This window comes from Citrus clementina, unplaced genomic scaffold, assembly GCF_000493195.1.
Source record: "Citrus clementina cultivar Clemenules unplaced genomic scaffold, Citrus_clementina_v1.0 scaffold_2, whole genome shotgun sequence".
In the NCBI taxonomy this organism is placed as follows: Eukaryota; Viridiplantae; Streptophyta; class Magnoliopsida; order Sapindales; family Rutaceae; genus Citrus; species Citrus x clementina.
Window position 1 is genome coordinate 27,418,431 of NW_006262688.1, and position 60,948 is coordinate 27,479,378.

The 60,948-nt window shown below is 32.5% G+C and overlaps 4 protein-coding genes across 4 annotated transcripts; 3 read left to right on the top strand and 1 right to left on the bottom strand.

Annotated features, from left to right (window-relative positions):
* Positions 1-10,239: 10,239 nt before the first annotated feature.
* LOC18052685 (endoglucanase 8) lies at positions 10,240-14,421 on the bottom strand. Its single transcript, XM_006448142.2, has 7 exons — positions 14,144-14,421; positions 13,642-14,049; positions 13,434-13,526; positions 13,173-13,334; positions 11,322-11,433; positions 11,004-11,167; positions 10,240-10,719 (listed from the first exon to the last, which is right to left on the bottom strand). The coding sequence occupies exons 1-7, from the start codon at positions 14,372-14,374 to the stop codon at positions 10,396-10,398; spliced, it is 1,494 nt and encodes a 497-aa protein (XP_006448205.1). The 5' UTR covers positions 14,375-14,421; the 3' UTR covers positions 10,240-10,395.
* Positions 14,422-29,099: 14,678 nt separating this feature from the next.
* LOC18052686 (receptor-like protein 9DC3) lies at positions 29,100-31,790 on the top strand. The gene has a single exon (XM_024190926.1). It carries the CDS (start codon positions 29,100-29,102, stop codon positions 31,788-31,790), a length of 2,691 nt encoding a protein of 896 aa, XP_024046694.1.
* A 10,587-nt stretch (positions 31,791-42,377) lies between these two features.
* Positions 42,378-43,288, top strand: LOC18052687 (21 kDa protein). The gene has a single exon (XM_006448144.2). The coding sequence runs from the start codon at positions 42,416-42,418 to the stop codon at positions 43,052-43,054; it is 639 nt and encodes a 212-aa protein (XP_006448207.1). The 5' UTR covers positions 42,378-42,415; the 3' UTR covers positions 43,055-43,288.
* Positions 43,289-56,037: 12,749 nt separating this feature from the next.
* On the top strand, positions 56,038-58,327 carry LOC18052688 (pectinesterase). The gene is made up of 2 exons (XM_006448145.2): positions 56,038-56,986; positions 57,478-58,327. Exons 1-2 carry the CDS (start codon positions 56,089-56,091, stop codon positions 58,155-58,157), a joined length of 1,578 nt encoding a protein of 525 aa, XP_006448208.1. The 5' UTR covers positions 56,038-56,088; the 3' UTR covers positions 58,158-58,327.
* The last annotated feature ends 2,621 nt before the right edge of the window (positions 58,328-60,948 follow it).

Sequence of the window (60,948 nt, forward strand, 5' to 3'; positions counted from 1 at the left end):
AATAAATTCAGTTATTTTTATTAAAATTTTGCAAAATTTTAATTTTAATAAAAATAAATATTAAAATTTTACAAAATCTAAATTTAATAAAAATCAGCTGAGCATCTCTATTTGAGATTTATTTTTTATTGAATTTAGGGGTATTTTTATAATAATAATTTTCTTATTTTTCAAAGTTTTTATAAAATAAAATGATCTTTTAATTTATTTAGGGGTAAAATTATCATTTCGTTTAAATTATTTAACGGTGTTAGCGCAAAAGTGACTAGTTGATACAAATTTTAAAAAAAAAAGTGGTGCAGAGAACATGTTAGAATTTTGTAGTGGTTGGATGAATATATGATAAAATAGAGATGGTGCAACGATAATTTCTCTTGTTAAAAACGCCACAACTATTGCTAACAATTAAGTCTATGGTGTTTGTTGTGGACTGGAGTGTTTTGAAGAGCCTGAAACATATAGTGGTTTGTGTAACTCTAGTGATGCTGATACCATCTTTTCCAGAAAGTCAATAGCGTAAAAATGTTTTCATGAACTACCCACGACCCGCAATTATTGCTATTTGGATAGATGTCGGCAGTGGTATTTAGATGGTTGGATGGTTGGATTTTCTTTGGCCGAGTGGTGGGAGCTACTGTCCTCACAATTTGAGTGGAGATAATTGGATAGTACTTCATAAGATTATAATTGTGGAGACAATATTTCTTTTATAAAATGTAAGTGGGGTAGATATCTCTAAAAAATTAGTGCAGGTAAAAATCTAAACACTACTTCATAAGATTTAAAATATGAGTCGAATAATTCTCTAATTGTAAATATCAATAATAATTTCATTCAATATGAGTTATATGCTGAACAATAGTCACGTGTAATTAAAAAAAATTATAGTTAAGAAATAATTGCATTCTCTAATATTATTAATTGGAACTTACAAGTTGAGCAATTAATTGAAAGAATGCGCGCGCGCGCGCATCTACTTAAATATCGAATAATTTACCGTAAGAATAAAGGGAAATTTACACCAATAACCATAAAAGTTTTGGCTTTTTCCATCTTAACCCCCCAAACAAACTTCTATCAACATTAGCCATAAAAAAACTTTTGAGACCAAAATACCCCTCTCTCACTTCTCTCCCCCAACAATCTCTCTTTCACCCATCTCTCCCAAACCGAAGAAACTCCCATCGTCGGCGGCACTAATGGTCTTTTTTTCAAGCAAATGATATGTTAATTCACAAGCGATTCCACTAAAATAAGAAATTTATTTTTGTAAATACATTAAAGCATTATAATTTTTTTTAAAAAAAAATTCCAATTTCTGTAGATATCTAGTATTTCAATGTGCTTTTGGTCTATTGATGATATGCTGGTTATAATTTATCATCTTGAATTACCCGTAACTGAAGTTTGCATATCCAAGAGTTGAATTCTGCGAAATTTAAACGAATTTGGATGGATAAATAGGATTCTTCATCCTTTGAAGTCAATCCCTGCGTAAGAACAAGCTACTGAGGAGAGCTAGTGTAGAAAGTTGCAGAACAGGAGTTTGAAGGCAAAACCAGAAAAAGAGTGAACGAAGGTGAAAGAAACTAAGAAAGATATAGAAACAAATATATATATATATATATATTTTTAAGAAAAAGAAAGAAGGTGGAATGGTGCAGGGCTTTCTGCACAGAATCCGATAAAAGCAAAAATGTTTCCCTCTTTCTTATCTTCTATTCTCTTCAACGAGATTTATTCAAATCATTTGGTTATTTAGCTTTAACTTCAAATCAAAAGTTTCAACCACTCCTATTGCTTTAACTTCTCTTCATGTCCAGAGAGGTTCCCAGGTAGAGCCAAGACTGTATTCGTCCAAAAAACAGCTTGTATCAATGAACTGCTGTTGCGGCTGCTGCTGCTGATGACGATGCAGGACTTGTTCTTGAGATTGAGCCATTTCCATGCAAATCAAAGCAATCAAATTTTGTTGCTGGCTTTGCATGGAGCGAGCCCGGCCTGTGCCTTGGCTAACTCAGCCTGAAGCTCACTGACTTGTTTCTGCAGATGGCAAACCGTGCCGGCGCAGCCGTAGACAGGATCCCTGATTCTGGAATTTGCTTCATAATCCATAATCAGTTTACAATCCCTGTCGCACCAAGCTTCGTGCGACAGGCGTGGGTGCGACAAAACGCCTGTCGCACGAAAGCTTGGTGCGACAAGCAACCTTGCCGCACCAAGCTCGGTGCGACAGACGCCTGTCGCACGTAGTTTGGTGCGACAGACGCCTGTCGCCAAATTCACCCACGACTGTTGCTTTTGATTTGTAAGCAAGGGTAATTTGGGGAGAAAAGCATGTGTTTGGCTAATGTTGATAGAAAAAAGTTTAAAGGATTAATTGTGAAAACAGTAAAATTTTTATGGTTATTTTTGTAAATTTCCCAAGAATAAATGAAAAACTGCCAGCTGTTGGAATATTTGCTCGTGATCATTTCTGTTGGAATATTTGCTCGTGATCATTTGTTTTAATTTTCAGCATTCTTTACCAAGTGGTGGAAAATTTAAGGTAACCACAACAACAGCAATAATTAATAATAATAATAATAATGTGTTAATAGTAATAATAAACAAAAAAGCTTCAATAATAGTAATATGTTAATAGTAATTACAAACACAAAAACTGCTAGTTGTTGGAATATTTGCTCGTCATAATTTGTTTTTATTTTCAACATTATTTAGCAAGTAACAGATAATTTAAGATAACAAGAAAAATAACAGTAATAATGATAATAATAATAATAAGTTAATACTAATAATAATCACAAAAAATCTAGTTACTGTAGACTTTAATTAGTTGCTTATCATTTTGTTTCTGTTTTTCAAGATTCTATGGCAAGAGTAATGCACAAATGAATTAACAGCACAAAAAACAAGGGGCCAATTGATGGAATATATCATTTGCGATGATTTAAGATAACAACAACAATAATTAATGATATGTTAAGAGTGATAGTAAGCACAAAAAGTTATCACTGTAGATATAATTTTATGCAAACCCCATAATGAAACTTTGAGGTTTACACTCAATTTGAAATTTTAAATGCATAAGAAAGTTCTAAATAGATTTTTAAGTTGAACAAAACTTTGACCCAATGTTTAAGAGAAATGTGAATAAAAGATAAACAGTCATTGATCTAATGTTTTTAACTAAACATGAACTAGATATATAAAATAATGATTTGACGTCACACTCAAGATTTAAATGAGAATGTGAATAATAAGTCAAATTTAAAAAGATATAAGAGTACAATTCTTGATAAGTTAACTAATTTTCAAAAAAATAAAAAAAAGAATCATTTTTCTACTAAAAACCAATAATCATCTTCATTATTACAATTATCTTTTTGTTGAAAAAATAATAATTATTTTCTTCATTAATTGATTTAATAAACCATGGTAGTTGAGTTTTTATAAGCTAATAGAGCCCCAAGATCTTAAAACACAACACTTCAATAAACCATTGATAAGATTAAAACACAGCAGAAGAGACCACAAATAAGATTGAAATTCCCGAACTCTAAACCGGTTCCTATAACTCGAAATTGAACATAATATGGGAGATTGCGAGGAGTAATTTTTTAAAAATTTTATTGAACCATATTATTTTGTCTAAAATTATAATTTTCATTTGGGACATTTGAGTTATAAAATTTGTAATGAAAAAAATGGGTTTATTTAATATTTTAGTGGGTTTTTAAATTTCATGGTGAATTTATTGAGTAAATGTATTTAATGCATTTCTGTGGGTTAAAAGTTTAAATAAGTTCCCCAACCTTATAACCGCAACCGGGGGGGGTGTCTTTTGAGGGCTTTAAGGTTCTTTTATTGCCGCCTCATTGTTAGTAATGCATAGGACAAAAGATGAAAAGAGGTTTAATTGTATGTTAAAAAGTTGCATTTATCCTTCAACAATAAGGTTCGAATGTCAAGTATATAATTGGTAATTAAAAATAAATTAGGGACTTAAGTGATAAATGTATACAGACAAGAACTGAACAAACATTAAGAAATAGAACTACAACATATATAATAAAAAGGTTTAGAACACGCATTACACTTATCATAATGAACATTAATCCAATTCTTTCTCAGAACGCTGCCGTAATTGCGCTCATCGGCATTGATTATTTTTGCCCAAAATATAAGAGATCCCCCATGTTCAGATCAGACAGCCTACACGACGACAGCCGCTTTCATGCCATATGCTTTCCCAATCTTGGCGAATTTTTATTGAAACACGTGTAAGGTGCTACTGCTTTTTCTCAATGTGAAAACTACAACGTTCGAAAAACATCATTAATGAAGAAGAGAAGCATCAAACCAACAAGGACAAGATAAGGTGGCCTCGTATCATCAAGGGTCACCTCTTGATGATTTGAAACGCATTAAATCCACGATATCAAAAAAAGGCAAAAAGACATCAAATGCGTCTGTCCCACAACCCACCTAAAGAATTGCATTTTATGATTTTCGGGTGAGGACGGCAAAATCCTTCACGAATTTGGGATTTTATGGAATATTATCAGAAAATTTTGAATAATTTTTTAGGAATGAAATAGAAAGTGAGGGGAAAATAATTTTTAAATTTTTAATAGGGTAAGGTTTGATTTTATACTTCTCATCCCACCCTTATCCCTACCCCACCCCACCACACCCTAATTCTCATTATATATAAATATGTTTTTAATTCTTATTTAATAATTTTTATTTTATCAATTATAATGTTAATTAATAATGTTTTTAATTTTTATGCAATATAAACAAGATATGAATGAAAGAAAATTATATAATATTTTTCAACTCTGAACATTATTATATTGTTTTTTCTCTTTTAAGGCGCTACGCTCTTTGAATATTTTTCACTTTTAATATCATTTTAAGATATTGTTTCAAACTTTTAGATTTTTTTAAAAAGAATTTAAATACTTTATAATATGGTGATGATTTTATTTTAAATCTCTAATTTTTAACTTACTGAAATCATGTATTTATACCTAATATAAAATAGATAAATAGAGAATGGGGTGGGGATGAGGAAATCATTCCCCACATGGGAATTTCTCATCCCCATCCCATTAAATTTATTGGGAAATGGAAGCAAAAATTTCTAACAGGAGAGAATTAGGTAGGCCTCCTCACTCCCACCCTACCCCATTGTCATTCCTATTTCCGGGTGGCTAAAAATTCTTATTGCAAGTTTAGTTTCGATAATAATTTTATGAAAATGACGAGAAATATTCGAATTGGCTGTGTAGTCCAAAAAATGCATGTATTATTACTCTGTACGTAGTTGGAATGCCTTTGTATTTTTATGGCATAAAATTATTCGAGCCCTACCACTAACTCTTTGCCCATTTTAATAAAATGGTCCCTAATATTTGCATGAAACACGTTGATGTGGTCCATGTGGAATCTATGAGCTATTATTGTTAGCTAGAAAAACTTTGCTTGCTTATTATGAAAAATTAAGAAAAGACTGAGCGCACATAAATCCACAATTAGAATGGTATTTACCCTTAATAAAATCTTTTATCATCAAAATAACTGTTGAATCCAAATCAATCACCAAGACCAATTTGGAACCCCCAAGACCCACTCTATGAAACTTGATCTTGTTCTGGAATTAATCACTCAAGTAAGTTTTGTCAAGAACCAAGAATACCTACTGAACTTAATCACACAATCAAAGAAAAACAGATCACACACTTTGCACCAGGATTATAGTGGTTCGGCCAATTTCTTGCCTACATCCACTGTGGAAAACGAAGCAACCCTTTTACTGATTTCAGAGAACAAGTTACACATATGAAGAACGAATACAACTCAATAGAATGCCTTTAGTAACAGAGCCTAAGATCTTTTATAGTCCTCTAAGAACCAAGTGAAAGAGCCCCCAGAGGTCAGCTCACGTTTCTGGATTTCCAGCCAAGATGATGAATCAGCTGTCTCCCGCGTGATCTAACCGAATTAACCAATTCTTGAATCTGCTATGGGACACTTGTTAAAAGCTCATGCAATCTACTAACTAAAACGCAGATGTGGTTGCCGTTTGAGTTAGTAAACCATGTGACGAATCACGTGCATTACTAACACATTCAGCCGACATAACGTTTATTCCATTCAGCTTCTCTGAACTCTAATGCACGACAAGTCGTTATGTTTTATACAAAACAATTGACATGTCATACAAATCTCCAAGTTCAGATTTGAGCTTCACAACTCCAACAATAACTAATTTTAAAGGTTTAAATAAAGTGGATATTGATACAAATTTCGGGAAATATAACAGTTTAGGTCACAACTATCCCGTGTAGGTTAATAATAATGACCTTAGAAGGATCAAATTCTAATGAGTTTCTGAATTTTATTAAGTTGACACACATTACAAAATTGAAAGTAACTAGTTATTTTTTAACACGAAATTCAAAGAAACAATTGTTTAATTATTTCGATATTAATCAGTTAATTTGGATAATCAATTTAATTTTAATTATATATATATATATATATATATATATATATATATATATATATAATATGACGGAGATGCAAGCCTTAAATGAGAGCTCCATTACTTCTTTTTTTAATTACATGAGATTATTGCTCAGGATACAACATATTACATAATATTCAATCACATAATATTGGGACTAGTTTACATCAAATCTTCTATAGCACTGCGCAGATTTTAACCCCTTCTAATATTCAAGGGACTACAACCTTCACTTAAGAGATGAGGAATGAAATATAAATTAAATTCTCATAATATTTCTGTTGGGTTTAAACCACTTCCCTCACACTTGTGAGAGAGTGGCTTAGCCCAGTGGTGAGAGCTCCATTACTTTTCACAAATTTTGTTTACGATGAGAAAATGGGTAAATTAAATTAAAAGTATTATATGTAAGTAAAAGCTAATTAAGTGGATATGTCACTTCACAATCTTTTTAAAACATCTCTAATGATTATATATAATTCACACAATTGAAAATATTTTTTTAAAAGATCTCTAATGATTATATATAATTCACATAACTGAAAATATTTTTTTATCTTTTTTATATATAATATTTTTTATCCTTATTAGTATAGAGTTCAGCCATACAACAAGAGTATTGTATCCTAAAGCTAGTTTGGCTAAGGATTATAGAATTTGGGAATTCACTGAAATTTTACATGCTGAAAATTCTTATTGTGATTTTAGATTTTTGAAATTATCCACTATCTAATTTAATATCCTGTCTGTTGTTTACTAAACTTGTAACATGTTGACAGTCAATTTCTATGTTTATAGTTTAAAAACCTATATTTCTAGCTACTTGTAAACCCTATACTATACCTTCAACTTCTGCATATTTAACATCTCCACCAAATTGAGTTCGCTGACTTGATCCAGTAATGATTTTACTATAAGAGTTCCTAATCACAACTCCCGAGCCTGCCATATTCTTGTCACAGCTAATGGCTGCTTCTACATTTCAATAAGAAAGAGGTTTTATGAGGAATTTTGGAGGCGTAGAAAGACATACTCCAACTATTATGAATGAATCTTAAATGCACCCCCTTCTTAAAGATACCCTGTTTAAATTGTTTAAAAGTCATTCTAAATCTAATAATACCACAACTATTACAGAACTAAACTTAAAAATATATTTATCTATATTCTTAATTTTTCTTAATGATCTCCGTCAGTTATTCCACATCACGAATCTAAAAACACCAATTCTCGTCCTTGCTTCAAATCATCGTTCATTCGTAACATGGGATTTTGGGACTCTAAATTTTCACTGCTCTGGATTCTCTCATTTGTATTTGGGAAAATGACTTGCAGTTTTTCGGGACAACCCGGCAGCGGAGTTGGCCATCTAGATTGACGAAAATTTTGTTATTTTTGAGTCTAGGTGAATTTTTGGAGGCTAATGGTGAGGGTACTTTATCAATTTATTATTGTTGTTGTTATTGAATGGATATTGTTTTGTTGTATTTAGTTAAGAATTTCAAGCCATTAACTCCAATGCTGCCGAAAAGTATAGTAGCAGAATAAGAACTTTGATAAGGGCAAAAATTTAAACGTCAGGCTTACATGGAGAAAAACTTAGTTTGTCAATTGTGCCTTGTGGGTTTCGATATTTGGTTGTCAGATTTTGAATTTTTTGTTTTTCCTTCTCAATTAAAATTTTCTACTCTACAGTGAATCATTTTCTCTCAAATTCCTTCCTGATACCTCCTGAGGAAAATTTCGAATTGGATCTCAAATGGTGGGTTAGTGTGTGCTTATTCATGTGGTTATGCACTCTTAGAATGGAAATCCTTTTTTTTGAAAGATCTTTGCTACGCACTTTCCCATTATTACATGAGTCCTCACTAGACCATGCGTCCTTCTTGGTGTATCCAAATAATAGGTAAGAATATAAACTAAAATATGGATATTATTATTTTATTACCAAAGTTATTCTGACATTTCATATCAGTACCATGATTTGTCGAAAAGTGTATTTTACTACCAAACGTTTGTGTCGTTATCAATTCACTACCATTCCATTAAGAACGTTAAAAATTTGCTAATGTCATAAGGGCATTAAAAACATTTTTAGTAGTAAGAGTAAAATTGTCTGTTACTTTGATAGATAAATTATCATTTTACTACCAAGTTTTTAGGGGAATTATCATTTTACTACCAAACTCTTGAAGGTAAAATCAACTTTTCACTCAATTTCCTCTAAACATTAACTTTTTCTTAACGGAATGGTAGTGAATTGATAACGGCGCAAACGTTTGGTAGTAAAATACACTTTTCGGCAAACCATGGTATTGACATGAAATATCAAAATAATTTTGGTAGTAAAATGATAATTTCCCAACTAAAGTATTTTAGAGTTACAAAGATAGTTACTGAATCATTAGCACCGGACAGAATGTCTATTAGAATGAGCAGACCAATGGGTTTTTTTCTCAAGAATGTATAGAATAGAATGATCTAAAGGTTTTATTCATAGAGAGAAGGCCATGTCACTTTGATGAACGTGGTTTGGAGGTTTGGTTCATTTGGAAAAGAGGTCACTCTTAGACCATGCGAATGGTTGAATTGATGATTTCTCTTTGATCTGGGTCCAGATCCTATTGACTTATCATCTAGATATTAGAAATTGTTATTCTCATAATGATTTTTTCCCTTCTTTGGTGTGTAGTGTATACAGCGCATTGTAAAGAAGACTAGAAGTCAACCTTGTAAAAGACAAGGAAGCAACAACTTGATAACCGGCAACAAACATGTCTCAATCTTTTATTGTAATTTCCATCAAGGATAGAATTATAAACATTATAAAAAGGGTATTATAAGGACTTTGGAGGGATATTAAAAGCTTGACTCTTTAAGAGAGATTTTAGAATACCTCTATTATATTATACCCACTTAATATATGTATGACGTGTATGCATAAATTAAATATAACTATTAATTACATGATTATTTTTCAAAACAAATACACAAATATCACACATGTATAAAGTGAGTGTAGTACAATAGGGATATTCTAAAATCTCTCATTAATGTCTTCCCAAGCATTTTTCAATGAGTATTGTTAGCTAGAGGCCTAGAGCCATCTTTGAAAGGAATAAAAAATGCCAGCAAGAGGTTATAGAGCGACCAATTTTTTTAAACTTATTCTTATATAAATTGATGTGCACATAATATTATTATCATGCACCTGGAATAAAGACAAACAAAAAAAAATAATTTACACATTCTTGTCTAAATCATTTAACTATAACAGCGTTCATGCACTCTTTTTTGAGGATAAGTTTTCTTCAAATTCCAAGTCATATTACTTATAAATATGGTGTTATATGATTTTATTTTTATTTTTAATTGATCTTGAGGATGAAAAAGAACTGTCACCAAGTACCCTCTTATCAATGAATTCTGTTCATTAAATGATTGTTCGCATCGCAATACGCCGTTTCTTAAAAGGGAAACGACAAATCGTGAAAATTTAGGTATTAGATTGTTGCAACGAAAAGTAAGTAATTTTACTTGCATTACACTAGGTAATTTCTTTCTTCAGTTAAGAATAGTCTAGTTTGACATCCGCACCATCGACGAATAGATTTACCATTCAATTCTTATCATTGCACTGCATTGAACTTCCGAAAATACTAAAAGAAAAAGAAAAGTAAAAGATAAAGAAAATGTGCACAAACTCTACTAAAGCATTCATTTTTCATTGGGAACAATTAGAATCTTTCACAACATAAGCATTCGCTAAAAGCAAGACATTAGGCAGGCAGGGTGACCATTTTGCGCACCACCACTACTAAAATTCGATCTCTTTTTTTCTTACACTTTCTTTGCTAACATCAATAATGGGCTGAAAAGTATGCAAGCAGGCCCACTAGCGGAGCGTTAATGTACGTCGTGGGCTCCGACTCTTGGAAATAGGGCCTTGAATCTGGAAAAGCATCCGTTACATTAGGCCCACCTACAACTGCCCCTACGTGTACGTTCGGGTTCGGATTTGGGCTTAGAAAATATTGACTCCCCGCTTTGCACCCTATGTGGGCGGGGTGGGCCTGAACCGACGGTAGTGAGCTGCCCCGATGATGGATCCTCTGGGGGTAACGTGCACCATATCCAACCATGTAGGACATCCCCACTGGATTATCTCCCAAGATGTAGTCCACCTGGTAGGAGTAGGACCCACAAAAATTTAAAACTTTTTTTTTAATATCTTTTCCTATCTCGTGAGTGAAGTGAGGTGCCTTGGTAATCAAGCCATTCAGTGAAAAAAGGGAGGGACCATCCCCAGATTGTTCAAAATAACAGACAAAGATCTAGCCGTTAACTTGTCAGAAACTGAGCTGGTCCCCATAATTAGATGGTGGTCTGGATTGGACTCAAAAAATCTGAAGGACCAGAGCATACTTATTTATTTTGTTAATACGAATATAATTAAATGAGGAATTACCTGATGTTTTGCCAATTGTCTTAGAAGGTTGGGGGAGGCGGATCTTGAGCCACATGGCACGACCTTGTTGGCGTGGCTTACATAATTAGAATAAGCCAGAAGTAGGAAAGACAGTGACGTCACATGCTGCATGTTACTTCCTCCAGCCTTGAAGATCAATCCCCCTTTTCGTTAATCAGAACAAAAATTATGAAATCAACAGTTGGAATTAGAAATCAATCAAACTGCATCTTGAGAATTTCTTTAGACGCAAAGGCGCACTAGTTAGCAAATAAGCACGTTCACCAAACATGCGAACTAGTAATGATGAATGCATACCAGGAGAGTATTGAACTTGCGGGTGAGAAATTCCAGGCAATATAGAACAGATAAAACCGTCAGCATTTTGCTTGAAAGACTCAAAGTAGTCAGCTTTCCCCATCAGCACCTCCTGTGAAAATTTTAATAACAAGGAAATTGACATATAAGTATAAATGTATGATACGTACATTCAATATTAATTTGTCTCATATATTAGCTTCAACGTTCATATCTCTTAATTTATTCCTATGTTTGCAAGACTATATATTATAAAGCCCATTCATGCACATAGATAATGTTATTTTGGTTCTTCAGGAGTCGGAAAGTATATATTAAAAAGACGTGAAAACGACGAGATGAGCAAAGATATATCTGGATATCTGAGAGGCAAAAGCCCTTAACAATAAGTCAGAATCACTTTTCAAGAAAAGCTATTATTATTTTTTGGAAAAATAAATGCCTTACAGCATGGGAAGAACCGTCTTCGTTGCAGGCTTTAAGCACATGCATGCTGCAGTGACTGCGGACCCACAACCAGAACCAATTAATCCAGTTATCCAGATCTAAAATTACCCAAGTCTGTGTAAACAGACGATAGACTTTGAGAGCTTGATGAGGCCACCACAATTGTACAGCACAAAAGCACTCCAGATTTTGATTGTAGGGACAAGACACCCTAAATCCCCTCTCAAAGGTGCTTCGTTAATTTAATTTTTCTTATGTTAATTTGCTGTTTTTCCGAGTGAAAGAACTGGCCAAATTGTATTGTCAGGAGAGAATTGTGCCAACATAATAATAAAAGCCTAATTCTATGCTAATTCATGTGCAATCATTGGCTTAATTATTCCTATGTTAAGACTATTTTACTCTGCATTTTAGAATATAATCTATTCGATTAAAATCGAGATATAAGGGATCCAGCATGTACACCCACCATAATCATTTAATTTACTAGAGAAAAAGAAACAGTCACCCACCAAAAACTTTTGCCTTCTGTAAGCATTGAATGCGGTCGAAATCAATCAAAATTTCGCCATTTTTGCATTCCTATCAATAAGAATTTGATGAATATGCAAGTATTAAATCTTCAGAAAAGCAAATCCATCCACTTTTGTTGTCTGTACTTCTAAACTTCTTATGGGCAATAGCATACACTTATACAAATGACGTGATTAAAAATTTCGTTTTTCAATTAAAAACTTGTTTAGACTACGAATAAAGAGAAAAGAATCTAATTTTTTTTATAAAAAGAAAAAGTACCCCAAACAACACAAGCACATTAATTGCCCCTTTGAAAGTGTAGTGAAATAACTGGGCTGTCAAAGTACAACTACTAAGATATTTGGTAACACTTATAATTAAATTTTGTCAGCTTAGTAAATTTTTTTGTCCCAACTTCTACTCTATAACTATAATTTTTATTCCACAATAACTACAACTTAAAAATTACAACACCTCACTTCCAAACGTTCACAATAAAAATTATTGGAACCAGTATCACCTTTAAACTGTTCCAGTTGATTAAAGTCTAGAAAAATAAATGGGTACAACATGTGACTACACTCAATCTCAAAATTCTAAAAGTAAAAGAGGGATGGGTCCACAAATCTGTAGGACCCATAAAACTCATGATCTAAGACTCTAAGTTATTCCCATCCACGTGATTTTTCAGACGCGTCCCATATTTCCTAATGTAAGCATTATTTACTAAAATCAGTCTCCACATACCATAACAAAAACACAGGACAAGAGGAATAAAAACACTAGAGAAGACAAATGTTTTACATATTTAAAATATCCAGAAAAGCATACCATATGATTATAATCATTATATTATGCAACATGATTTGGGTTAATTAATTAATTTACCTTGGAAATGAGAACGTTGATCCCTGCATGTTTGTTATCCCAACCGAACTCATTGATTGTATCTCCAGCGTGCAATACGACCTCGTTTCGCAATATGTACTCTCTGTATTCGCGTCTTCTTGAGGCTTTGTGCAGCCACGCTGCCCCCCAAAGCAACTCGTCCTACAGTTAATATATATATATATAATATATATATCACAATCCGCTTGATTTAACTTTACTGCAATCTAACGGCTAATATTCGGCTGTGAGTATTATTACCTGGTAGCCGTTAACGTCGCAGTAAAAAGGGCACACTACGTGATGCAGACTAGAGCTGTACGCACCCCGGTGCCTGTCAGCAAACTCGAAGACCTGACAAAAGTAACCGTTTCAAAAATAACGGTCAATTTCTCGCGATAAATTCAAGCGTAACTTTTTTAGGGATAAGGTAACAGTTAACGGCGACGCCACGTGACGACTGACTTACCTCAATGGCGCGACTGAGCAGAAGTCTTGAGTACCTAGGGTCACGTGATCTGAAAACGATTGAGGCAGCGGCCAGTGCTGCGGCCGTTTCGCCTGCCACGTCAGAGCCCGGGTGATAGACGTCGATCTTGTACGCCGTTCGCAGCGTATCCATGTCCTCAGGGCGCTCCCAGCAGTTATGATCACTGAAAGCGTCACCAACCTGAACGTAAACGACGCCAGGCTTCGCCGTTGCTTTTAGTAAGTAATCTGTCCCCCACTTAACGGCCTTGATGGCGTACTTTAACTCTGGCCCCATGTTTTTGCCAAAATCGATAATGCTCCAAGAGAGCATCGTCGTCGTGAACGCCATCGGAAAACCGAACTTCACATTGTCTCCGGCGTCGTAATAACCTCCCGTTAAGTCCACCTGAAACAACACCAAAGCACATTTGCAACGAAGTTAGCTCTTTAGTTCAGTTAGATTTTAGGTAATGACGGTGAGGTGAGACGGAGCTGCGTACCCCGGAGGTAGCTCCGTCGTGCAATGCGGAGTCGCGGCGCCATTTTACGCGTTGATCTGGAGGGAGACGGCCTGACCGTTGGCCTTCGAAGAAGAGAATGCTCATGTGGAGGGCTCTGTGGTAGTCGTTCTGGCTGGCGCTGATTGGACGGAGAGGGAAAAGCAGGAACAGGAAGAAAACAGCGCGAAGCAGGGGAGCATTTTCCGGGAATGAATGTATGTTTCGCGCCATTTTGGTTTCTCGGGGGAGTTTAGAGCGTGGGACTGGTGGGGGGAGCAATGAAGAAACCGAAACCAGCGTTGTTTATTTTATAACGAAAATGTGTCATTGGATTCCAGAGATTTCTCCAATGGGGTTACACCACGTGGAGGACATTATTGGATGAACTTCGGATTTCGATGCGGAAACATGCTTGACTGGGAGAACCGGGTTTTTGACTATTTATTGGGTCAGGTGGTCGAAAGCCCGGTTCGTTTTAAATGTGGGGTCGGCGACTCGGCATGGGGTACAGCCGTACAAAAAGAGGTGATGAATAATGTAGGGCATGTGTGGTCCACCGACCCATTAGTGATGGAAACGTGGAGAGCAGCAATTGGCGGTGTCCATGAGCGTGAAGCTTGGGAAGGGATATATAGGCTGGAGGTGTATGACTGATGATGCGGTCCGGGCTGGAAATAATTCTAAAGCGTTAGATTCTTAAACTAATATTTTTTAGCGTTGTTTTTGGGGTGGGGGTGGTGTCACGCTTGTGAGTCTTGTTCTGTTGTGCAGTCCGGGAAACCTAGAACTCTGATAAAGAAAATTTAGGTTAAGATTCTACGAGTAATGTAAGTGAGATGCTGTTAGATTATTATATCATTGGATTATGGTCAGTGATGCCACTGCATAAGATTAAAAAGATTTTACATTTTCCGTAGAAAATATCCACTAGGATAAGTTTTGCTCAAGCGCATTTAATTTTTTAATTATAGACTATTCTGTTGACTATGCAAAATATTCCGTTACAGCAAGGTCTATGATGAATCTTATAAAAATGTTCATAACCAACACACAATTGCATACGGGCAATTTGGATTTTTGACGTGAGAAGGAAGCCTTAGCAAACATAATCGCATTAAAAACGTTCAACCAAAATGTCAATCTTCAGTTATCTTAAAATGGACAGCCTACCCATCAATCAACCCTCATGTTATACCGTCGCACATTTTTCGTTGTATTTGACAAATTTGGACTTAACAGAAATATTGTGTATACATAACTGGAAACTTGAGGAGTACAAATATATAAGGAAGAAAAAAGAAAAAGAAAAAGAGGAACAGAGACCCGTGATTGGCTCACTTGATTCACAGACTGCACAATGAAATTAGTTTTTGGCTACTTCAAATTTCAATCACGAGTTTCTCAAGTCCATGAAGTAATTTAGTAATCACCTAATGTGCAGTTTGGTTTATTTAATTTGCTCATGCACAAAAAATGCTCCAACTTCAAACTTCAAAGGTTACCAGAAGCCAAAACGAACTTAATGTTTTGGCGCAAATGAAACGGTAACCTACTTGTTTAATAGCGTGAGGAAAGGTTTTTGGTAGGCTGATTACATTGTTTCTAGCCCTAATTTTCTCCTTATCAAACGGAGAGAAAGAAGGGCAAAAAGGAACAAAATGAATACGTAATAGGGACTTTATAATAATGACCGTACCCCTCGATTTTCTCAGGTAATCTATTGGGCCAACAAAAGTTGAAATGTAACAGCTATTTGTTGAGGAGATGAGCATAAATGTGTAACGTTTCATTTAGTTTTGATTCGTTTGGAAAATGGTAACTTTGATCTCCATTGCGTACAGGAAATTATAAAAAATTGTTTTAACGCATCCTTTTCCAATTTACTAAAATATCAAAACATTATTATCTTGATTTTTGTGATCATATTCATTGAGAAGATAAGTTGAAATATTTTGAGATGTAGATTCTTTTTACGCCAGTAACGATTATATTACATATGACTATCATCATAATATTCTAATAATCTTTTTAATTTATAGAGTCGATTATGAAGTGTAAAAACGACAGAGTAATATGTTTGGAATGAGAAAAAAAAAACAGAGAGAAATATTAAGAGAATGAAAAGAAATTTGTTATGAACATTTTCATTAAGATTTGAAAAGATACAGAGCTTGATATTTATACAAGGTTGAATAACTAACTCAGCTAACCACTGACCAATAGAAGCTTGACAGTTGTACAGCTTATAACAACCTAAAGCTAAACTTACAACAACCTGATGCCAAGCTGGCAAATACACATACACACTGTTAACTAACTATTAAGCTGAGCTAACAATAATCACCAACTGCATCTCCAACATTCTAGAACGTGTTGGGACAATCTGGAGCATGCTGGAACAATTGGGAATATACTCTAACATCCCCCCTCAAGCTCAACATTAGAAAGAATGTTAAGCTTGGAACGAAGGTAATGAAAAGGCTGAAATGTCAAAGCCTTAGTAAGTATATCAGCCGTTTGATCATGACTAGGTACATACTGAATTTGTAAATTTTTGTTTGCCACCTTCTCCCTCAAGAAATGCACATCAAGTTCAATATGTTTGGTTCTAGAATGAAATTTAGGATTGCTAGCTAAAGCAGTGGCACTTTGATTGTCACACCAAATAATAGGAAGAGAAATGAACTCAATTTGCAGTTTAGCAAGTAGTGACCTCATCCACAATACTTCTGATGCAGTCATAGCAAAAGCACGATATTCAGACTCTGTGTTGGAGCAAGAAACAACAGCTTGTTTCTTGGAACACCAGGAAACAAGATTAGGACCTAGGTAAACACAACAACCAGTTATAGATGTTGAGTGTTAGAAAATGCATATTTATAAAGGAGAAAACCGTCATTTTACATTTCAAGTCTTACTAACAACCCTTACTTTTATGTATTTAACCTTCTTGTGATTTAATTACATGTGTTTTATTTTAATTAAGTATTTTATGTATTTTAGGGGCATCATAGTTATTTCACAATAAACGAGAAATCAGATGGCAAAACGGACATCACTTTTGAACTCAGGACGGTCGAAAACCTTAGGAGGAGCATAAAAGGAAAAATGGCACTGTTCACTTGTACGGCACTGTTCACGTCATATCAGTGGACGAAAAATCTCGCATACGGTGCATGCATCACACATGATTATTTTCAACCAAACCGCGTTACTGTTCATCCGCGTGGTCAAACCGTGGACTGTTGACTGATGACGTGGCGCAATCCTGAGCGTCCAAACTGTTTTTAATCCGATGGCCATGATTTACTCCATGTATCTATAAAAAGGGGGCCTCTCCCCCCTAATTTGATATCTCTGAATCCATTTTTGGGATCCATTTTCTGTAATTCCTTCTCCATCTTGTATTTTCTTTGTATTTTAATAAATTCCCATTTTGCCCCTAGTTCAATTATGAGTGGCTAATTTTCTTTCAAGCTTGGGTTGAAGGTGAAGTCTCAACATGTGTCATGGGCTTAATTTGGTAAATTTATTTTCTCTTCCCCTCTAGTTTTTGTGGATGTTTTGACTTCTCGTCGACAAATAATACTAATCTTGTCTAGTACCGCCTTGGTTTCACCGGCCCTCTAGTACAAGGTTATTATTATTTGGCACGATAAGCCCTTAGCACCATATTGATTAGAGCGTGGTTCATGAGGTATGGATTCCCCCCTCATGATTTAATTGGCATTAATACGGATTATTTAGCCCATGATGCATGTTGATACGGATCCAGATACCCAAGTACGTCATTTCAATATAATTCTCGTCAATTTATTCTCGCCATTTCAATACCAATTTTAGAATTTATCCTCGCCATTTTAATTTAAGTTTTAGCATATTCCAAATCATTTCCACTATAAATCCAACTACCCCATTTACAAAATTAATTCTATATATAATTAAAATCCACCTCCTCGTGGGATCGACACTCGTCACCATTAGTCTATACTACAATAGATTCATGCGCTTGCGAGTACATTAAAATTTGCACAACAATAGACTTGCGATCATCTTTATATGCTGCCCAATCTACATCTGAAAAACATCTAGATTAAAATAACTAGATGAATAAAAATGAAGACCAATATTGACAGTGCCCTTTAAGTATATAAGTACTTGTTTGCAGGCCTACCAATGAACATCAGAGGGAGCATTAAGAAACTGACTGTGTTTGTTAACTGTGAAAGTAATTTTAGGTCTAGTAAGAATGAGATATTGAAGAGCACTAATTGTGCTCTTGTATAGTGTAACATCTTGTAAATGTTGGCCAATATCTTTTGTTAAATGAACTCCTGATGCCATAGGTGTGGAACAAGGAGTGTTGTCCTTTATATTCACTCTAATGAGCATATCAACAATGTATTTTGACTGAGAAAGAAGTAGACTAGCTGAATTCCTTGTGACTTGAATTCCCAAGAAGTAATTAAGCTCCTCAAAATCCTTTAGAGCAAATATAGATTGTAAATTAAGAACAACCTAATCAATAAAAGAAGGATTTGAGCATGTAATAATAATGTCATCAACATATACCAAAAAAAGTAGAATCTAATTATTAACTCTTCTGAAGAAAAGAGAAATGTCTGATTTGGAGTTTGAGAATCCCCACTGTTGTGTCAAGACCATTTTCAACTTATCAAACCAAGTACGGGGAGTTTGCTTAAGATCATACAATGCCTTATAAAGCCAACATACATGATTGGGTTTGTTTGGATGTACAAACCCATATGGTTGTTGCATATACACTGCCTCTGTTAAATGGCTCTTAAAGAAAGCATTGTTGATGTTTTAAAAACCACTCATTTATGACTGCCAAGCTTAGGATCACTATGATAGTAAAAGACTTCACCATAAGACTGAAAGTTTTTGTGTACTCAATACTAAGAGTATGATGATAACCTTTGGCTACAAGTCTAGCCTTATATCTGTTGACGCTGCCATCAGGATTGTATTTTATCTTGAAAACTCACTTACTGCCAATGACTTTAATAGGATGATTTGGGCTGACAAGTTTCCAAGTGTGGTTATTGATAACTCTAGGAATTGAGAGTTATTACATCAATTCTAGAGTTAAATCAAGATCATTTAGAGAGAAAATAAGGTGTTTTTATTACATTTTAGGTACCTTTTGCATAAACATTCATTTTAGTTGGGTTTTAATAAGTTTTGTTTAAATCAAGTAATTTGTGCTAAAAACAGGTGCATAATTATAGGTTTTAAATTCATAAGGGGATGCTGAGACATTAGATGAGCAAGAGGAGGAAAGAAGATGGCCACAAAAGAAGACAAGCACAATCGGGAATAATGCAGTGTTGTTGTGGATGCTAGAGCAACCAGTGCTGCAGCAATCAGAGAGCAATGCGGGAGAAAGCTTAAAGCGTGGGTCAGCCATAAATCGTGATTTGCATGTTTCCTAATTTAAACGCATGCACGTGCATGGACTTTGGGTCTTTTACCCTAATTTGCAATATAAAAGGAGGTGTACACCACATAGAAAGGCGGCAATGAATTATCATAAAAAATAATTACAAAGGCAAGAAGAATGAGATCAAGATTTAAGAGTGCTATTCGGAAACAAAGAAAAGAACCATGCATAATTATTTTGTCTTTCATCGTGCTCAACTTATATTTTCTCTTCTTCCTTGAATTGTTTGGATCTACTCCGAGATCAATATATTTGTGTTTATTTTTCTCATCCAGATTATGAACTAAATTTACTTGTGGTTGAGTGACAAATAATCCAATGGGTTCTTGACTGTTCTTTTATGTTGTTATGGTAATGTTGTAGCATTATACTCTAGTAGTTTTTATGAATACAACTGTTATTTCAGTCGACCACTCATTTAATAGTTTCAGTTAAGATAAAGCAGCAAAAAAGCATGTCTTAGCGGACATTAATAAAGTATTACTTGTTCTTAATTCGAGTTTCCTGGATTAGGTTACCTTGAATCCTATAAAGGCAATACTTAAAGTTAAGATTTGTGACACTCTAGACATAAGTGTTCACTTTGTAGGGTGGAGAGATTAAAAGTTATAATGTCGTACCATAAATATATGAGCAACAGGTCATTATTAATAAATTTAAAGGTATGAGATTTCCAACATGCGATAGCTGAGGATGCAGATTTATTCTACCCATTGCTGCAGCACTTATTGTAACAACTGGTGCTAATTTGGTAAACAACAGTCACCTCATTAGGAGAGTTTGATCATTCAACTACTATATTCTCAATTGAATCTTAGACACATTTAACTTAGTTTATTTCATTACAGTATTGTTTTATTTCCATCTCTCATAATTATTAGTTACGATAGAATTATTTGACAATTGTTTGTTTCGGTCTTTAATTGATTTGCATTATTGTGATTGCTTTAGCATTTTGAGTAACATTAATCCTTGTGGAGACGATCTTGAAATACTCATCACTTTATTACTTGTTGTGTATACTTGCACATTGGCATTGATGGTAATTGATTATAGAAATCAATCAACAGTTATGCATCAAGGCCTGATACTCTTCTGTCATGGCTTATCTCTATTTTGGATCAACAAGAGCAGCTGATACAGAAGATGGTTATACTTATGTTGACTGACAATTTATAATATAGGTTTTTGGTTTAAATATTCTATTTTTGAACCTAGTAACCATGGGATGGCCTATATAAACAAATGAAAGTGGAGATAGGTGATGAGGGGCAAGTGTAAGTGATGAAGAAGAGTCAAGTGGGTGGAAGAGGAGGTTGAAGTATCAATAGTTGGGGAAAAAAAAAGATGGTGCTGGCGATATGGAATGACGATCAATAGTTGCTGCTGATGGAGATTGAAAAAGAGGAATATCAAGCTGCATTACAATCTGTGGAAGTGTAGAAACAGTAGATGAATTTTGATTATACTCAGATGGATTGCAAGTGTTTGACACTGAAGAAAAATCTACTTCTGACTGGAATTGAAAGGATGACTCATCAAATACCACATGGTGGCTGATATAGACTTTCCCATAGGAGTGTAAACATTGATAGCTCTTATGCAGTGAACTATAGCCCAAAAATATGCATATACTTATTTGACAACTAAGCTTATAATTATTGTATGACCTTAGGTAAGGATAACATGGACAACCAAATATCCTTAGATGTGAGTAATCAGGCTTTTTATGGAATAAAATTTCAAAAAGGAGTTTTGTTATTGAGAGTGGATGTTGGAAGTCTATTTATAAGATATATGGCTATATTAAAGGTATTCCACCAGAACTTTAAAGGCAGATTTGCTTGTGCTAGAAGTTTAAGTCTTGTTTCCACAATGTGTATATGCTTCATTTCAATTTTCTTATTTTAGTAATGAATGCATGGATAAGGATGTCTAAATTGAATACTTTGCTCAGTGAGATAGGTAGTGAATGATCTAAACTCACTTCCCCAATCTATTTGGAAACATTTAATTTTCCTAGAGAGATTGTTTTCAATCATGGTTTTAAAGTCTTTGAAAGTTTGCAATGCTTTTGATTTTATAGTAAGGGGAAAAATCCAAGTAAATTTGGAAAAATCATTTAGAATGGACAGATAGTATTGGTAACCTTGTGATGATAAGATGAGAGCTAGTCCCCAAAGATCAGTATGAAGTAATTTTAATGGTTGTATTGTTGTTGTCTCAACAGGTGGAAAGTGTTGCATGACTCTTACCAAATTGACATGTACTACAAAAATCAGGTGTGATATTGTTGTCTAAGGTAAGAGTATGATCAAAGTGCTTGAGCACTTGTTTTAGTACACGAACTGTTGAATGCCTTAATCTTTTGTGCATAACATTGTAACTAAGATTTTTTTAAGAAGAATAGGAAGCAAACAAGGCCATTTGGGCATCTTTATTGAATGGTATGAAATTTACAACAAAAGGATGCATTGCATTGCTACATTACATTGTGAAAACGTGGACAAAAGACTAGACTTTGAGTTGACAACAAACACTGTTTTAGAACTTAAGAATAGATGAGGTTTATGTGACTGACTGACTGTAATTAACCATTCAACTTGATAAGTCCATCTCTAGCAATCCCCTTGAGCAGTGTGATCCTTGTGCTCTTGTCCTTAACAAAACAAATGGATTCATGAAATTCAATTACTGCATTGTTATCAACCAATAACTTGAAAACACTAAGTAAATTCTTAGTGATAGCAAGCACATGCAAAATTGTGTTTTTAAAATAGATGAGCGAACATGTTCAATGGTTAAACCTAGGCCATTTCTTATATATAATTTCTCAACACCATTATAATTTGAACAGGTCAAGAAGATGCCTGCATTATGAGTGATGTGGTTTGTTGCTCTAAAATCAATGTACCATGCATGATCTGCTATAACATTATAGTTAGCCAGAGGAGTTGTTGCAGCAGCTGGATTAAAAGTGTTGAGAGCACTTCCAGAAGAGATATTTCTAGAATTAAAACCAACATTTCCTGCATACATAGCAGCATGTGTATATTTATTGTAGAAATTAGTACCACCTTAAGGATATATGATGTGCTCATAATTTATCTATTATTTTAATGCTTCAATAACTTAATTTTATGTTAAATTATATTTTATTACATTAGTTTTTATCTTAATGTTTATATTTTTTCATTGTAGGAATATTGGGAATATTCATGAGAAAGGAAGTTTAAAGAGGAAACAAATTAGAGTATAATGGAAATAATGTGGAAGTAAGAGGGAAAGAAATAAAAAGCCAAATCAAGGATGCAACACGTGGGGGAAGCTTTGAATATTTGGTTGACAAATATGGCAAGCAAGTGGGGGAGCATTAAAGAATTAATTGGCAATTTGAATGCTTCACGTGATGGGCTTTGGCTTAGGAATAAACAGGCGGCTTGACTTTTGTTTTTAATTCTTTTCATAAGAGGATTTTACAAGTCACAACATTATAAAAGGGAAAAACCAATTAGAAGAAAAGAGACAAGAAGGCAGCCGCACAATTTGAGAAGCCAAAGGGGAAAAAGGGAATTGATAGAAGAGAAACCACAAGCCGAAGAAAGAAGAAAGGAAACAGCAGCCGCACCAATTAGAAGAAAAAACCGAGAGCAGCCGCAAGAGCCTAGTTTCTTGAGTTTTTCTTTCCCTCTTCTCTGTTATCTTGCTTGAATGTTTCCAATTAAATTTATGAATTCTCTTTATATTCCCATGAACTAATTTATTTACTAGGGCTACGATGTAGCCTAACTATGAAGATTTAATTCCATAAATTTATATTATTTTTAATTTATTATTCCATGGTTGAGTGTTCATTATTGTGCTTAATACTTTTAAATATCTGGCCAATATTTGAATGATTTGAGGATACATAATGAGACCGAGAGGAGATTTATGTATTTTTGCTCTATGTAATGGATGTCATGAATTGAACGAAAGACTGAGATATGCCAACGTGATTCGTGCAGTTTTTCTAAGAATTTCCATGGAGCTTAATGAATCTTTGCATATTTAAATTCACATAGAGATATAATGGGTTAATGTGTGAAGGTATTTTTAATATTACTCAAGAGAGGGTATTGAATGGATTAGGGAAAGTCACTGTCAATATGGGTAGTAAATTTTAATAGTATAGATGGAGGATTAAATTGGATTGGTTATGGTGAAATAAGATGTCCTGGTGTCTTAATCTCTTGGTGATTTCTATTACTATCTGCGTCTTTATTTAATTTTTAATTATTTTATTTTAATCTAAATTCGCTTATTCGATTGTTCAAATAAATTAAGGTTAGAATAATTTCGGTAACTAATAGGATATACAATCTCTGTGGGACGATACTCTACTCTTCATTATATTACTTGTGCCGACTAGTACACTTGCTAATTTACGCATCAATATACAAAGCTTGGTGCCATAGGTGGCTAAAAAGTCAGTGGTGGCTGATAAGCAACATAGCTTTGAAAGTTGCCACATCTAGGAAATCCTCCATTAAAGCCTCTGCCACCACCTCTTCTATAATTTCCACAAAAAAAGTAACCACCTCTAGGCCTGAATCCTCTTTGATTACCTCTTCTTTACTTTGGAACAAATGCATGATTAAACATATTTCTGCATTTGTGAGCTCCATAACCAAGTATATAGCAGATTTGGCATATAATGTTCTTGTTTCCACCAAAATGACTACCATAATTTCCATTATCAGGCACGTTATTTCCAGAGTTAGGCTTACTATAGTTCTGACTTTTTTTAGCAAGATTTGCACTCATATCATGTGTCTTTCCTTTACTCATTTCAAGTCTAACTTCATGACTTAATAACATTGAAAATAGATCATCAACAGTAATCTTCTCTTTTTCAAGTCTAGTCAATACATTTGTGACAAGTGACTCATAAGAATCATCCAAACCAACAAGTACGTTTATAACAAATTCATTGATGAAAGCGCATTACCTCTGATTGTTAGACTATCTGAGATATTCTTCATCTTATTGAAATAATCATTGATAGAGAGTGATCATTTATTAGTTGTCTACAGTTGCATCATGAAAGGCATGAAATGTGCTTTAAATTGAGACATGAAAATTTCATCAAGTCTCCTCCATAGCTCTTGTGAAGTCTCACAGTTTATCACCATTATCAGCACACTTTCAATCATTGATGAAAACATCCAGCTCTGGAGCAATTTGTCAGTCTTTTTCCAAGTGATATACTCTGGATTCTCAGTTCTTGTAGTTGTGATGTCAGATCTAATAAATTCAGCATTTGACTCATGTAGAAACTGAGATGAACAAGGCTTATCACCATTGAAGCATCCTTCAACTCCATTTTCAGTTATTGATGCTAGTACCGGTATTTTCCACACAAGGTAATTTATTCAATCAAGCTTCACTGGTTGAATCAAGTTGAAGGATAATGAAGATGACGTTGTATTACTTAAAGAAGCCATGAATGATTAAGCTCTGATACCATGTAAAAACAACAGAGTAATATGTTTGGAAAGAGAGAAAAACAGAGAGAAATATTAAGAGAATGAAAAGAAATTTGTTATGAACATTTTCATTAAGATTCGAGAAAATATAGAGCTTGATATTTATACAAGCTTGAATAACTAACTCAGTTAACCACTGGCCAATAGAAGCTTGATATTTGTACAACTTATAACAACCTAAAGCTAAACTTATAACAACCTGATGTCAAGTTGGCAAATACACATACACACTGTTAACTAACTATTAAGCTGAGCTAACAATAATCACCAGCTACATCTCGAGCATTCCAGAACTTGCCAGGACAATTTGGAGCATGCTGGAACAATTTGAAATATACTCTAACATGAAGCCCCGAGGATGTTTCATTGAATAATTTTCAAATAATTTTATTTGATTGATCATTTAAACTCGTGTCCTAAAGAGGTAGGGGTTAAAAAATTAATTTATATTTAGTCTATTCTCATAGGTTGAGGCAACAATTAAGTTACAACATATGTAATATAGATCAATTTATAAATAGTTTTCCACGACCCTTTAGTTATTTGACTGACAACAATTAAGTTATACAATAAAATGTTGGACTAGACCCAGTCTCTCTTTTGCTTTGTGAGGTCTTTCAATTTGAAGGAGGTGGACTAGTTTGATAATAAAGAAGAGACCAAGAATGGCGAATGAGGACATCAGCTAGATTACAGTCACAAATAAGCAAGAGAAGACAATTAGGTCATCTTTAAATTAAGTGCACGTCAGGGTAGACAACAATAATTAAATAGTGATTAAATTTTCTTCTCTTTTATCTATTATCTTCGTATAATATTTTGATGACCGCTAATAAGAAGTAATATACTAATTGAACACAGCTTCTTGGAGATGGCATAACAAACATCTCATCGAATCATAATTGGTCCTATTCCTTCCTGTTGGACTTAAAAATTTAGTTACTCTCCTTTTATTAGGTAAAACTCCCTCTCATAATGAATTCAATGGTGTTTTGCCACCTAGCTACTTTGACAATTTTGAAGCTATGATGCAAGGAAATAGCCACAGTGTTACAGTGGATTATATGTAGCGAGGCATTGATGGGGACTATTGTTTGGGGGTATGAAAATATTGTTATTGGAATATTAATATTAGACATCGAGGAGGTATCAGGCTGGTCGCTTGTGCAAGGACGACCAGAGTCTTGCGAGGAGACTAAAACCAAGTCGTTTGGCACTGAGGTCTCAGTAAAATTCTCGGATCGTTGAGCTTCACCTGGAAACTCGATCGTAACGTCTAAGCATGATTGGGCATTGTAACTGCAGCTCAATAACTACAAAACATGGATACCTTGATTCCTCATTCAAGCAGCTCATTCAATTTAGTAACCGCCACGCATTAAAAGACACGCGATAATCATGGGTGTGCCTATAATAACCCTAAAAGATCTTTAAAAAATGGACATTTTTTCGGAGAAGAGAGATTTTTTGAAAAAGAAGAAATCCATTCTAAACTAGAAAGAGATAAAAAAATATATAATCAAGATCATGACAAGGGTGAGAGCAGTTCTTGAATAAAAAAATATAATTATTGACTTGAGAGTCGGAGGGTTTTCGCCAGAAGAAAATCTGGCGCCCCCTAACAGTTTATATGGTTGCAGGTAATAACAAAGCGGGGTAACAATTCCAATTCCATCAAAGCAGTAATTAGCAGTTCCCCATCAAAATAAATTTAAGTGTTGATGAAGTAACTTGGTCGTCATTATAAGCTCAACTAGATTTCGTCATCAACAACTATTATTCAATGTTTGTCACTGTGAAAGAAATCGACACATAAATGTTTATCTTAAACAATTTCATGGCCATCGATTTATCGAGCAACGAACTTGACGGGCAAATTCCACAAGTGGTAAGGCAGCTTAGTTCACACGAAGGGCTCAATTTTTCTCACGATAATATTATTCAGAAATTTGACAGCTCTTGGCTATTTAGACCTCTTCAATCTGTCTCTCGTTGGGAAGATTCCCACGCAGCTGACAAGTTTGAATTTTAAAACGATTCCGACATTGGGAACTTGGGCTCGCGTGGGTTTCCATTCTCATAAAAATCTAGCAATATTGATCATGCTCGTATTAATTTGGATGCTCATGTATCAATACGCGTGATTTAATTAGAATGTATAAAGGTGTTTAAAAGTATTGAACCAATTGGCGTGTTTATTGCTTTGAATTGAAGGGTTCTAATTTTTTTAATTATTATTAACTCATGCACCAATTCCAACTCGGGATCAAAGTTATAAGAAAGCTATTCCTTATCATAAATGTGAATAAGTATTCTTTGTCATTTGAGTTTCTAGTTGAGGAATATGTTGAGTGATTTACAATTGAAATAATTCTATTTTCACAAATGATACAACATGAGCTTATGTTTCAAGTGATGTATCATCCATTAATTGAATAATAAAATATTACCTTAAATGTAAAAATAAGAGTTCGAATTTTTTAAAACCCAACAATATATATAACGTGATCACGTCCATTAAGAATTGGACTCGTCTCCCTCTAGCTGATGTCTAAGTTAGAAAAAGTCAAGCGCTGGTATGGAAAATTTTAAATCAACGTCTTCTTTAAGGAAAATTCTTGGAGATATTAAACATATAGACAGGGAATAATTAATGGAGATATTACATATTCATTAAAGCTGGGACCCTTTTTTATTTTTATTTTTTAATTTTCCAATGAAAAGAAGCTGGAACCTTGAATCGTTATATGTGAATAAAAGAAAAGTTTTTGCTTCTTGTAAGTGAAGCTGGCAAAATTCGAGACTCAATTATCCGACACAAATACGATATAAATATGAGTATGAGTCGTCAAATTTGACACGATTATTAAATAGGTTGGGTTCTAATTAACACGATTTTTTTTTTTTGTCGGGTTAGAGTTAAAGTTTATTAACTCATTTACTCGATCAATTGTAGATTTTTGTCATCAAAACTTAAATATTTGATATAATTTTCTTTTTTTATTTGTTTTTGAAATGATGAACATATACACAGTATTTCATTTATAAAATTTTGTATAAATTTAGAATTTCAATAGTATAAATATGTAAAATATTAGTGAACGTGTATATTTTATAACATCGACATATAGTACTATATACATATACATACATACATACATACCTATACATATACATACAATTGTGTGTGTGTGTGTGTGTGTGTATCAATAAAAGTTTCGTTAAATGTATAGATATTGCAAATTATCAGGGAACCCATTTATTTTTTATGTCAGGATAGGATCTCAATATTTTAATACGGTATTTGAAAAAAGGGGTTGTTTCAACGTAAATTTACAATAACAAGAATATGCATAATCCAAACCCGACCCGAAAAATCCGTTTTATCAACTTAACTAAAAAGGAAACTTGAGCGGTTAAATTAAGGGTTCTTCAATAACTTAAGGTTTGGAAAGGGGGGGGGGGGGGGAGTGAGAGAAGTTTGACATAAATTGGCCAGAGCCCCCTCCCCAATTAGATTCTAAATTCTTTTTCTCTTAAAAAATAAAAATGATAATGATGAGATTTACACCATACACGTAAATTATGTGATATATATACACAGTACATCCCCATTACATATCTTCGGGGGGGGGGGGGGGGGAATCTCCCCTTAAACTTGAAAACGACTTGAGAACCCAGTACATAAATTCTTTGGCGTAAGGAAACTAAGAATTTGTCAATTTGAGGTTCCAGACTTTCAGTCAGGCATTCGAGCAACTTGCTATATCTTCGATCGGTTACTGAAAATTTCAAAGGGAAATTTCTCTTTCACATTGAGGATTGGTGTTTGATATAAATTCTTTGTAGAAAATTATTGTAGTGTGAAAAAGAAATTTAGTACATGAATTTGGTACCAAAGTAATCAAACTGTAGTCTATATATACTAATCATATTTGTCGTTGAAATTTCATAAAGAAAAAACATGGGTTGTTTACCTTGTGCTTACAAAGTTTTCTGCCTCCAATTACTTGTCCTATATTCTGGGAGTAATGCAAAACTTTGCTCTTACGACCAGAGTATTGCATTGGTTCAGTTTAAGCAGCTCTTTTCCTTCAAAAACATTTCTAGTTCTTACTGTGACGGAAGACAACAATCCAATCCAAAGATGTTATCTTGGAATGATGGCACGGATTGCTGCTCATGGGATGGTGTAACTTGTGATATGGTGACGGGTCAAGTGATTGGCCTGGACCTAAGCTGCAGTTGGCTTCATGGCAGCATCCCTTCAAACAGTAGCCTCTTTCTTCTTCCTTATCTAGAAACACTGAATCTCGGTTCCAATGATTTCAATTCCTCTCTCATTTCTTCGGGTTTTGGTCGACTCATTAGTTTGACACGTCTGAATCTGTCAAATTCTTACTTTAGTGGTCAAATTCCATCTGAAATTTCTCAATTGTCTAAAATGCTTTCACTTGACCTCTCCAAAAATGATGAAGTGAGGATTGAATCGCCTGTTTGGAAAGGGCTCATTGAAAATCTAACGAAGTTGAAGGAACTTGTTCTTTCTGAGGTAGACATGTCTACCATCGTACTTGATTATTCCTTGACGAATCTTTCTTCTTCTTTGTCATATTTGCATCTCACCGGCTGCAATTTAATTGGGCCAATTCCTGCATCACTTGCTAACCTTCCACAGCTCACCAGTTTGAGCCTCTCGTATAACCATTTTAGTGGTCATATCCCATCATTTCTTTCACATCTCAAGCAGCTATATTATTTAAATCTTGAACAAAACAATTTAGTTGGTGGAATTCCAGATAGTTTTGTCAACCTAACGCAACTTTCATTTTTGGATTTATCATGGAATCAACTAACCGGTCGGCTTCCTTCTTGTTTGAAAGGGCTTCGAAATTTAGTTACTCTTCGTTTATCAGGTAACTCTCTTAATGGCACTATTCCATCTTGGCTATTTACGGTACTACCATATTTAGAGGTAATTCATCTTAGAGATAACCGATTCACTGGCTCAATTCCTAGTACAATCTTTGAACTTGTGAATTTGACTAGCATAAGACTTTCCTCAAATAATTTAAGTGGACACATAGAGCTTTGCATGTTTGCAAGACTGAAAAATCTTCAGTACCTTTATCTTTCACAAAATCGTCTATCAGTAAACACCACATTAAATGCCAACTCCACATTTCCCAAACTTTTGCAGTTGGGTTTATCTGCTTGCAACATCAGTGAGTTCCCTGAATTCTTAAGAAGTCAGGATCGATTAGAGTGGCTGCAGCTTTCGGAGAACAAAATCTATGGGAGGATTCCCAACTGGTTTTGGGATATAGGAAAAGATACTCTTTATAACCTAAATCTTTCCGACAATTTTCTCACAGACGTGGAGCAAGTTCCGTTGAAGAATCTTAGATTTCTTGATCTTCGCTCGAATTTGCTTCAAGGGTCAGTCATGGTTCTGCCTCCTCGCTTGATTTTCTTTTCCATTTCAAACAATAAATTGACCGGGGAGATTCCTTGTTCTTTTTGTACTGCTGCTCCGATTGAGTTTATCGACTTGTCTAATAACAGCTTGTGTGGACCGATTCCAGAATGCTTAGTGGATTCCATCACGCTCATATGGTTAGATTTGCATTTGAACAGCTTCAATGGTAGTATTCCTCAAATTTCTGCAAATGGGAGTGGATTGGTCAATCTTATTCTGAATGACAATCAGTTCGAGGGACCACTACCGCAATCTTTGGCTAATTGTAGCCGTTTGCAAGTTCTAAATGTGGCAAATAACAGGATCGATGACACATTTCCACATTGGTTAGCACAACTTCCAGAATTGCTTGTTCTTATCTTGCGATCTAATAAATTTTATGGTCTCATAGGGAACACCGATGCAAGAGTTATATTCCCTAAGCTGCGAATACTTGATCTCTCTCGCAACGAATTCACTGGTGTTTTGCCAACAAGATACTTTCAAAATTTGAAAGCTATGATGCGTGGGAGTAACACTAGTACAGTTCAAGTGCAGTATATGCACCGATTTGGTCGATATTATTCAGCATTTTTTACTCTGAAAGGAATCGACGTTGAAATGAACATCTTAAGCATTTTCCTGGTCATTGATTTCTCGAGCAACCGTTTTGAAGGACAAATTCCAGAAGTTGTCGGAAAGCTGAATTTACTCAAAATGCTAAACTTTTCTCACAACCACCTTACGGGGCGCATTCCATCATCATTGAGAAATTTGACGGTTCTCGAATCCTTAGACCTTTCTTCAAACAGGCTCGTTGGACAGATTCCTACGCAGCTGACAAGTTTGAATTTTCTTTCAAAGTTGAACCTTTCCCACAACCAACTGGAGGGACCTATACCTCAAGGGCCACAATTCAACACATTTCAGAGCGATTCCTACATTGGGAATTTGGGCTTGTGCGGTTTTCCGTTGTCAGATAAATGTAGCAATATTGATGATGCTCAAGAACCGGCGCCAACGGATACTTGGAGCTGGTTTGATTGGAAAGTTGCAATGATGGGCTACGCATCTGGGTTGGTGATTGGCTTTTCTATTGGATACATGGCATTTGCAACAGGAAGGCCGCGATGGCTTGTGAGGATGGTTGAAAGAAAGAGGATCAGAAGGCAGAGCACCAGGATCTTCTTAAGTTGAAGTGATGCTAGAAATTGAGTTAGTTTGTTAATTTTTCTATTAATAATTGTTTTTTTTTATGACAGCAGAATTCTAATGCTTTTATTTTTTATTTGATTTAGCTGTCGTAACTTGTAAGGTATGTTAATCTGATTTTTTATTTATATTAAAAAAAATCTATTATATCTTTAATAATTTTAAAAATTTATATTTACTACATATTATTCACTTGTGTTTTATAGTTAAAGTTTTTTTTCCATAATGTTTATAGCTTAAATATTATAACACCTCAATTTCAAACATGACCTAAGTTATTGTGAAATAATATCTATTGCACCATAACATTTTTACTATTTTTTTATTAGTTGACCTATAAAATATAATTTTATCCTTACTTTAAGAAGAAAAAACAACTTTAAGGAGAAAAAACACGTAAGTTATAACAAAGCTTAATAATTTTCACTAAAAACCTGCAACCTACTATTGAATTAGAAACCCAAAAATTAAATAAAAGTTTACATTTACACGAAAAACTTGTAACCTACGTTTTTTGTAGTGCACTTATTATAATAATTTTCATTCAATTAAATATAAATTTAATTTTAATTATTAATTATTGATAAAAACTATCAAATGAAGATAATTAACATACATACAATCACAGATATTCCAAGTATTAAATGATAAAGTTATATTCAATTAATAGCATACAAATTTATAATTTTTTAATTTTTGTCGGTAATTGATAACTAAAATTAAAATAATATTTCATTGAATGAAAAATTATTTAGTACAATGATTAATAGTTAATTAATAATTAATTTGTATTGATAATTAATATTTTTCTATAAAATAAGGATAAAATTAATATTTTCTATGTCAATTAACAGTCAATTACAAAAAAAAATAGTAAAGTGCAGTATTTTTATAATTTTTTAATAATAAAATATTAGAGTGCAACACATGTTGTACCTTTTTATTATTTCACAACTAGAAAATAGAACCGCATTTCACGCGATTTTGAAAAAAGAATTTAGTATTATCCTTTTTTCTTACTTTACATTGGATGAAACTGATAAAAAATATGAATTGATTTTTTTTTAAAATGAGGTAGCCTTATAAAAAATAAAAAAAGCTATTAGCCAAAAATACAAATAAAAAAACAACGCAAGATAAAGAATAAAATGAGAGAATATATTATAGAGTGATTTTATTCATTCTAATTGTGTGTGTACAAAAAAAAAAAACTGAGCTCTCCTTTTATAGTTACATAATCACTCCATGAAATTAATGAAAAATTATGGATCATAATTCCTTGTGAGATAGTGGGAGTTATAGGGAAGCTAAATGTTGCTAATGGGAGATAGTGGGAAGACTAAGAGATATATGTTATGAACATCTACATTTATTTTAATAAATTCATAACACTCCCCTTGGATGTTTATTACAAAGAATATGCCTCATTAAAATCTTTATATAATTGTTATTGTGTAATAACAATCAAATTAATTATGAGAAGATGAAAAGTCAAATCTAAAAGAAATTTCTTTATTTATTAGATAATAGAGAATATACAAATATGAGAAATGGTGATGCTACATCACCTCCTCAAGTCCTAGCTTTATATATATATATATATATATATATATAAGTTAGGTAGGAAGAGGAAAAAAATCCTAAAAAGTAAAACAATCAGGCGAATCTAACCAACCGAATTTCATATCTAAAACTAAAAGCATTCCCAATACAATCTCATAGAATAATAATGATCATGATCAAAGACGAGGATAAAAGCTGGCTACATGGGCTACCGCCGCGATGCCCGCCAGATCAAAATTTTAAAAAAGAATAGTTTAAAGATGTGCTGTATGGATATCATAATCATGATTCAAATCACCAATAGAGTAGTGCTATTGGCACCTCCTTAAAACTCACTTGAAACCCCATTTTGATATTTATTGCTTTATTCTTAGTTATAATTACATAAAAGGATAAAACAGATTTAATTAAAATTACTAATTCTTCAAACCCAATCAATTACTTTATTGGGATTTTTGTTATTTTGCCTTTAGCTCTTCTTAATTTTTTTGTAAATAAAAATAATTTCCCACTTGGTGAAGAAAATTCAATAGATTCGCTAAAAATTTATTGTTTTTTATATTTTTTTTTATAATGATTTGATAAACTACTTTAAGTTTTCTCTTAATTATTTCAAAATCATATTGGAACTGTAAAAAAAAAAATGATGTGTGGGTATGAACCGTATAGAGTCAAAAAGAAAATATATGGATAGAGTTTTATTTAATTTTGTATTAGTTTTATGTAGTTTTATCTTGTGAAAGTGCTGTTAATGTAAAAACGGGGTTTCATAGGGATATTCAGGGGGTGTCAATAATGCATTCTTTTCAATTGTATAAATCAATAATTTTCTTTTAACTTCATAGTAACTTCTACATTTTTTAATTTCAAATGTTGCTATAACAAATATATTTTAAAATTTTCTTTGATGATCTATATTTTCTTCTAAACCTAAGATCCCATTTAGGATTGTGGTTAAAATGTCACAAGTAGTTTATTTTATAATTTTCAATAAAAAAATGTTTGGTAAAATTTTTAAAATTTATTTATTTTATAGTTTTCTCCATTTTACCAACAATTTTTAAAGTGAAGAATAACTTTTTAAAGTTAATTATAAAATAATCCACCACATACATTTTTAAAATTTCTGTTATAATCTCATTATTTTTATAAAAAAGATGATAATATCCATATTTTTCATAAACCCTAATTTATAAATCATTACCCTAATATATTACATTACCACAACTCCTGTAAATCACGTGTTACTTTTTATTTTTTCATTTTTATTTATTATGTTATGAAATTTCCTATATCTTTTATTGATTATAAAGTTGGTTGGATTTGAACAATAAAAAATTTCACTTTTTTTTTTATAAATTTATGTATTAAAAAAAAAGGATGTGTTTAGATAAACTAAACTATTATCTATTTTAATCATTATACAACGAAATGATATTTTAATAATAAAATATAAAGTGATGATACGACTGCAAACTTTTGTGCAAATCGAGTTGGCATTAACTCATTGGTTGAATAAAAACAAATCATGTGGTCTAAAATATATTTAATTCAACCAATTTAATCATGCCACATCAATTTGCACAAAAAAAAAATTGTACAAAAATTTGTAACTATATTATTACTTAAAAATATACCATAAGCATGGACCATATTTTTAAAACTCAAAACATTTTCTAACATAATTTACTAGATAATTTACTATTTTCTTTCTTTTTTTAATATGATTATTTTATCAGTACAACTTTGGACATAAAACTCAATTATCTATTTTTGAGACATGAGATTATAGTATACACTTGGCTAAGGGACTTGGATCGATTGGGCCTCCAAATATGTCTGGGAATGATCAAATCCAGTATTTCTCTTAAACAAACATTCAAGCTCAAATCATTTTATTGCAAGAATCTCTCTTTTTAAAGACAATCCTGATGAGCACTACATTTCAAGCAATTATGAGCAAGTAGTCATTCAATGATTTCGAAGAAATGAATTAACATTGATAAGATATGCACTGATGCACAGCTAGATTCTCTAAAATTGCTTAAAATCATTGCTACTTTTTTGCGTCGGAAGTTTTTTTGGACCCCAAGCACCTAAAGTGGCGACGTCAACTTTATGTTAAAGATCATCAAATTTGATGGCGAAGTGACATAACTTTAGATTTCAAGCAATGATACAATGATGGAGGAGTTGAAGCCATTAATTTGCAGTGGGCTTCTTGATTTAACATTCAGTTAAATTGATTTTAAAGAGATATGTGCACGCGAACAAGAGAGAAAATTAAAGAAGTGAAATTAAGTTTAATTTGGCTTTAAGGCTTTTTTAATTCCAAACGCAATTTGGAGCAGTAAACGAGAGTTTAATTTGCGAGAGAATATAATATAATTTCATTCGATTTATCTTTCTTATAGTACAATTCCCAGATCCACGAAAGAATTATAAGTTTATTTAAATAGCCTCTATTTTTAGATGGGAAACTAATGGACATATAATTAATTTCTTTTCGTTTCATATTTAATGTTTAATGTTTTAGGTTTTGTTTATCTTGTTGTGTTGTGTATGAATATCTCAGCAATACTAATACTTCCTGAATTTGTACGGTTTCACAGAAGAGCTACCAAAATTAAGTGGGTTCTGTTCAATTTCCTCGAAAAATAATAATAATACCAAATAACATTTATACGTTTAAGTTTGAACCTTTTGCCAATCACAATTATATTCTAATGTTTTATCCGATCATCTATATTTTTTTCTAAACCTAAAACTCAAAATATATATGCTTTGGACACTATATAATTAGAGCCTATTTAAGACTATTTTTGTGAGACTCAAAAATAATTTACAAAGTTAAAAATTAATTTTACTGTTTGAAATTTTTTTTTTCTAAAAATCACTTTTGAAAAATCACTCCATAGTCCATCCTACTAGAAAGTAGAGGAGGAGATTTTAAAAATGAGATTTTAAAAATCAACTGGTTCAAGAGACACAAGTTTTTAGCCATTTGATTACACTTATTTCAATAGCTTAAATTGAGGTTGATATAATTTTTTTTATAAATAAAATAGTGAGTCTCATGGAATATTATTAATTTTTTTTCTCTTTTCTCTCCATTTTAAATCTCATTTTCGTTGTAACCAATATATTAAGAGAGTGAGACTGAAAAATTTCGGAGATCAATTTATATAGTTCAAGGTTCTAATAACATTTAGAGAAAATAAACCCACCAAAGTGAAAGCAGTGAAGAGAATGGTTCTTTTTCATCATTCACTGACTTCCACATTATATTTCATTAAAATAATTCTACATTATATTTCATTAAAATAAATTGGTGGAATCCCACCATTGACAAACAAATAAATAAATAGAAAAAATAACATCGTTGCTGTCGTGTACAATTAAGAATATAATTAAACCTCACCCATTTATCAATCCCATAAAATTTTTTACGCTCTTTGAACTTCGAAATCATCAGTCCAAAATCAAGTCAAATGTCGTTTAAAGAAGGAAAAAGAACCATTATATGGCAAGTATTGCTGCCATTGTTTGTTATTGTTGCAGCAACTTTTTTCAAAGCAAAAAGTAACCCGCTCAAACAATAAAAACAATAAATTAAAAAAGCAAAAAAAAAAAAAAAATTGTTGCTGCTGTTGTTTTTTCTTTTAAGTCCTTTCTTCTTGGTTTTGGCTCTTTACAATTCTATTTGAGTTCGTAGAAGTTAAACTTTGCGAGACATGATCTTTGAGAGAAGAATACAAGGAAAGAGAAAAAATAATTAATAGCGTCTAATTAATTTTGCATTAAAAGAAATTTATGTCAGCTTAAATCTAAGCCATTAAAAGAAGTGTGATTTAATGGTTAAAAACTTGTATTTAAACTTGTGTTTAAATTATTATTTTTTCTTGTTGATGATGTGATCCCACCAATTTATTTTGATGAAATATAAGGTGGAAGTCAGTGAACGAACGATCTTGTTTCTCACTTTCTTCTAGGTTTATTTTCTCTTAACGATATTAGAAACTTTGAACTTTATAAATTGATCTCTGAAATTTTTCAGTCTCTCTCTCCCAATATATTGGTTATAACGAGAAAGAGATAATGGAAAGAGAAGAGAAAAAAAAAATACTATTCTATGGGACCCAATATTTTTATTTAAAAAAATTATGCCAGCATCAATCTAAATTGAAATAAGTGTGATCCAATGACTAAAAACTTATGTCTAAAATTGTGTTAAAAATTATATCTCTTGAACTTGTTGCATATATTATTATTATTATTATGATTATTATTATTATTATTATTATCATCGTCATCAATTATATTAAGATAACAAAATGAAAAAAATCATTAATATAAAAATATGTATTTTAATTATCAATTATTATATGTACACAACAAAAAAATTCTATACATATTTTTATATATGAAAATAAATTTTATTTAACATTATGTCTATTTCAATTATTTATACTTTTACAAAAGTTTAACTTTAAGATTTACTAAATATATATATGATTATTTTTAAAATTCTGAGCATTTTTAAAAATAAATTTTATAAAAAATTTAATTAATTCTTATTATAACTTATTATTTTTACAATACAACTGATAACAATTATTTTAAAAAGTATAGTATTATCAAAATGGCCATTAACATACACCAGCCTTAAATGATACTTTTTTTTTTTTAATTTCCATTGGGATTCTGATTTGGACTTGGATCGATTGGGCCTCCACATGTACTTGGGCCGAACAAAATCCAGAATCTCTCTTGTTTCTGGATCTCTAACCTGGTCACAACCTGGATGATATTAGGTATATTAATCAGCACTCACGATGACAACAATGAGTTTATATTCTCTATTGTAAACAACACTCTCTTTATTATATATACATCCCACTAAATTCACACCATTTTATTGCAAGAGTATCCATTTAATAGACGACAATCATGGTCACAAAATTCCAAGCAATTATAAGCAAGTAATCAATCATGCAATAAATTCAAAGAAATGGATTAGCATTAATAAACACATTTTGGTAAGATAAGATGCGCACTTCTAGGTTCCGTTAAAAAGCAAAATTACTTAAAATCAACACAACATTTTGTGTTATCAAACTTTTTAATTTGGACTCAAATCACCTTAAAGTGACGACAATAACTTTATATAAAAGATCATCGAAGTGACTCACGATTTTTATAAGCCCAAACTCATTTAAAAAAAAAAAAAAAACTTTAACATTCATAATAAAGCATTTTAGGTCAAAAGTTTTTGGTCGATTTCATGTAGTGTCCAAATTACAGATGCTAATGGGTTTTCTCTGTCCTGTTAATTGGAATGTTCAGTTAATTAAAATAATCTCTATTTTAAGCGTTTAAAATAATTCATTCATTGTATTGATTAATTATGTGGCTTTTTAATTCACAAAATTATCTCTATTAATTGCTACAACAACATCATACGCTAAAAGCTTACATGTGTTTTTGAATAAATTTTCCATACAACAACCTTAAAAAAATGGGATGCTTTGATTTCAAAATTCAAATGAATCGAACGTAAGTCAATTTGATTCAATACATTTCAAACCTAACCCCATAATATGAAACCAAACCTAGCTATAAACAAATTACATTTGAACAACCATTTCTCATAATAACGCGAAGAAAATCAAACGTAGGGGTTTCAATTTTGAGTACATTTCAGACTACAAGAGTCTAATCAACAAATAGAAATCAACTTTAGTACTTTACAGAAAACTTAAAGCAATTAAAAAAAGCCATATACTCATCTTCAAATGCTACTGAATTGGACTTCTTTTTTCCCCCTATTCACGGAGTCGAATTCGCCGGAATCTTTTATTTTTGTGACAATGATGTGATGTGGTGGGTCAATTATGCATGGAGGATTTAGCTCAATGGGCTGGACCAACTTTAAGTTTGTTAACATCATGTGAACTATTTCATGATGAAATTGTTTCCTCCTTTCGAAACTAATTCTCGCCCAATAGATCAAGAGCTGAAGAAGATATGGCTCCCCGGCCGGACTCTCTGTTTCTTTTATAATTTATTACAATAAGCTGCTTTTGAATCAAGATTATGTTCCCTTATCTCGTCCTTAAATAGAGAGATCCCAAGTTTAATTAATCTGAAAAAATGGAGTTAATTACGCCAGCCAGTCCGTGAATCTTTGACAGGTTTCGCGATCTAATGATGATATATACATATATTTTTTTCCCTGTAGTGGAGAAACTTTTTCCCTTTGAACAATGGACAACTAATTTTGTCATCAGTTTAAAATATATTTATCTTTTTCACAACACATGTTTATGTTCATTTGTCAACAGGTTCATGGTATATTTTTCCTGATCATCACATCTCCCAACCAGAGTAGTTGAACTTTGATGCTTATGTCGGCTTGATGTGAGTAATTGCTCCTTTAGGTTTAAGGTCAGATTTGAGTCAATTACCCTAATTGGGTAATTAGTCCATGTGTTTTTCAAAATTACCCAAATCTTTCAAGTTGTGTATCTATTTTCATTAAAATTTAATTAATTCTTCACTTTCCATAAATTTGTTTGAATCTTAAGTTATATTAAACACAATTAATATTCTACCTCTAGAATTAAGATCCTATAAACACATAAGTAGTGACAATGACTAAATGAGAATTTCTTTAAGTATAAAGGGACTCTAATAAAGCATTTTGGCTCAAAACTTAGAGACTAATAAATTGTGCTATACCCATCATGCAATGCTGATAGAATAACATCCAAATATTGTAAGGTTTATGGAAACTAATTTTGTAAGTTAAACGTAGCCACATCAATAGAATGAGAGATTTTAGAGTATATTAGAAGTACTATACGTAATTAATGCATGTATGACATGTATAATTCAATTAAATATGACACGTGTAGTTATATTTAATTGACGCATGTTATACATACATTAATTATATATATTACCTTTGATGTATTTTAAAATTTTTGTAGGTGAATGGTATAATAACTAATTTAAAAAGTTGCATTGTAGTGCAATATGAATATGGTGAATGGAAGGAAGCCCATTATATTCCAAAAGATAAAAAGCTTGAACTTGATTGCATGAGTTGAACGCTGCACGCTTCTTAAATCACAGTAGTGGGAAAATGGGCATGTTTAAAAAGCTACCAACTTACTTAAAAACTCCGAACTCCATGAACAGCCGTCTATGAAAAGCAGAAATGATAGCAAAGACCAAATGTCTAGTGCTCCATTATCTAAACATGCATAGCACCAGACAAGACCACTCTTCGTCGTGGACCCACGATCTCAAGTTACTGCATTTATTTTATTTTAAGTAGTGAGAAAGAAGCTGTTGCTTAAGTCTAAAGCCAATTTGCCGACCGCACCAAGCGTCACCGCCCGCAATTTCAAAAGCCATCCGCAAAGGCGGCCGAGGCTACATACAATATATTGGTTTCTTTTCTCAGTGCACGCGTAATTTTGAATTTGAAGAGTATATAAAATCTATATATAGTGAATATTAAATTTAAAGTCAAACAGAGTCATCTCAAAAAAAAAAAGTCAAACATAGAGGATGGCACGTATTTTTTTTATGTTAAATTACAAATTTATGGACATTAGATTAAAGAAATTTACTTACACTTTGCATCTATCTATTATAAAACAATCCAAATATGACTATTCTTAAAAAGAACCATAAATATAGAGCCCCATCTACATCCAAATAACAAAGAAAAATAATTTTATGACAATAATCATACAGTATTTTGTTCTATATATTTCAAACATTTTCACAACTTAATCTTTAATTTTACAATTTCCTTCTGAAAAATTATAGAAATAATCATATTCAATGTATATCACTTGATTGAGGGCAAAAAAAAAAAAAAGGTAAAATATCGTAGAAAGATTAGACAAATAAAAGTAGAAAAGTAAATTATACATTGGCCTAATGGTTAACACCTATACTCCTTGCAATGAATCTCCCTACATAGATGTGGAAAATAACTTCTCCTAACGTGAGATAGGCCTCTTAGGACATATTTCTCAATTTTAGATGAATTGTGCTATGTATGATACTTGAAAAAAAAAATCTTGAGATTTATTACGACAATGCTTTTATGATTACAAAGACACACTGAAAAAATACAATCCAATCATAAATGGAAGAGGACAAAGAAATTTTTTTTTGTCTGAACCACGAGGTGATCTTAAGTGGACCCCAACTGTGAGAGGTACTTTTAAGCCTGTACCACAACCCAAACTAATTCACACTCGCATCGGGTAGGTCCGTAAGGGATAAAGTGCTGACTAAAGTGGTGACTCCATATGAGAGCAGGGCTTGAACCCCTTACTTTTTTTAAGGAGTGAGAGTGTCGAATCACTCACACCAACCAACTTTGGTTAGAAGACAGAAATTTAGTTAAATGCTAACTCAAAAACTTAGAAAATCAAAAAATGAATAAAAAGCTAAGTTTCCTTGAAAACATTTAATTATTATCAAAAGAAACATTTCCGGATAGTAAGAAAATTGAACCCTTAAAAATCGATTTTGACTTTAGTGATGTCAATATAACGAATTCCTTCAAATCCGAGGCATTCCATTTCGTTGACTTTTTAATGAATACAAAGCCTCATATCAATTAGAAAAAAAAAGGGAGGCCTTCATATATGTATCCCACACTCATTTTCATTGATAAATTACCATTAAGATCTAATTAAGACCTCAATTAATAATCCAAAATTTTCTATGACTGAATCTTATGTATTATTTCTAGCAATATTTTACGGAAAAGTGATTTTACAAAAGTCGTATTCACACATACCAACTATCAAATTAGACACAAAAATTAGAGACTTCACACAAATCACAAGTGACAAAATATCAATGGCATTTTCGTTAATATCCCGAATAATAATGGCCAAACAAGTCAATCTATTACAAACACTTTACAGTTTACACTACTTAAACGCTCACTCCTTCACACAGAACTCAACCCACCAGGCCACCATTACCATTATCTCACACAAACCCAAACAACCATGAAATCCCCACGTCCTCTAATTCTTCTCTCATTCCTCTTTTCAACTTTCTTCCTCCAGCTTCATGCAATCCCCGCCGCAGCCCCCGCAAGCTATCCACCTGACACCGGTTCCGGCACCGGCACCGACTTCATCCGTACAAGTTGCAACTCAACATTGTACCCCGAAATATGCTACTCCACTCTATCCCGCTACGCCAGCACCATCCAGCAGGACCCCGCTCAGCTTGCCAGCGTAGCCATCGGCGTGACGCTATCCAAAGCCAAGCGCATGGCTAATTACGTGTCCAACATCTCCCGCCAAGCCGACTACGGCTCCGACCAGCGAGCCGCAGCCGCTTTGCACGACTGTTTCTCCAACTTTGGGGACGCAGTCGAGGAGATTTACGGCTCGCTCAAGCAGATGCGCCAGATTAGGTCGGCTGGGACTTCCCGGGCCAGCTTTAGGTTTCAGATGAGCAATGTGCAGACGTGGATGAGCGCCGCGCTGACTGACGAGGAAACGTGCACGGACGGATTTGAGGATGTGGCTGATGGGCAAATGAAGGAGGAGGTTTGTGACAGGGTTGAGTATGTGAAGAAGTTGACGAGCAATGCACTTGCTCTTGTCAATCGTTATGCTGAGAATGGGATGAACTGAATCGTCATGATGATGACTGGTTTTGGGCCGTTGGATTTGGTGGCGGGTTAGATAGAACTTAGTTCGTGATTTTGTGATATATATATATATATATATATTAAGAGTGAGTTAGTTTCGTGTTTATTGTATATGTTGTTCTGTTAACATTTTATTTTCATTTTTAATTTTTTTCTATTAATAGGAACCGAGTCTAGTACTGTGTTGGACTCTGAGTTCATACAGTCTTCCGTCTTATCCCTTGTCTATTTGTGTCTTTCTATTTGTGGTTTTACAAGTGTGAATGGTACTGAGAATATCTTAACCCTTTTGTTGTGAGTGAAAAAAAAATTATGTTTCTTTTATTGTCTCAAGTGAAATGATAAAAATAAAAACTAGCCTTTTCAATTAGACATCGGAGCTCTCCAAAAGAGAATTATTATTCAGTATCGAAAGATAACCTATGTGCTTTTTTTCTGTTGGGGATGGAAATTTCTTCATGTGGAGTGATATAATTATGTTGTAAAAAAATGATTACATGTTTATAATATAAAGTTTTTCATGATAGTCGATACCATAGTTCTGTATTACCCTGACCCTTAATCTCAAGGACGAAGGACCCACAGCAAACTTTACCAACCACTAATTAGTTGGTTGGATATTTTGATTGTACGAAAAAAAATTTATCTTGTGATGCCATTTCTAATAGAACTGTTTCATTCAATTATTAGGTTTCTTCAAAATCTAAAAAGGTAGGTCAGATTATATAAATATGTGAATTAAAGTGTTTTTTTTTTCTTTTACGTTGGCTAATAATGATGTTTTATATGATAATTTTTGTGTGTGGCACGTTGTTTAATTATTGTCAATAACCCACTTTTGACCAATTGAAGATAATTGGTCAAATGGGTGTGATGTAAGTCGTTTTTGGTTAAGTTATCAACATTTCCGTACATAAATTGATTTTTCAAGAAATAAAGTTTATGAAATTGATTTAATAAAAAAAAATTGCAACTTTTGTGAATCGTTTGATAGTGATGTGAAATATTGAATAAATACTACGCGAACTTATTAAAGTTGATGCTTGGACAATATTAATACTTTTCCAACAGAAATGATGCTTTTGAATTGATCGCCTTATGTGTAAGTGATAATATGTGTAAAATCCTTCATGGGAATAAAGAAAATTTCTTCATATTGGCTTAAAAACTCATAGTGATAACTACTAACCCATTTTTGCAAGCTTAGTAGACTAACACGTGGGGAACAAATATATAACTCAATTAAGTGATGGGCGAAAAATATTAAATAATCGTGGTCGGCTTCTATTCTTCTGCTTTTATAATTATATATTGATATGAAAATTTAAAACAAAACGACCTACCCTAAAGTAGGGAATATATTTCGAACTTTTGGAGCTTTGTTTTGGCCTTCTAGGTTCTTATTTTTTCTAACTAACATTCGAAGTTAAATTATACAGAGGGTAAAAGTTCGTTTCATCCCTATATTTTAATATTAGTGTCCATTTAGTCCTTATATTTTTAAAAATGCCTCAAAACATCCATATCCTTAAATAATTGACATCCCTACTATTATTTTTTGTTTCTTTTGACTTGCTTTTACAGTATTACCCTCTTACAATAATGTTTCTTTTTATAAATTTAATAAAAAGAAAAAAATAAATTATCAATTTAACCCCAAAAATAAAATAAAAACAAAAAGAATATATATTAATTTTTGTGAAAGCTTACATGTGTCCAAAAAAAATTTATTGTAAAAATAATTAAATTAACTTTTTTTTGGACATTAGTAATAAAAAATTAATATATTAATTCCTCAACAGTGTGTTACAAAAAAGTAACATATATTAATTTTGTTTCAATTTATTTTTGGGATTAAATTGATAATTAATTTTTTTCTTTTTACTAATGTCTAAAAACTATATTGTAAGAGGGTAATATTGTAAAAATAAAGCCAAAAGTAACAAAAAGTAAGAGGAAATGTGCTAATAATTTAATGTCAGGGATGTTTTGAGGTATTTTTAAAAATATAGGGACTAAACGAGTATTAACCTCAAAATATAGGGACTAAATGAGATTTCATCCTTATACGGAGGACCACAAGTAATGTACATGAGTAAATATTTGTTTAATCCTTACATTTTAATTTAAATGTCTATTGTATTTTTATATTTTCAAAACTACCTTAAAATACTTTAACAGTTAAATATGTTACATTTTCACTCTTATTTTTTCTTTACTTTTACAATAATATCCTTAATATTAATTAATTTATCTTTCAAAAAGTTAGTTTTAGCAAGTTAATTAGTTAACCATTAAAAATCAGCATGAAAGAATTAGTATTTTTTGTATCCATGCAACAAACTTATTAATAATTATTTATAAATTAATTAATTTAACACAATAGAAACATTTAATATCCTTGCTACAATCTTAATATTAATTATTTTATTAAAAATTAATTTAACAAATTTATCCTAAAAGCAAAATAATACTATAAAAATTTAGGTAAATTTTTATGTTAATTTTAGACAAATTTGATAAATTATCTTATCTTTTTTAAATTTTCATTAACATCCCGAAGAATATTGTTGTAAGTAGGGATAGCAATGGGGCAGATATGGGTTGGATCTATTTTATTTCAAATCTAGATTTATAATAAAAATCAAGATCCGTATCTGCTCCAGATCCAGATCCAAAAAAAGAAATAATTATCTATATCTGCTCCAAATAAAAAAAATAAAATCCAAATCTGCTCTAAATTCGTCATGAATTATAAAATTCAGTAATAAAAAAGTAATAATTTTTTAGAATGAAAATTGAAGGCTAAAATGTATTGATAACAAATACATTATACAATTTTTCTAAAAAATATAATAAATATTGCAGTTTATACTTTTACACCAAAATAATAAAGAAGAAAGATAATAAAATATCCTTCAAAAGTAATTGCGGAAGTAAGATCAATCTAATATTTTATTATCTCCTTCATCATTTTAATATCCACGACACACCTACCTTCATTCTTACAATATTAGATAATGACATATAAATTAAATATGATTTATATTAAGTACTTTATTATTTTTATTCTGACCATATTTGACTAAATATGGTAAATAACTATATTCCTTAAAAATTATTTGGCCAATATAATAAAATAAATTACCAGGTTGTATTACTTGGCTTGCAATTTGAATATTGCATGTACATGTACATGCTTTGGGACTGGCTGACCTTTAAATTTACAAAACTAACCTGTAAGTTTTAAGAGTTTAAATGTATGGTAAACACCACTAATATGCTATAAATAAAACTTTTAAATAAAACTTTGTTATGAAACTTTTAATTCCACAATTGTTATGAAACTTTTAAAATAAAATAAAATTAAAAGATGAGTGTATATGGATATGGATTTAGATATTAACATAGATCCAGACCTGCTCGAGATCCGTCTTAGATCCACACATCGATATCTAAATCCGATCCAAATTTATTTTAAACCGACCCAAATCCGATCCGATTGGATTTGAATCACGTGGATCTTAGGTCAAATCCAATCCATTGCCATCCCTAATTGCAAGAGTATTATTGTAAAAGAAAAGAAAAAATAAGGATAGGAGTGTAATATTTGAAGTAATTATTATTTTTTAAATATAAGTGTTAAATAGACATTTTTTTAACATAAAGAATTAGAATATTGTCCAATTAATGCCACCAAAAAAGGGATTAATTTATGGGCAGATAATTGGATTAGAGAGTTAGCAGTTCAAATCGAATCTCAGCGTATAAACTCACGTTGGTTTTGACGTAATTGTAGCCAATGATCTCATGCCTCGTGACAAAGTAAGCGTTTAAGTTTGCATGATTGCAGATAATCTTTTGATTTTATAAAATAATTTGAGAGTGACTATTGTTCATGTGCTACATAAAACAGGCCAAGTAATGCATGAGAATCACGCAAGCCTTTCAAACTGATATCTTCTTGGATCATATTTGCATAATTGAGACTGTGGAGTGCTATTCACAAGAACTTGATTAGTTGGAATGACCCAATTTTTTTTTTCCCCCTCCTCTATTTTGATAATCTTTCGTTGTCCCATTAAGGTTCATTGGATAGGGTAACGACCATTAATTTAGTTAAAAAGGCTCAAAGAGCCACCAAGGGTTACTATAACATCATCTCTTCAGACAATAAATAATTTATAAAATCAGATTTTTAAAATAAAATTGCTGTATCTAAGATTTTGAGAAGCAATATTTGAAGAATTTTTAAGGAAAAACTGATTAAACGCATTTCTTAATTATAAAAAGCGAAAATCAATATATATATATACGGTTTGTTTTTAAAAGCGAAAGTTGAAAACAAGCTAACTTGTTTTGTAAAATTCAATTTTCGAAAACTTATATCAAACATACTAACATGTCTTTTTATAGGTACAACGACTTAGCTCAACCGGTAAAACATAGATAATATAAAAGATTGGAATTCGAACCGAGCCACAAGAACGGCAAAAAATTTATTTTTTTATTATGCTATATATTATATGCTATTTTGCTTTCGGGCCTGCAATTGCCACGTATGCACTCACACACACACACACACACACACACACATAATATAAGCTACGTCGAATTCTTGTACTTGTGCTCACCTACAAGGGCTCGACCAACCACACATTCTTTGATTCTTAGTTGATATGTTGCAAAAAAAAAAAAATGTAATTAAAGAAGAGGTGATGAAAGCGCTGAAGCAAATAATTGGAGTTGGAGGGCAAACTGCCTTGTATTGTTGTGCATATTTGGACAGATCTCAGGGGACAAAAACGGCCCGTGAAATGAATTGACCAGCAGCCAGGAGGTTCGACAAAATAGAAAGCAAAGTTTTGTATTCAAGATTTGGTTAAGAGCATTAAATTCTTCTATTCGGATTCATGCATGCCCTGTTACAGCTCAATTTAAGCATTCACGGGTTGCATACATTTGCCTTCTTCTTATGAACAGACAAATTTCAAATTTGATGGGTTCTTTGTTTTTGTGCGTAGGCAGGATGACTCGTATCTCTTCTGTTTGTTGGGTGCTAATAGTATGGTTAAGTTTACGATTAAGCCTAAAATTTGTTTATTCGTATAAAAAACAAGATATATATATATATATTATACATTTAGTTAAACCGGAAGAGTTTTGTGTTGTTTCATGTGGTTTTAAGCACGTGGATATAGAATGACAATGGCTTTAGGTTCGATACATAGCTGCCAAAAATAAAAAGGCATAGATGATGATTTATGTTATTCATCATATCATGTCAAAATTAGACATTACAAAAATTTAATTAATAAGCACAGATTCACTCAAATTACTGAATTTATCTTAATTGGTTTTATCCATCTAACACGCTTATCATGATCATGAGAAATTCTACAATACATCAGAGATAATATAACTAAATAAATGCATGTATGACATGTGTTTTTGAGTTTAATATAAATATATAATTACTACTTATATAATAATTTATCAAGATAAATACACACATATCATATCATGATTTGCATTTTGTATGGCTCCTAAATATTTAACACTCAAATTTTTTTCATTTTGAACCCAATGCAGCAGGGTTGGACATGCAAAGGACTGAAAGGAGGAGTAGGTTTGGGATTTTGAGTTGGGCTGGTTTATTTTAGGCTCGATGAACTATAGGAACCCATAAATTGATTTGGGCTTGGGCTTATATGAACTTATCCACGTATAAATCTATCCAAGATTCCGAATGTGCTAAACAAAAGGATTTTTAATTTTTTTGTCCATTTTAATAGGAAATTTTAGAAACAAATAAACTATATGAAATAAAAAACCTCGCCGATTTTGAAGAGCAAATGTTTGTAAGTTAATGGGAATCAAAAGGAGTGAAAAGATAATGGGCTTCAACAACTTTGATTTTCAACTTTCATTGAGTGCCGATGAATCATATAGCCTAGAATCCTTCCACACAAAATTTACAAGATGATTATTAATTGTGAGAATTGTCCTTATTGCTGGTCTTGAATATATGTGTTTGATTGTTTATAATTTTCACACGTTTACGGAAAGATGAAAGCGGTTCCAACTATCCAAAGCTAACTAAAGTCTTAACCTTATGGTTTAAGGGAAGGCTGGAAGCAATAAATGATCATAAATCAGGTTCTATAACGTCAAATGTCAACATTCAGTATGTTTAGATGGAGCCACCATGAAAACACACGTAATTTATCATGACATTGAAGTTAATATTACTTGATTTATAGGCAATCATCAGAAACACTCCAAAATAGTATATTTGTTCCATGCAAGTATGCTATCTTGTTAAATTAAATTTGATTCTGATGTTTAATTTCAGAATGTCAAATATCGTATCTTTCACTCTAAGTAATTGGAACTTAACTGTCAGAGGACTAGAAATAAAGCTGTGACTGAAAACTGAAAATTAAGAAGATACCAAGCCACTGTTAATAGACAATGATAATTAAGTAACAACAATATTAATTAAAAAAAAATGGACAGCAAAACAACCAAGCTGTGAAATTCTAATTTTCTAGCCAATAATCCTTTTCCGGGTACATATTTGAAAATTGAAGTCGACAGCGACGGAAAAATAATTAACATTGGTTTTGGATGCTAATGATGGCATTATTACTTTGTTTACAAATTCTATTTTGCTTTCTGTTATTGAAGATAAAGTGTCAACTTTGTAGGGGTTCATTTCAGGGAAAATTAAGACAGAAAAATGATGGATAGAGAGTGATGTGTGACAGTGCAAAATGTGGAAGCATTTTTAGCAAATCGTATGCTTGGAAAAAATCGCAATGAATAATAGGTAGCTTTCAATAATCGGTGGAATGATTTTGTGTTATCTGTGTCTTGAATGCAAAGACATTACTTGAAGGAAGAATTGGTTTTGTTTCACTCTTACAAGGTGCAACAATAACAAGTCCCTTTCGTAAAAACAATAAGCATGCAGGCATTCGAAATTTTAAGGTTCTTTTTTTCCCTCTGAACAGTGGCATTCAATATCGATCATCACTCTTTACCATGTGCCCTTTCTTGATTTGTCAATAGTTTCAGCTCTATTCATGAGTTTTAATTTTTCCCCCCAATGGCAACATATGTTTAGTTGTTTTAATTATGGATTATTGTAGCCTAATGATAACATTTTTCCCTCTCTCACGTGAGTGAGTACGGTTCAAACTTTATTGTTTTCACACTTAGAGATTTTATCATTAAACTAGATGGCACCCGCCGCAGTAAATATTAGCTGCTTACCATATAACGGGAAAAATTGCTAATTAAATTATATGTATATGAGCTTCTTGATAATTAATAGACGCTAATCACCTTGATCATTTGGGACTAAAAACATGAGATAAATCATATCAATTTGTAAGTAAGTTACCATATGTTTATTTATGTATAATTAAATAATCACACTCCAATCCTGATATAAATGAGTTTCAAATATCAAATCTTTTGCATTAAAAACTCTTTAAGCTTTTATTTTACGCACTCTTGGGTGCGATTTTAAGCTATATATCAATTTCCGAAAATGACTGTACGTGAGTGTGAAAACAATTTTTTCTTCCTTGCAATTAATATTATTTGTACTGATTAACACACTGTACTATGGTTCTTTGATAATGATCTTACATGCATCAATTCATTTTTATGTGAAGCCTATCAAGAAGTTAAATCAATTAGTTAGAATGATGCAGTCTTAAATTATTTTCTGTTGGACATAATAATCATAAAATGTCTCTCTCGTGTAGGGTCATTTTAATCGTGCATTCATTCCAAAAACTTCGAACCCAAGCTTTAGATAAAAGATTATCATCAATTTGTGATTTGTAATGATCCGAATTTTAAAGAAAAATGGATCGCATCCTCATTAAACATAATATTAAAAAATAATACGAATAGATTGCTGTTGTGTTGAACTATGTATTTTTAAGATTGCATTCAAAAGCTCGTTAATTTTATTTCGAGGCAAAACATAATGAAGATGTTTCTTGCCTTAAATGATCTTGAAAATGTGGTTTAAAATAATTAGAGAAATAATTTTTTTTTTTTTTTGCAAAATAGATAAATTAGATTCCTATTCATGATAAGGGCAACGTTGATGAGAATAAAGGTAGCTTTCCTTTTTAAAAAAAAATAGTTAATAAAAAAGCTTGATTAAATAGCTGTCCGCCATGACAATGGAAAGACAATAAGACACGCTTGGGGTGGCCACAGAGAAGGACTATTAAGTACAAGATTATGACTCCTCCAATATCCGCCAGGTACTTTTATCAGAATGTTGAAAACAAATTATTTATGATTATCCATTCAATAATTCAACAATTTGTATGTATTGTCCCTTCAAATTAACTTCTAAATGTTATTAATCTCTGTCATTCTTTAATCATCTTTTAATTCAATTTAACAAACTGGCAGATATTTCAATGTGACTAATAATAAATTAGTCAAAACGTAAGAATTAATGATTAATAAATATAATTAATCCTATAATACAGAGTTTCCAACTTCCATATATAACATGTATCAAATAATTAATTGATCAGCCTTCTACCTTAGACAAATTAATAAATCCAATATATTTTTTGTATTCTTTACGAATTTAATCACAAGGACAGAACTAATATCACAATGACCTAATATTCACATTATTGTTCATTTGGTTCATCATATTGCAGATATCTTATGGAGCCCTGGCAAATCTGAGTCTCTTATATTGACCTATTAACAAGTTTGGAGTTCATAAATTAATTCAAATACCACCCATCAAATTGAGGTGGAATATGATAAGCAGCCAAATTATTATCTCAATGAATTCACGTAACAAGATTTGCTCCTACGTGTAACTCAAATAGCATGCACATAAACTAGTATCAAGGATGTTTTATCATCATGCATGTAATTACAAAAGTTTAATTTTTCCTTTAGTACATAGTCTAGTTCTATATATGTGTGTAACAATTTCTTTCAATGAAAACCCCTGCACAATATTTTGAAAACATCTACAAAAATATGATGAAAATGTGAAAACTAAAAAATGAAAAAAAAAAAAGAGAAGGATATTGGAACTGTTTGACCCAAATATATATAAGTTTACATTTATTATTAGGTAAAAACCCAACAACAACATTAAGTCGGGTCTAAAATTTTTTAGTCAAATCCATGTATTGAACTGTTATCCATATCTTTTATGTTCTAAAATGGAAGACCTGCAACTCAACACCAGAGCCTTTCGTCAAATTATAACTTTACTATATGTTGAACACTCATTCTCTTATGTGATATACAAGCTGGCAATCAAAATTTCAAATATAATTGAGATTAGTTTTCAAAAGGCGTACTCAATTTCTTCTTTTGTCTTTTGTTTATAGGGCTAGCTAGAAAACCTTTTCCATTATATATAGGTAGGGCATCTTATGCAGTGGCGAAGCTAGTATTGTTTTATGGGGTGGGCTATTAGATTTTTTTTTTTAAAGTATTAATAAAGTTAAATTTATAAATTATACTTAACTTAAAAAAAAAAAAAAAAGCCCACTCTTACCTTCGCCCCTGATCTTATGGCCTTCATGAACCATGAAGTGCGTCGTGGTTCATGGTTCATGTAGCACAATATGATGAACATGTGAAAACTAAAAAATGAAAAAAAAAAAAAAAAAGAGAGAAGGATATTGGAACTGTTTGACCCAAATATATATAAGCTTACATTTATTATTAGGTAAAAACTCAATAATAACATTAAGTAAGGTCTAAAACTCTTTAATCAAATCCATGTATCCATATCTTTCGTGTACTAAAATGGAAGACCTGCAACTCAACACCGGAGCCTTTTGTCAAATTATAACTTTAATAATATATGTTAAACACTGATTCTCTTATGTGAGATGCAAGCTGGCAATCAAAATTTCAAAAATAATTGAGATTAATTTTCAAAAAGGTGTACTCGATTTCTTCGTTTGTCTTTTGGTTAAAGGCAAGCTAGGAACCCTCTTCCATTATGCAGGGCATTTTTGTGGCTTTCATGAACCATGAAGTGCATGCGTAGTGGTTCACAAAGTCAACCACTTCAGGAAGATAGATCTTTCGGATCTTTATATATTACTTTCAGATTGATCTTTACTCGTCATATAATTGGTCGATCAAGCTTTTACAACATTTTTGTGGTTGTAGTGGCTCATTCCAGTCAGTCGCATTTGTGAGGCCTACGATTGGAATGGAAATAGAAAACAGAAAATTTTGTTGATGTAATTAGCGTGGTCCAGCATATTAATTGAGAGGTAGAAGTAAGGGTCGGCCGTCGAATATTAGGTTTTGATCCAGCTTTTTCCTGTCTTGTTTGATAATTTCTTTTATCAAACCTGATTGGTACTGGTCAATATGTTATTTTCAATCCTTCCATTTGTGAAAGATTTGGTGTTAAAAAATTTACTTTTAAAAACGACTTTTCAGATAACGGTTCTTATGAACTTATATTCTTATTTAGATTATAAATTTTTTAGGGGACATCAACTTTAGAATCCTAGTAGGTAGATATGTGCTACGTGGAGGGTAACTTTGATGTGGTTAAAATTGGGTTAATGAAATTGTGACAAGACGAGTAAATTTTTCCACTTTCCACAGCAACATTTGAAGTTAATTATTATTTTCTACCGTTATTACGAAAATTATAATATTTTTTATATTCTTCTAAGAAAGCTGAATCGGACTTCTATGTTTTTGCTTTCTTCTTATTTTAATTTCTTATTTTTATTAGAATGCAAAACCTATGTGCTAAAAACAATTTTTTTTTTTTTAATCAATAACTAGGACAAAGCTATGGTGCCCCTGGTGCTTCGGTTATCCCTATTTTTGATAAATTACTTTGCAGTCCCTAAATTAAAAAAAAAAATTAGAAGCTTTAAAATTTCAATACATTAGTCTAATATATTTCAACATATATTTTTATTATCTGTTGAAATTATTTATTATGGATTAACAAATATTAGGTTGTTTTCCCAAAAAAGATTTAATGTACTAAAATTTTTTTATATGCTATTACCCTTACATTATCTTTAATTTTAATAGCCCAATTAGGTCAATTGACCATAATATAAAATTTAAAATAATCTAAAATTATGTGTCAAACTTTTTACTTTTTTACTTTTTAAGAAAACAATAGGGACATCATTGTTAAAAATTAAAAAAAAAAAATACATTCATGCAATTGAAAATGGGGGTACCGTGCGTGCACAATAGTCGGACCCCTGATAACAAGGGCAAATCTATTGTTACGTTTTGGTACCAATCCAAAAATATCCTAAAGTTCCTGTGGCCTCAGCGTTTTGGTTGTGATAGAGACAAATTAAAACGCACAGGCTTTATTCCAATTTCCAAGCCAGCAAGATTTTCCGTTCATGAACAAAAAGTAAGAATTCAATGCTTACCCAATTTAAACATTTTCAAGCCATTCATCTTAATGATTTTTTTGTAGTTAGGGCAAAAATGACCCAATAAGAAAAAAAAAAAGAAAAAGAAAAAATCAATGGAGGATTACTTACCACGTATGAATAAATTAAAGTAAAATTAATTCACATGCACGTATGCAATTTAATCAGCTTTTAGGTATTGATTATGATATGTAAACAAGATCATTTGCATAAACAATAGGTTGATGGGTTGACACTTGTAAACAAAAGAACATGAAACAAAAGGCTCATTAAGATTATCGTTCACCAAACTGAAAAGTAAATTTTGAGAGGATTATCCTGGACATCGTAGTCAAATACCCCAAAAGTTCACGTGATATTGTTTGCGTTCGGAGCACTTTGCTGGTTTGCTGTGTTGATTTGATATTTGAGAAAGAAAGTTTCATCTACTATCAATAATTTTTGCATGAAGATTAATTTATTATTATTATTATTATTATTATTATTATTATTATTATGTGCTTTGTAGTGTTTAACTCTTTATGAATTTGAAACGGTTGTTGTGGATAGTGTTACGAAATTTGATTGATTTAATTGGCAATCTAAAAAACAATTGATATCCGACAGAATAAAAATTGATGATATAATAAAAAGAGAGAGAGAGAGAGAGAGAGAGAGAGAGAAATCGATCGTGTCGTATTTTAATTTGTTTGTAGGTTTGGAATCAAATTCATTTTAGAGAAATAATTTTGCATTTCGCTCATTTCAGTTATAAGAGAGAAATATTGAACGGTTGTTTCAGTTTTCCAAATCCACTAATCGTTGCAAAAAAATTTGAGATGAAAAACTTAGCATAAAAATCTAAAGGATCCAATTACGGCATCTCAGGAATATCATATACTCTCGGGATACAGTATATAGCAATAGCCTAAAATGCTTAGTATTAAATCTAAAACATGGTTTGCATAGTAACGAATCCTTTTTTGTTTAAAAACCGACAAATGATCTACCGAGATTAATCTTTCCACCAAAACGATAAGTCAATGCCTTATAAAAATAAATATGAGTTTATGATTAAAACCAGCGGAAATTAAAACTTACCCAATTAAGAATTAATGGTAGCCAATAGCGTAGATAACCAATCGTACTTGTCATTTTGTTGCTGACAAATTGAATCGAGTAATTACAAAATACGAAGTCATTTTGAGTCTTTGGTCTTCCACTATTCAACAAAATTAAACAAATAGAAAACTTATGAATCTTTACAATGCCAACAAAGTCTAATGGCGTGTTACATCCGCTTGAATTAAACCCATGGCGACATTCAAAACCAACCATAAACCCTAATGACCCACAACCACAAAGCATCCAGAAGATTCTTTTTTCACGTAAGCATCATGCATGGCCCCATCAAAAACCCCGTCCAAATATCATGAAAATACCATCCACCAACAAATACACAAGTACGTACCTCTCCCCACAAATTGTTTGGCCTATATAAACAACCCTCCCCCTGCCACCTTTTGATCATCCACAACATAATTCAATCATACCAAAACTCTATAGCTAGCAAGCCTTTTTGGTCTCTATGGATAAGCTTGTGCTCATCCAACTTTTTATTCATTTTCTAATTTTTTCTTTAAACTTTGCGCATGGTGAATTAATAACATCGTGTAGCCAGACCCCATATCCTGAAATATGCAACCACTACACGGCCACTAATTTTTTATCAAACTTGGAGCTAGATCAAACCCAATTCTCTTTTCGTGACCTAAACCTTAAGGTCACCATTGACCAAGCCATACACGCTCACAAACTTATTTCGACTATGGACTTGAGTTCATTCAATAAGCTAGCCAAGTTAGCTTTGGTCGATTGCAAGGATCTTTACGACGATACAGTTAATCATCTCAATCGTTCGATGAGCTCTAGCAATCCGATTGATTCTGTAACTTGGCTAAGTGCAGCTATTGCCAATCAAGAAACATGCAAAAACGGGTTCACTGATTTTAATTTGCATTCTCATCTACAATCCTTGCCATTTATGTCAGGCAACTTCTCCAAGTTGCTTAGCAATTCACTGGCTATAACTAAGTCCACAGTTTCATCTTCATCAATACCGTATGCTTATAAAAGGAACGGTGGCCGACGGTTACTTGTCAATGGATTTCCAACGTGGGTATCCGCCGCTGATCGAAGACTTCTCCAGTCAAGTGGGGTGGGGCCAAAAGCTGATGTTGTGGTGGCACAAGACGGGTCTGGTAATTACAAGACCATTTCAGAGGGTGTGGCTGCAGCTGTCAAACTAGGAGGTGGAAGTAAAAGAGTTGTCATTTACGTGAAAAGGGGTGTGTATAGAGAGAATGTTGAGATTAAGAGATCTATGAAGAACTTGATGTTAATTGGAGATGGGATCGATGCAACGATTGTTACTAGTAACAAAAATGGGAAAGGGGGCACCACTACTTTCCGCACAGCAACTTTTGGTAAGCTCCACGATCCACCCATGCATGAGTATGACTCCGCTTTAATGATCAAAATAATAATAATTAGAAGAACGATAAGTTTATCAAAGTTATTAATAATAACAAACAAAATTACTTCCACCAATTAAAACCAATAAACAAACTGAGCCCTTTTCGAATTGGTGAGAGAAATAGCAAACTTGTCTCCTTTGTTCACATCAATTGGTAACGACTTTGACAATTTTAAAACTCTTCTTATACTTTCATATTTCACTTTTCGAAAATAATAATTCATAAATTACCATATAATACAAGTAACATCTAACAATCTTTTGATTACACTTTGAGGGTTACACTTTGGGGGATTTGACAAACAGCTTTGTTTTATTAGTTACCTGAATTCAAAGACAGCCAGATAGGTTAAAAAGTTAATTTTCATTCCCATCTTTTGTTGGGGAGGGGGTGGAAAAAAAACCTTATACTATACTCACTGTGTTTACTTATTATGGCAGCTGTTTCCGGCCAAGGCTTCATTGCTAGAGACATGACATTCGAGAACACGGCCGGACCGGCAAACCATCAAGCAGTAGCCCTTCGGTCTGGCTCCGACTTCTCGGTCTTCTATAGCTGCAGCTTCAAAGGATATCAAGATACCTTATATGTCTACTCTCAACGCCAATTCTACCGCAACTGTGACATATATGGAACCCAAGACTTCATATTTGGGGACGCAGCAGTTGTTCTCCAAAGCTGCAACATCTACATAAGAAAACCAATAGGCGGCCAAAAGAACACTGTCACAGCACAAGGAAGAAAAGACCCTAACGAAAACACAGGCATCATTGTTCATAATTCTAGGGTTACGGCGGAGTCGGGTCAGGGATCGTTCAAGAGTTATTTAGGCAGGCCATGGAAGCAATATTCAAGAACTGTGTTTATGAAGTGTAATATCGATGGAGTGATTGATCCAGCTGGTTGGTTGCCGTGGAGTGGGAGTTTTGCTTTGAGCACTCTTTATTATGCTGAGTATATGAACATCGGAACCGGTGCAAGCACTAGTGGGAGGGTGAAATGGTCCGGGTACCATGTTATACGGAGCCCCGTGGAGGCCGGGAAGTTTACGGTTGGAAACTTTTTGGCCGGAAACTCTTGGATTCCGGCCACCGGAGTGCCGTTTGATTCTGGTTTGTGAATTATCATCAGGCGCACGCAGTTTGCTTTTAATAATGTTAGGGAAACAATAGTGTTTGTCGTCATTTGTAAATGGGAAAAGGGATTTAACGTGTTCAAATTGTCGTATAGTTTTTGTTGGCTGTTTTCATTTACACATATCATATACATATACTAGGAGACGATGCTTTACCTGCACTTGTTGTTAAAGAATAAAAGAAATTTGTATGATAGCCTAATCTTTTATCAATTTGTAATATATGTAATTGTGAAAATAAAAGTGATATAATAGCTTTTATGTTGTATATATGATTGTTAGTTCCTATTTAATATTTAATAGCATGATCTTGAAACCCCACCTCTCTTCTCCATGAAATTAATATACCAGGTTGTGGTTGAAAGTTGCAAACATCCAGGCATTTTAATAATTAAATGCCGATGCTATGCAGTATGCACGGTCCAATTTTTCAAAGTCCTCATGAAAATGAAACCGGAAGCTGTTTCTTACTATCATTTCATTGAATGAAAATTTAGATTCATGACTCGGAGAATAAATGAGTTAGAACAGTAGGGCCATGTATGCATCCTGCTGCCTCCAGCTAGTTGTCTTTATTTGTAAATTGCCATGGTGGAACAGCATGACTTTGATAATTTAGCTGCTTAGCTCGTAGTACATCCGTAGCGCTGTGTCCTGCGTACGCATCATGTCACTGTCCCCGGAAAACTGAATAGTTCAATGCATATATATCATGATTATTCTTGTGATTATCAATCAATTGAAAGTCACGCACTGATGAAAACTGACATATTATCAGATAATAATTATTAAGTTCGAGATTATCCATTTGCATTGAATGAAGATGACCATTTCTCTCCCAAGAATAATAATGCCAGGCAGCAAAGAGTATTTTTGGTCCAACCATTAAATTTAGGGTATGAAATTTCAGCTTAAAAATTGAATCTCAATGTTAATGATAATGTTATAAAATTGGATAGCTGTTGAGAATGGGAGTCGGGGACTAAAAGTAGGCCAAATCTTCTTTGTTAAACCACAAGTTGTAGTGACTTTCGGTTGGCAGACGCTGAAAGCCAAGTCATATGAAACACCTTATCCTACAATTGGATGGCAACAACCATTATTTAAGCAAATACGGTTGTTGGTTGTATATTTAATTTGCACCATATATTCTATGCCATCAAGATTTTACAAGTAATTTAGTTGTCATTATGCGTATCAACATATGCCCAATTTGAATATACTACATTATTTGAAGGACCCATCAAGAATAGCACACCAATTTTGAGTTATTTTTTAAAAAAAAAAAAAAAAAACATTATCTGAAAGATCCAACAGCTTTGTGTTGTTGAAGATTCCCATAGACTAGACAATATTTAAAAACCATGACTTTTTTCGCTATGTGAATCTTCTACAGGAATGACTGTGAAGGGATATAAGAATAGTTACTATACAGAGCCAATAAAATTGTAGGGTAATTTTTAAAAACCTCCCCTGAGGTTTGGGCTTGTTGCAAGTAGATGGCGAGAATTGATTTATTTGTAAAAAATCCCATACCGTCAGTTAATTTTAACATTGACCGTTAGTTGACTGTGCAAAGACAATATTACTCTTAACAATAATTTGTAGATGGAAATAACTAAAAAAAAAATAAAATTGTTGGCTATTTTACCCTCTTTAAATTATTGATATTTTCTTAAAGTTCCTACAAGAAAGATAAAATTAAAAATTTAAAAAATCCTCTTTAAATTATTGATATTTTCTTAAAGTTTCTACAAAAAAGATAAAATTAAAAACTTGAAAATGAAATAGTTATAATCTTTACCTATGATATTGTAAATTTTTGGAATTGACAAGGATAAAATTGTCAAAAAATAGGGTTTGTGCTTTTCGTGCCAACAATTTTAATTTTTTTTATAGTTATTTCCGTCTACAAATTGTTGTTGGGGGTAATATTGTCTTTGCACAGTCAACTAACGGTCAATGTTAAAGTTAACTGACGGTAGGGGGTTTTTTACAAATAAACAGATTCTCGCCATCTACTTGCAACAAGTCCAAACCTCAGGGGAGATTTTTAAAAATTACCCTAAAATTGTACAAGTTGTACTCTATCTAATTGAATGGGTCCATTCTCCCCATCTTTGGTGTCGCAAAATGCAATGAGTGGTATACCCAACAAAAAAAAAAAATGAACGGCTCGAAACATTTTCTATTAATACAAATAAGAAAATAAGAAAAAGAAATTCCATTTTTTCCACCTTAAAATGAAGAATGGTGGCATCGATGTGAAAATGGTGATGATTGCAGCCAGTCAGCTTCCTTTAGCTAGTGGAGGCTTCCTTCAGACAATGATATACATTACATTCATACGGCACTAAAATCCCATGCAGACTTGCCCACAACAGTTGACCACAAATGTCCAAATTTTTAATCAAGACCATGCCAGCTAAGCCTTCTTGACCAATGCCCCCACCATTTAACTTTTACAGTGTTTATTTGTAGGATTAATGAATCAAAATCTGTAATAAAAATTATTAATAATGTTTATTTATAAAAGTAAAAGGAGAATATAAGGAGCACGAGTTCTCCTCATTTTATTCCTATTAAATTTTCATAACCTCTGAAATGTCCTCAATTAAGTTTGGTCAATCTCCATAAAAATTTTGTATTATTTACAAATAGGTCCTTCATTATTTAATAATAATAATTATAATAATAATTATTATTATTACTATCGTTATTTGTTAATGTCATTATTATTATTATTACAATTTATTAATTTTTTATTATTTTTATT

Excerpts from the sequence above, each read along its gene's own strand:
- LOC18052685 (XM_006448142.2), bottom strand. The coding sequence starts at position 14,374 with ATGGCGCGAAACATACATTCATTCCCGGAAAATGCTCCCCTGCTTCGC. Across the intron at positions 11,168-11,321 it reads GCAAGTTCAATACTCTCCTG|GGGGATTGATCTTCAAGGCT; the intron begins GTATGCATTCAT and ends ATTAACGAAAAG. Across the intron at positions 10,720-11,003 it reads GACAATTGGCAAAACATCAG|GTGGACTACATCTTGGGAGA; the intron begins GTAATTCCTCAT and ends TACTCCTACCAG.
- LOC18052686 (XM_024190926.1), top strand. The coding sequence starts at position 29,100 with ATGGGTTGTTTACCTTGTGCTTACAAAGTTTTCTGCCTCCAATTACTT.
- LOC18052687 (XM_006448144.2), top strand. The coding sequence starts at position 42,416 with ATGAAATCCCCACGTCCTCTAATTCTTCTCTCATTCCTCTTTTCAACT.
- LOC18052688 (XM_006448145.2), top strand. The coding sequence starts at position 56,089 with ATGGATAAGCTTGTGCTCATCCAACTTTTTATTCATTTTCTAATTTTT. Across the intron at positions 56,987-57,477 it reads TTTCCGCACAGCAACTTTTG|CTGTTTCCGGCCAAGGCTTC; the intron begins GTAAGCTCCACG and ends TTATTATGGCAG.